The sequence below is a fragment of the Calliphora vicina genome, chromosome 2, assembly GCF_958450345.1.
Source record: "Calliphora vicina chromosome 2, idCalVici1.1, whole genome shotgun sequence".
Taxonomy (NCBI): Eukaryota; Metazoa; Arthropoda; class Insecta; order Diptera; family Calliphoridae; genus Calliphora; species Calliphora vicina.
Window position 1 is genome coordinate 93,777,544 of NC_088781.1, and position 72,089 is coordinate 93,849,632.

At 29.7% G+C, this 72,089-nt stretch overlaps 1 protein-coding gene across 1 annotated transcript; it reads left to right on the plus strand.

Moving 5' to 3' along the window:
• Positions 1 to 6,224: 6,224 nt before the first annotated feature.
• LOC135951780 (uncharacterized) lies at positions 6,225 to 56,673 on the plus strand. Its single transcript, XM_065501503.1, has 4 exons — positions 6,225 to 6,428; positions 22,257 to 22,368; positions 56,113 to 56,443; positions 56,517 to 56,673. Exons 1-4 carry the CDS (start codon positions 6,225 to 6,227, stop codon positions 56,671 to 56,673), a joined length of 804 nt encoding a protein of 267 aa, XP_065357575.1.
• The last annotated feature ends 15,416 nt before the right edge of the window (positions 56,674 to 72,089 follow it).

Sequence of the window (72,089 nt, forward strand, 5' to 3'; positions counted from 1 at the left end):
GACTAATATTTTTGGGCGTTACAAACATCTGCACAAACGCATAATACCCTCCCCACTATGGTGGTGTAGGGTATAATTAAAAAAAATCCAAAAAACGTAAACAATAAAAGTAACCGGTACATCTAAAGAAAGAAAGTTGTTTGTTGTGGAAAAATGGAAAAGATAATATTAATATCATAATTACGATATTTTGGTACTTATTTTATTGATAACTGTTCAATAATTGCAAAATCTCTACCAATATCTTGTAACTTAAACATTTTTTACTTTGTGACGAACTTTTTTACTCGGCGAAGAACAGCTGATGCTGTTGTTAAACGAGTTAAAAACAACTTCAGCTAGTTTTATATTTAGAGTCGTCTTCAGCGTCAGAAGTATACTTTAACTTGTCTATGATAGACCTAAAGTCCACTCTTAAGTAAAGTCGAGTTTAATTCTCTTAAAATGTACTTTATTTTTTTAATATAAAAAAGCTCAACATTTTATGTAAATACGGAAAGGTCTAAAAATCCTTTAAAACAGAACTTGTAGCAACTCACATTTATTTATATTTATTCATTTCAGATTAAAATTTAGACAAAGTCAACTCTGTCAATTAATAACATTATTTGAATTTAACGTTTATTTTAAATACGACCCCGTTGACATATTCATCCTTATAATGGTTGGCGTAGGCGTTTTACGCCATCGACATTTTCGTATTAGATTAAAGAAACAGGATGCATTTTATTTTTAATCTAGTACGAAACTGCCCATGGCGTAAAACGCTTAAGGCTGGGTTAGCCGACCGTTGATGTAATGTAACCGTAATGTTGACTTAACGTAACACTTTAGTGCGATTATAGAACATTAAAAACGTGTCATATGTTTTTGACATAAACAAACAAATTTAAACAGCTGTTTGAAAGTGTTATCAACACAATTGTTCTAAATACTGTTCAAGCGATTTTATAATTTTTTTCTGCGATTTTAAAAAAAAATTATTAAACTTTTTTGGTAATAGTACTTACATATAAACCGTATATTGTTACACATAATGTATTCATCATCATTTTGAAGTGCTTCGAAGTGACTTCATATATGTTTATATTAACCCATTAGGAGACAATTATAAATATTATTTATTACCTTGTCATACAGACTTTATTTATTAAAGGTCCGATAACTTAAAAATTAATTAATATTGTATTGTACTTTATACTAAGGGCCATTATTACAACTTGCCTTTATGTTCGCAATAGTAATAGTTAACTTTAAGGGTACCTTTTTCTATTGCTAAAATTTTAACCTTTCACTATTTCGAACATAAAGGCAAGTTGTAATAATGGCCCTAATTTGTTAATTTAATTTGTCTATACAAAATATTAATTTAATATTTTCAAACTTATTACTTTCGACTATTATTAGTATACATTTTATAAATGCTTGTGTGAACTAATTTGTATAATAAGTAAATATTATCATAACAATAAAAAAATTTTGTTTTTAGTAAGAATTGTTAACTTTAAGGGTACCTTTTTCACAATTCTTACTAAAAACAAAATTTTTTTATTGTTATGATAATATTTACTTATTATACAAATTAGTTCACACAAGCATTTATAAAATGTATACTAATAATACAAGTAGTATGTGAATTCAACACACTTGAGAGAGAGATTTATCTTCAAAACTTTTTATTGAAAATTGCGATAAAATTGCAATTCTAAAGCTACGTACACACGGTTGTCAGATTTTACAATGTTGTCAGATCTGGCAATGTGCTCGCAATGTACTGACAATGAAATATTATTACCAAAAGGTAAATTGTCAGTTTAGACGATTGTAAGAAAACCTTACAATTTCATTGTCAGACAATTGTCAAACAATAAATTTATATGCCAACAAAAAATGTCAGTTCACACGGTTGTCAGATTGTTGTATGGCAAAGGTAACCAGATCTCTTGTTAGACATTGTCAGAAGAAAATTCAAATCTTTTTACCAAGGCGTATTAACAAGGTGAGTGCATAAAATCAGCTGTTTCTTAATTCGCTGTGGTTTTATGTACACTATATGTCAAACTTTGTTTATGTTTACATTTGTTATTGTAAATAACATAGTAATATTTTAATTCGCCTTGATTTTGACATTTACCGTACATTTTAACAAAAACAAATTGCCTGTTGTTTTTGCATTGTTGTATTTGTTGCCGGGACGCACTCACCTTGTTAATACGCCTTGCTTTTTACAAACAATTTTAATTGTCATCTGTGTGTATTTATTAAAAAGTCGGAAATTTAAAGTATTATTATGGAACAGAAAAAGCCATTGCATGACGGATGAAGGCAAAATAGCAAAAAATCGTCGCAAAGTTTGGGTAAAGGATTGGGTACTTCGCCATCAGTAGGAAGGATTTTACGCTACATTGCTCATCCAATTACGAACTGACGAGCCGGAGTTGTATCATAATTTATTGCGAATGGTCTCCGAACAATTTGATCAATTTTGGCGATTTTTTTTTAAATGTGTTATTTTAAGGGTCCTCCCACTGATCCCCATTCCGAACACCTCAGCCGACTAAATAATACAGCACAACATAGAAGTGTGGACTTGATCATACTATTTCAACAATCTTTGTTTTAGCGTCAAAAAATAGTAAAAACGAATGTGCTATTTAGAGGTACTAGACACGTTCATAGTGCATCGATATGTTCACAAGAGTTATTCAGATTTACCGTAGCTACAACATTACTCAATATTGTTAGTGAAAAATTAGGATTCCTTGAAAGTTATTCTAAAAAAAGTAAAAAAAAAATTGTTCTTCCTATATTTTTTTCAAAAAAAGTGCATGAAAAATCTATTTTTTGGGAAAAAATGTTAACAAAATTTGTTTCTCGGACTCTTAGCTATATTATTGCCATATAAAGTTAAGCGGTATCACCAAGTCTGAATTAACTTTTGGCCAAAAATTGATGACACCATTTTTTGAGAGCCCACTGATTTTCAAAATCTTTGGGGGCCCATAAAAATAAAAATTGGTCACCAAAATGGACAAACTGAGTATAGGGCCATGATCGTGTGTTTTTTGCACTGATAATGATGCCATTGTCACATATGACAATAAAAAGTTTCTGACAATGATCTGGCAATGGCAACGTAAGGTGTTTACACGATTGTCAGATGTCTGATAATATTATTGTCCTACAATGTACTGACAATATTTTTTCTGACAACGTTCTAAGACAAAAATTGTAAGTTTACACGGTTGTTAGACATTTTCTGAAAATTTTTCTGACAATATTGTAAGATCTGACAACCGTGTGTACGTAGCTTAACACACACTTTCACAAACACATACAATTTTTTAATTTTTTTCTACACATTTAAACCATTAAATTAACCGAAACATTCTTATTTGGCGCAAACGAAAAATATATATTTTTTTTTTTTTTTGACATTCAATTTTTGGGTGTTGAAATTAAAACTGAAAAAAACACATTTGTAAAATTTCGTATTAAAAATTAATACAAAATTCAAATAAGTTTAATTTTTGCAGACATTATTGAATAAAAAGATGAAAAATCTATTTATAAAACCTTTCCAGGTCAAATATAAAATAAATAATTTGAGAATTGTTCGAATTTTTAAATTTAATTGTAATAAAATTTTGTTATAATTTTTAAGGTCGCTTTTTTACAACTATGTGTGTTTGAGGAGTGTGGTGAAAGTGATTTTTTCACCAATACATATAAACAATATATTACTAATACATTCATATAGTTATTTTTTTTTTTGACAACCGACTTAGGTTTTTTTTGACAGCGTTTCACTTCTTGTTAATATTCTTTGGTTCTGAGCATAAGTATTTTTTATACAAGACTTTAAAATCAACAAGTTGACAACACCGTTAGTAAATGTCACGTTGAAACGTAAAGAAATTCTGTTTTTAACAGGTTCAGACGTTACAGTTACGTTACATTTTGTCACTATAACTGCTTTAACTACTTTACACACAATAGAAACGATCAGCTGTTCCGTTCCGTTAAGGTTACATTACATTACAGTCGGCTAATCCACCCTTTAGACTTTTCAAAAAAAGCCATAATCAGTTTCGTAGAAGGAAGGAGAAAGATACAATGGCGCATATTCATAAACGATCACCAAGTGTTAACTTTTTTAAGTACCTATTTAAGTTATTCACAATTGGTTACTTTCAGCACAATTAGTTAGCACTTAATCATGGTTAAAGTTGTAACTAAATGCCTAAATAATACATTCAAAAAAACAGCTGATTGATTTCATTTTAATACATCCATACAAAAAGAACATAAACTAGAGATGTGCTTTTTTTGTCAACAACATTCTATTGAAAAATTTAATTTTACATGCCCTTATTTTAATTGATTTATATACATACTATAACTATACATTTTGTATGTACTTTTTAAAGAACAAAATTAGTTTTTTAATAGCTTTATAAGCCTTTTAATTAATTACGGTATATATCGATCAAAATATTATCGACATTTTGTTTTCTCTACATGTCAAAGCAGTAACTAATTTAGTTATGAATTGTGAATAAGATCTACAACCAAAGTATAACAAGTAGTCCAACTCTTTGACAGCAGTACCTAACTATAAGCATGTATTAGTGAAAAAGTACCTATCTCTAAACATGTGTAACAAAATTACACATGTGTTGGTACCTTTTAAATTTTCTCCAGGCAACAGAGTTCTATAAAAATGTTTTAAATTTTAATTTGTATGAATTTTCAATACCAAAAATTGGAACTCTGTCTTATAATTTAAATTCTACAATAACAAAAAATTACATGTCAGAAATTCCAAAAATATTTTTTATTGATTTGTGCAAAATAGAAAATTTTTAACAATGAAAATGTGCAAAAAGTGTATTAAAAAAATAAAGAATAACATGTGTTAGTGTAATAATGTGTAAAAAACGTTATTTTTATCAAAATTTAAAAGTTAAAATTTCAAGAAATTTCATTGGTTAACATTTCTCTGAACTCACACGGTACCCGTGTATGTGAGAGAGTAATTTTAAAAAATTGAGAGTCGGACTACTTGGTATACTTTGTCTACAACTATCTATGAACTATTTTTTAGTTTCTGTTTTACTAGTTCCGACTTTAGTTATGATTTCTGAATATGCGCCAATAATTTTAGTAACTCATTTATTGTGTGTAAAAGTAAATCGCTTAATGTTACATGCAGTAAAAATATAAACAAAATAAAGGCAGTTCTAAAAGAAAGAGAGAAATTAATTATCTTTCATTAAGTACTTTTTATCTTTAAACTTAGTAAAACAAACTATGTGTGAGATATTATCGAAATTGAAATGAATCTTATGAATTATTATCGTCCCTAATTTGACAATTTTGTTTGCTGACGTACCCATTCGTCTAGAAATGGGCCTCAGAACACCCATTATGATGAAACAATTTTATCATTTGCAGTTGTGTTTGAACGCTATATCTATCCATGGCGATTTGGAAAAACAATCTGAATGAATGACTGCCAATTTGACAGATGTAGTTTCAAAAATATGTCCGCAATCAACTGTCAAAGTTTGGAAGTCCCTATTAGAAGACGCTTTATAAATCCTACTTATCTTTTGTCCCGTGACACCTCTGTATACTTTTGGGTTGTGTGTAAAGATCTAATAGCATTCTGAAATTAGGCTTTAGGGCCGATTTTAAGTTTTCGGATATTTAGTTTTTGGTCAAAAATTTGTTAAAATTATTTCTTAAAAATACGTTTTCTAATACTTATTTTCAGATTGTTTCTTCGGGTTGCTAATTTACGAGTCTCTTAAATAACATTTTATACAAATTCCCAAAATATTACAAACACTTCAAACAAAAATAAAATCGATTTTGTTTACAAAAGTAAAAGACTTATTTTCGAATACTTATGGGTACAATAGTTTAATTTAGTCTTCAATATTTAAAAATATGTAAAGCAAATATATGTAAATGGGTTGGTTTCATGAAGGGCAAATAAATACGAATAAAATCTTAGTATTCGGATTTTGTATAATTTTGTCCAGTCCATTTTTGTCCGTTATAAACGAGATTGACTGTAATATGATTTTAAATACCTTATCACAAATATAAAAGAAACATACCAACTATATTTGATTGATAATAATATTTTCTTGCTCATAGTGCTAATATTTATTAAATAAATGTTTTATTTTTTATTTGTATTATTTAGCTTTAAAATGCATGCAGTGGGTATACATTCTGCCATGGCGATAAAACGCCAACGGAAGAGGCGTGATGAACAAAAACGTGCTAGAGAAAGACGTTACAGTACACAGAGTTCCGAAAGTGGAGAAACATTTCATTCACCGAGTGGATCATTTCGACGTAAATTCCATCAAGCACATAATACGGTTAAGCCGGGACCGGGGCTGGATAGTCAGGTAGATATTTATTAGTTCTTTTTTTTAATTTAAAATAATTTAACATACAAAAACCTACCGGTAAATTTCAACAAAAATCATTAATATTAGAACTTAAATTTACCGGTAGGCTTTTCCAACAAAAAAATGCTTTTGGAAACTCCACATACAAAATTGTCACAACCAGCACATACATACATATGTATAAATGTGGCCATGTGAAATTAGTTTACAAATTATATGTATAAAGAAAAATCATGTGCATGTAAATAATGGGTATATGGTAGGGTATTCAATTAATCGGGTTGCTGGTTTAATCGGTTAATCGAGCAAATAATTAATCGGGGTTGAGATTTATTCGGTTAATAATCGGTTAATTTAAAATTATTCGATTAACCGAATAAATTCTATTTTAATTTTAAACTGAAAATACAACCACGAATTTTTACAAAAACATAAAAAACAAACAAAACTTAACAATTCAACCAAAAAACAAGTAAGAGAGCTATATTCGGCTGTGCCGAATCTTATATACCCTTCACCAAATTATACTTAAAAATATTTTTATTTAAACAGAATAAACATTTTTTTTTAATGTTTTAAAATTTTTTTAAAAATTTGTTTTTTTCCAAATTGTTTTTTATTTTTTTTTTTAAAAAAGTTTTTTCAATTTTTTTTTTTTAAATTTCTTTAATTAATTTTTTTGGAAAAAGAATTTATGACAAAAAAAAAATTTTGATGAAAAAAATTCGGGTTAAAAAATATTTTTTTCCGATTTTGACCCATTGTATGTCCAACTTATTATGGTCTTATATACATCGTTGCAAAGGTCTTTGAAATATCTATCATTAGATATCCATATTGTCTATATTAATGACTTAGTAATCCAGATATAGGTCAAAAATCGAGGTTGTCCTAGTTTTTTCCTTATATCTCAGCCATTTGTATACCGTTTTTCTCGATTTTAAATAGCGACCGAGCCGGAAGAATTTCGGAGATATTGATGTATGAATCGGGTATGTAAGTTATTTGGGGGCTTCGGAAAGTTGATTTCAACACACAGACGGACATGGCTATATCGATTCCGCTATCTATAACGATCCAGAATATATATACTTTATGGGGTCGCAAATGAAAAATGTGGAAATTACAAACGGAATGACAAACTTATATATACCCTTGCCACTCATGGTGAAGGGTATAATAATAGCAAATAGTGTTTAAAAAGCTAGACTACAAGTAGCAGTAGCAACCAAAAAACACAAGTAATCTAGTTAAAAAATTAATAAAAATTCGGTGTCAATCAATTACTACTACTACTACTGCTACGTTCACGTTTTAGTAGCAGTAGTTGTAGTAGAAATAAATGACAAATTTAAAAGTTGTTTTGTATTGCTACCTTAAAAAAGTTTTAAAGTAGCAGAGTTATTTGTTTTCTATTACTTCTGCTACTTTTAAAATTTAGTAGTAATAGAAGTATCAGTTGATGTAGCAGCTACCTCAACTGCTACTTCAACTACACTGGTGCATATTCCTATAAACGCACACTACTTTTTTTTAAAAAGATTGTAAACATTAAACATGAACATATTTAGGAGGTTACAAATTTGTTTATTAAATTAGTTAAGACTTCACTTAAAATATTGTTTACAAAAAAAATTCATTTGTACTTTATTTATATTTTTTTTACTTAATTTTCGAGATTAACAGTCATTTTTAAGAGTATCTTCCTATAAACGCACTTTAATTTATGGGCCACTGTAGAATTATTAATAATGTGTGGATGATCTTTTGTTATGGATTGTTTCAAAAATACGGTCTTGCATTGATTCCACTAATTTTTCTTCCAGACTTGTTTAATTCTTAGTTTCTGCTCTGTCACAGTCATTATGCTTTCATTCTGGGCATTATTTGCATAAACTTTACGGGCCATGTATCCCCACAAGTTCTCCATTGGGTTTAAGTCCGGACTACAAGCCGGCCAGTCCAACAGAGGAATGCTATTTTCATTAAACCAAGATTTCGATTGCTTATTGGAATGCTATTTTCATTAAAACAAGATTTCGATTGCTTAGAAACATGGATTGCAGCATTATATTATTGGAATATGCAATCTTCAGCCATTTTTTCATCCATAAATGAGAGAAGAGCATCTTCCTATTGTTCGTTATAAATCGCACTATTAATTTTTGTCGGAAGAAACCATATTTTCGACTTGCCAACTGCATAACACTGCCACCACCGAAATTACGTTTTGACATCCGAACATCATTTGATCTCAAATCGTGCCAATAGCATGAGTATGAGTCAAGACCGTCTAAATTAATTTTTTTTTCATCAGAAAAAATTACTTTTTTCCACTCGTCTGTCCATTTCATATATTTCCATGTGAATTTTAGACGATTTTCTTTATGGGGCTTTTTTAGCATTGGTTTACATTTCGGCTTTTTCCATTTTATGTTTTCATCGTTTCGTAAAATGTGTGCAACGTGTTTGGAAATCACTGGAACATTAAATTTATTCTTTATTTGTGTGGAATTCAATTTGTTGCGTTTGCTTCTTGTTTTATTAGATTAAGTTGTCTTCTTGTTAGTTTTGTATTTCCCTTTGTAGCACCACACTTTCCGAACGATCGATTTTACGTCCAATTTTTCTATTGGAACATCCTTGGTCGTGAAAAAATTTAACTTGAATCTTTTCTTGATCGGACAAAAAAGTTCCCTTGGGCATCTTTAAAAGTGATGAAATTTATTGATTTAAATAGAAAAAGTTGTAGTAAATTGAGATTTTACTATCAGAAACGTACCTTTGGTTGAAAAAAAAAAACTAAAATTGATAGTATTTTATTTTTGGTAACTTTTTAAAAACAAATTTCACGTCTGCGTTTATAAAAATTTTCCACTTAAAATAGCACCAATAATATTTGATCGCATAATTAAGGCAAACAACAAGAATAAGAAAAAAAACTGGTTTACTTCCAAAAAGTACCGTTAAGTTGTCTCTCATTAAAGTTAAATTTTGGATGAGAACAACAAAGATATAACAAAAATACAGAAAAAAATTAAGTGCGTTTATAGGAATATGCACCAGTGTACTACTTAACTGCTGATTATTCTACTACGTCAACTGCTACCTTATTGATACCTTACTCCCTGGTTATACCTGATAAATTTTTATCATGATAAACTTCAAAATGGTTGTCTAGATAAAAAATTATCAGGTGTTGTCTCCATTTATTAGTATTATTTCTTCGTTATGATAAAATTGTTAGTGCTTTTGCTTATGGCCATTTTTTTAATTCGTATTGAAGTATGAATTATGTTTAAGTTCTATTTAAATACGAAAATACCAACGTTGCCCATTTAAGTTCTATTTAAGTTTCATAAACTAACATATGTTTTTAACAGCTGACCTTTGATGTTTGTGTTTTTCACTCTATTGTAGCGCTGTATTTTTTTTACAGCGTCTTGCAAAAACTACAATTCAGATGTAGGGCAATTGGAGCTTCTTTTCTTATTTGGCAAAATGTATCAATTTTTGTTTTGGTTGAACAGCTGTTTTATGCAAAACTATCGATAAATTTTTGATATTTAGTAGTGCTACCATACTTTTATCTTATTTAAATAAGAAAAATTATATAGCACTGAAAAACTCAAACTGTATTTAAATACAACTTAAATTTAAGTTAAAGTTAACTAAATACATATTTAAATAACAAATCAAAAACTGGGCATTAGACAACTTTGTCTTGACAACAAATATCATTTATTGTTATGATGAATATTTGTCAAGTATAGACAGGGGGTTACTGCTACTTCTAAATACATAATATAAATCAAAACTCTTGTAGAGCAGTACAATTCATGTTTTATTACTAGTGCTCTGTTTAGAGTTTTATTTTTTGAAGGTAGCAGTCAGGGTTTAAAATTAGTTAAACGTTTTTTACATTTGACTACCGACTGCGCAATAATTATGATTCGTTTTCATATTAATGTGCACAAATACTGAAAATATACAAACTATAAACCAATGCCATATATGCACAAGCTTCATGGTAGAAATATTTGTCGCAGTTTTTCCAAAAATATTTTGCCTTACAAAATATTTTGCCTTACAAAATATTTTACGTTGCAGCTAGAAGACAAAATGAAAATTTTTAATTTTTAAAACATTTGCTGCCTAAATATATGTATATTTTTGGTTAGCAAAAACAAATGAAATTGCTTGTGTATACAGTAATTTTGACTTACCTGCACAATCAACTTTGCACGATATTTTGTGCAGGTAAGTTAAAAATGCAGTTAACCTCAATGCACTTACCTGCTCATTGATGCTGGTAAGTGCATTTACAGCTTACTGCCCAAAAAAGCAGCTAACGGCAAATAATTTACACGAAGCTTTGTGATTTTTCCGTCTAAAAATAACGTCAAATTGATATTTTAGCTACTTTTAAAATTATTAAGAAGTGTACAACATATTTTTTCATTCAAAATCGTATTTTTCTTATTTGTTTTGTTTTAATTTTGTATTAGGCAGCTAAATTAAATTTTTTTCATGAAAACCAGTTATAGCTTCCAAAAGTAGTATGCACTTATCTTAAATGTGCAGGTATGAACAATGCACTTAAATTAACGAATTTATATGGAGTTTGGTAAATAAATATACAAAACACAAGTTTTGTGCACTTATATGCAAAATGCTCTTAAGTGAAAGGCAGGTAAGTCAAAACTACTGTAATATACAAAAAATTTACTACAAAAACATCATACATGCAAACAAATTGCAGCGTGAAAACCATAAACTGCAAACGATATGCGCAGTGAAAAATTCAAACAATGAAAATATGGAAGATGCTAAAAGTAGACGCCAAACCATACGAAGTTGAAAAATGTAAAATACGAAATTGTGCAAAGTTAAAAATGTTTAAAACGTAGTAGTTTTAGAAAAAAACAAGAAAACGAAAATAGATAAATGCTGAAAATTTAAACATAGTTAAACATTTTTAGTTATCGTTGCTTTTTAAACACTGTAGAAAATATGGTACATGGGATCCTTTTTGTATACACACACGCGAGAAAAAACATGGTTGTGGTAACCATAAACTAAGAGAAACATATTATGATCAGATTTTTGCTTGTAGTCCAAAACATATTATGCTCATCAAATTATGATAAAAATCAATCATAATATGTTTTGAAATAATCATATGTATTATGATATAAATCTATCATAATATGACCCAAAGTCATCATATTTATGACCCAATTAAATCATATTATGATACAATGAAATCATACTATGATCCAAAATAATCATATTATGATCCAAAATAATCATATTATTATTAAAATTTATTTTTGGAAATACAAAATTTTAATAGGTTTTAGTTTTAAAGTACTAAATTCACAATTAAAATATTATTGATAAAATCAAATTTATTGTTATTCGCTCTAGATAATATACAAATAAAACTTTAGAGCGAATGGGAATTACAGACACTCAAAATTTACTTGTAAAAATAAGATAGCTTAGACAAACACCAACACTCACAAATGGTGGGAAACAGACTATTAAAAGTAAACATATTTTGTTTACATGTTAAACATATTATGACTATGCGTATATAAACTTAACATTTAATGGTACAACCACAAAAACAATATGTTTACCTAATTATCATTATTTAGTTGTTCGAAAACCATATTCATATTTATAGTAACTATAATATTATTGAAATTAAATTAAAACAATAATTATATGTTTACGACAACAATATATTGTTACAAAAAACATAGTATAGTTGTCGTAACAATGTCCTACCATGTTTTTTCTCTGCGTGCATGTGAGTTTTTTAGGATTTTAGTGAGATCTTCTGAAATAATCTTTTTAAAAAAGAATAATTAAATTTGTTTTGTATATCAATACCGTATCTGCACATCAATATCATCAAGGATAATGGAAGAATAAGGACAAATTGGTACACGAGACCCACATCTTCAGGTAGAATGGTTAACTTCAACTCTACACAACCATTGAAAATGAAGATAAGTACAGCGACGAATTTAATAAGGGAAGTATTACAGATGAGTGATGTTGAATACAGGAAAACCAATATTAATGGAATAGGAAAAATACTTACAGAGAATAGTTACCCAACATGTATGACGAACAATTTAGTCAACAAAGTACTAAAATATGGGGGACAGCAGAAAAATCCGGACACTGAGGAGGAGAAAGTTTTTTACAGTGTACCATTTATTCCCAAACTAACGGAGACAAAAACAATGAAGAGAATGATCACAGAGAAAACAACAACAATAGTATAAGAGAAGAAAATCAAAAGTTGTTTTATTTTTATACCACTTTGCTCGAGCTAAATTACAGCTCAGAGTTGGTAATGCAAAGTGTGTCCATTTATTAAAATTTTATTGATTATATACTAAATTAATGCTTACATTGCATTTTAACCTAAAGTGGAGAATGTAGCAGTTGGACAGAACATTGAACGCAAGAATCACATAAAAATTAAGTAACGATTAGTAAAACACACAAAGTGTTTACTGTTTTGTCGTTTCTGTAATATGATATTAATCTTTTGCATTTCAATATTCTGTCGGTATAGTTGACATATGGTTTATGCTACACCTCCCTTTTACGGAAGAATGTTCATACAGTTTTTAAGTGTATGGACATTCTTTAACAAATGATTACAATAACCTTAATATTAAATTTTATTACAAAATATATATCTTATAAGTAATTTAAAATATGTCTACGTAGACTTTATAATGGAAAATTTTAATTCTATTCATTGTTAAAAATCTTAAGTCTATTCTTATGAACTATTTGCTCTTTGTTATTTTTCTTATCTATTATTGTTACATTATTTCTTAAATCTATATTTTTAATTTCAAAAGGTCCTTTATATTGTGGATCTAATTTATGACCTGCTTCATTTTTAACTAAAACTAAATCTCCTATTTTAAATGTATAATCTAACAATGTCTTATCATAATTTAATTTCTATTTTAACTTATACCTATCAATTAGTTCTCGGGCCCTCTTATGTGCCACTTCTAATCTATATCTAACTTCCTTAGCATAATCTTCTACATTATATACAGGAGCTATTGATTGAACCTCATTAAATTGTTGAAACCCATTAGGAAGCTTACCAAAAACTAACTCATAAGGACAGTAGTCATGTACCGTAGATGGCGTAGTATTAAAACAATAAGTGAAATACTTGAGCCATTCATCCCAATCGCTTTTGTCAATGGATATGTATGATCTTACATATTCGTTGAAGGTTCTATGACTTCTTTCCACAGTTCCTAGTGTCTGATGATGATAAGCAGTCGATGTAATATTCTCTATTTTTAAAAGGTTACACAATTCATTAAGTACTGAGTTTTTGTACTCTGTACCCATGTCCGTAATGAACGTCTTCATCGGACCATAATTAAGAATAAAATGTTCAAATATAGCTTTCGCAACTGATTTTGCGCTTTTATCTTGTATGGGTACCGTTACAAGATATTTTGTCATGTCACATATTATTGTGACAGCATAAGAATTTCCGTTATAAGATTTTGGTAGTGGACCTACAGTCAGCGTCTAAAGAAAGTGTACAACTTGTTTTTACATTTAAAACATTTTATTTACATATTAAAAAACTATTTGTTCTCCAGTTCTAGTATATTTAACAAAACATTTAATTGTTCTCTTGCAATATATAAACAAAAAACTAAACTAGTTCAACTGCAACAAAAACAGTAACAACAAAACCAAAAATACTCCATTTTTAACGCGTCAAAAGAAAGTGTACAGTTTAGGGAAATTAGAAGAAAAAACGTGTTTAGTATTTTATTTGACATCTTTTGGGTTTTAAAACAGTTTCAAGTCTCCTTGGCATTGTTTCTACCAATTTTGATGTCACCTATGTTGGGATTTTGAACCACTCTTCCTGCAGGATTTCGTGTAGAGAGTCATTGCTGGTAATATTTCATTTTCTGATCTGTCTGTCCAAATGCTACCACAGATGTTCAATGGGATTAATGTTCGATGACTGTGGGGGTTGTTCCAGTTGTTTCGGTGTATGATACAACAACCATTCTTTAACAAGTTAAGAAGTATGCTTCGGATAGTTGTCCTGTTGGAAGATCCAGGTTCGGTCTAGATTTAATTTTCTAATGATGGGTTCCATATTTTCTATAAGAATGTTTAGGTAATCGGTTTTGCTCATCAAACTATCAATAAATATGAGTTTTCCCATGCCATTTGCCGCCATACACCCCCACACCATCACCTAACCACCACCATGCTTTACGGTGGATAGTACATTTTTTGGTCGAACTCTTGATTTTTGCTTCTCCAAATTTTACTCCTTTTTTTACTTCCGAAAATCTCAAACTTGCTTTCGTCCGTAAACAGCACATTATTCCAAAACAATTTTCTTGGTTTTTATACCTGTTTGCGAATTCTCGAAGTCGCTCTTTATTTCGTTTGGAAATGTGGGGTTATTCTCTCGGAACTCCACCATATAGAGCATTTGGGTGTAGCGCTCGGCGAACCGTACTGTTACTAACTCTCACTCCAGACGAATCTGTTAATTCTTCGCATAATTTTACTGCACTTACTGTGAATACTTTCTTCACTGCTCTCACAATCGATCGTATTTCAAGGTTGTTAAGGCGTTTTGGTGTTCCGGCACGTTGCTGATCTTCTAAAATTCTAAATTTTTTTGTTTGTCTATAATTTTTTTTACAGTATTATGGCTTCTTCCTATTATATGGGAGATTTCACGTGACGATTTGCCTTCATTTTTAAATTTTGTGACTTACTTTCTTGTTTCAATTGCAGTTTGTTTTCCCATTTTGGTTTTAAAGTTCTCGCGATCAAACAAGAAAAGCTACTATCTTAAAATCTCATGAGACTAGCAGCAAGATCCACAAAAAATTATAATCTAGGCAAAAATAAAGAATAACAATATATTTTTTTATGTAGCTAGAAAAATCTTATTGCAATTCTAAATGTGTACACTTTTTTCTGAAGCGTTAAAAATGGAGTATTTTTGGTTTTGTTGTTACTGTTTTTGTTGCAGTTGAAATAGTTTAGTTTTTTGTTTATATATTGCAAGAGAACAATTAAGTGTTTTGTTAAATATACTAGAACTTGAGAAAAAATTGTTTTTTAATATGTAAATAAAACGTTTTAAATGTAAAAACAAGTTGTACACTTTCTTTTGACGCTGACTGTATAGTATCCACTATTACCGTATCAAATGGTTTAGTCGGTGTGTTTGTCAAAGTCAATGGCATTTTTGTGTGTTTTGTAATTTTAGCCGACTGGCATTTTTGACACATTTTAACATATTTCGTAATATCACGAGTCATATTCTTCCAGAAATAATATCTTTTTATTTTATTAGGAGTTCTTGAAACACCAGAATGTCCTCCTTCTGCTGGATCATCGTGGTATCGTTTCATTATCTCTGTTATTAATTTGGCACTTGTTACGTGGATCACCTCATTAAGTAGCGCTACTTTTAATAATTTTAATAATTTATTGCCCATTTCTTTAAATTCATTAATAGAGATAAATTCGAACATTTTCTCACTAGGTGCCACTTGTAATTTATTAATGTTTAGTTTACCGGCCACTTCTTCGAGCCTTGGGAAAAATTGTCCTAAGTCAAATTTCCCATTAATAAACAATTCATTCATTTGTATACATGCTAATGCAGATTTGCCACGTTTAATATAAAACTTTTGTGGGGTAATCTTTAGCTTACAAAATTTTCTGACGTCAGAATTCATAATTGGTACAAATATATTGGGCTTCTCATTTTCTAAATGCCGTTTGTTTATTGTAACTGGAGACTTTTTAAGTGACTCTTTTGCCATTGATCGTGTGTTTATTTTGTATATATTGTTATTTTCATTGTTTATTTTTTTCAAGTCATTTATGGATATACGTGATAATGCATCAGCAACATAATTATCTTTTCATTGGTATTTAAAATCCTAATAAAGGCATTGTCAGATTTAACCAACGTGTTAGCTTTAAATACACCTTCTTGGGGCTCCTGATTTGGAACAATTTATTTCTTGTTCAGCATGAGTGAATCTTACTTGACGAATCACCTTTGCTCTGGCAGGCAACGTAATATCGCTGTAAGCACTTATAATTGGTACTTCTATCTGCTGTGGAACATTTTCAGGTCTTAAAATAAAACAATCCTGGTCTTGGCTGAATTCAAGAACGCAGTTATATTTTTTAATGAAATCCATTTCTATAATATCGTCGCATGGTATGGTGAATTCATCTCTCACAACGTGAAAGTTATGAGGTATTAAAAACTACTTGTATCTTAGATAAAAAAAAAAACGTACCAAGAGATCTAATTTTGCCTTCACCTATTCCACTTAATTTTGTTATATATTTAGTATTTAATTTTTTAAAGTCATATTGGTGTTTTAGCAAGGATATGTCTGCAATAGCAATGTTAATAATTCTTTAGTTTGATTAATCTGTAGTCTTATGAAAATGCTAAAGTTGAGGTTAAGATTGTACACTGTTCTGATCCTATTGAGCGTTCGGGTTTTCCGAATCGCTATCAGATAGATTGGCTGCTCTTACATAACTTCCGCGGTTGTTACCACGTCGCCATCTATTTCTGTTGCTGTTATTAGTATTATTTCCGTTTCTATTCGGATTTTTAAAGTCATTGTTGGCATAAAAGTTATTGTTATTTCTGTTATAGTTTCTTCTCCTATCATAATTATTCTGTCTTTGGCCATAGTATAGTATGGCATTCTGCTGACCTGTTGCCTCGGTACAGCTGTTTACAAACTTACTGACAGCTTCATTCATGCTGTTAAACTGTCCTGCTTCCATGATAAGTTTAACTTTATCAATGGTGCAGTTTTTAGCAAGTGCCTTTACGGCAACCTGTGTAGAATATTTACTTGCCAATTCGCATGACAAACCGTCAGATATGTATGCATTTTCTAATGATCTTGTAAGATTTACTATTTCTGTGCAAATATGCATTTTTTTATCCTTTCTAATCTATTTCAAAGGACCTTAAAAATTTTTTTTTTTTTTACTTAATTAGACTTAATAAGAACTATGTAATTAATTTCTATTTCTTAAAAATTATTTATTATATATTATAGTTTACATTTTATTTTTTCTATATTTTTATGGTTAAATTTTTGTCAAATGGCGGTTAACGCCTACTGACCCTATACGTGCAAATGGATGCACAGTAGTTTTTTTTTTAAATTTATTATATACATATTTTTTTCTATATTTCTTTTTATATACATTTTATTTTGATGAGGCTTTTAGAAGGATATCGATCCGGTCGATTTTTAACCACATGACAGGATCTTCCTTTGGTTTAGGACTTCTTCTATAGTGATCGCCTTTGGGCCAGGCGATCTCATTCTGTACTTTGGCCGTACAGAACCTCTGGCGGAGACTTGGCTGTCCGCCAGGAACCACAAGATTACTTTTGGGTGCTCTTTTTTTTTTGTTTGTTAAGCACTCCAAAAGACTGGTGTAAATAAAATATTACAATTTGTAAACAATATTTTTCCTTGGGTGCTCTAATATTAAGCACACCGAAGGACAGGCAGGATCAAAAATATGCCAATATGCTTTTGGGTGCTTTTTTTATTTTCTAGCACTCCAAAAGACTGGCAGGATCGCCATGTAAGAGAAGAAAATCAAAAGTTGTTTTATTTTTATACCACTTTGCTCGAGCTAAATTACAGCTCAGAGTTGGTAATGCAAAGAGTGTCCATTTATTAAAATTTTATTGATTATATACTAAATTAATGCTTACATTGCATTTTAACCTAAAGTGGAGAATGTAGCAGTTGGACAGAACATTGAACGCAAGAATCACATAAAAATTAAGTAACGATTAGTAAAACACACAAAGTGTTTACTGTTTTGTCGTTTCTGTAATATGATATTAATCTTTTGCATTTCAATATTCTGTCGGTATAGTTGACATATGGTTTATGCTACAATAGCTTACAAATCAAATATGACACTGAGGCATCTATTTACAAACAACAAAACGGAAATTGACAAACTTAAGAGTGATAATGTGGTCTATGAGATAAAATGTGACGGTAATGAAAGGGAGAGATGTAACTTGGTTTACATTGGTACGACAAAGAGAATGTTGGGGACGAGAGTTAATGAACACAAAGCAGATATTGAAAAAGGAAAAATAACGACGGCATTATCTCTGCACGTAAAGGAGTGCAATCATAAGATGGATTTTGACAATATTAAGATATTGGACAGAGAACAAAAAGAGAACAAACGATACACTCTTGGAAGCTTAAGAATACAACAAAAAATACACAATACAATGAACACGAAAGAGGACAAGGATAACACAAAACTGCAATATTCCGCTGCAATATTTAATTATTAAATCAGTTGAAGTTCTGTGATATTAGTATTAAGTTTGACTTATAGTATATGTTTGTGTTGTAATGATTATTTATTTATTAATTCTGTGTCGTGAAGTCCAGTTTTTTAAATAATAAGTTAATTGACAATGTAAACAATAGAATTTCGTAAGTTGAACTGTGATATATTAAGTTTTTCAATGATTTATAATAAAATATTTATATGTTTTTGTCGCTAGAATTCAACAATAAAAGAAAACCCCTGAAGAAGTTTGAAACAAACAAACGAAACGTTGGGTAAATAATAATAAAAATGAAAATACTTTGATTTTTATTTACACATTTGGTAACAAATGATTGACCATAAATAGCCCGTAAGATTGGAATCTTAAAAACTAAAATTTGTTTCCTTTTAAACGATTTCTTTCTTTAGATTTAATAAAACTTGACTTGGAAAAAACTCTATTTCGGTATCATTGTACCATTGGAGTCCTTTTTGGATTCTTTTAGATTTTGAATACTTTTAATAAAAAACTCGTTTCAAAAAAGTCTATACATGTAAATACAAAGTTTCAAATACATGTAAATTAAATATGTCAGTTGTTATACTCTCTAAACATATTTCTTGGATGTTCGAAAAAATATGTAATTTGTATTTGAATTGAAATTAAATGGAAAAATAAATACCAATAAATATGTTAAAGAGCAAAAAAAAAAGGAATTTCGGTTAATCGACACAAATTAGTTAATTGAAAATCGTTTATTTTAAATTATTCGAACAGTTACCCGTCCAAAATTAATCGGTTAACCGATTAACGGTTAATCGATTGAATACCCTAGTATATGGCTTAAAAATGCGGTTTTTTTTTTTAATTTTTAGCTTTTATTTTGAAACATTTGTACAATTTTTTTCACAATGTATAGTACTTGGCCTGGTAATGTAGTAAAAGAGCACAATATCAAACAAATAAAAACAAAATACATTAGAAATTGAAATGTTTGTCAATAAATAGCTTTTATGCTTTTTTACTAGTCCAAGAACTCTACATTGTGAATACCGCTAATATAAATTTATTCAAAATATATGGATTCTGACCCAAAACGAATATTTTTAGGCCTAGAACGAATCAAGCCAATATCGGATACTCTGTTCCGAGTGTTGTCATGATGGAATACATATTACAGTTTCATGTCTGACTGCATATTCTGAGCGTTTTTCGGCCAATGATCGCTGTGATGATCTGGTCCCCGTTATGATCTGGACAGAATTCAGCAGCTCATAATATATAGGACTCGGAATCATCTCCGCTTTGAATAAAATTACATTAAGATATCTTCAATACCGAGCTACACACAGCCTCAAAAGAGATCATGAAAATCATTATAGTCCATCTTCAGCCCAAACCGAAACTTTTAAATTAGGATTTTCATTATCTTAAAAAAATCAAATAATTTGTGGTATTTATTCATATTTGAGTCTGTGTGTACTTTCCAAAATAAAATGCGTATAAATCACTGTGGGCCGTTTGAATTTTATGTAACGTACATATGTATATGTACGTTAAGTTGGAATGGCCATACGAAAGTTGGATTTTGACAAATCATCCTGAAAAAATGTTAGTTAAATCGGTTGGGGTTAAGACGTGCCCTCTGAAGTTTTGAGATGCATTTACAAAGGGGAAAATGAATTTTTTTCAGTTTTTGTAAAAATTTTGCCATTAAGAAATTACTTTTGCAATTAAATTTAAAATAATAGAAATGTGTACGTAATTGTCGTTCTAAGTCCCGGTCCACACTGTGAAACATTTGCTGCAAAACATTTGAGTTTGATGATGAAAGGGGAAAGATGAATGAAAAAGGGAACTTTGTTTCATGTACATGAAGTTTTTGTTGAGTATGTCATCCACATTTATTCGTTTGTATTCGTACTGTACAGAAATGTCAAAATCTGAAAAGCAAAAACTTCACTGTGTGGACACGAATGCAGTTTCAAAAGAGAATTTAAAAATGTTTTGCAGCAAATGTTTCACAGTGTGGACCGGGACTAATGAGACATAAAAAACAGATATTGGTCAACAAATATTAAAGTTATTAAAAATTCGGCAGGCTATTAACGTGTCTCAGGCAACTAGAACAAGAAATGTAGGAACAAAATTAACATATTTTGATAAATATTAAAATAAAAGCGCATTTTTACTTAAAATATATCCATATTTACATGTTTATGTGTTTATGTCTTCGTAGGATATCGTTAACCTATTCGCAGGTATGACCAAAAAAATAAAATTTTTTTAACGGCAGTTTCAAAAATATTGTTAAACAAATTTCGGAATTTTTTGATCATCTCATTGGGATTTATTGAGAATATAATATGGAATAAAAATATGATATAAATTTTGCGATTTTCGAGAAACACTTTGTTGGCCATATTTTGGCTAATGAGCCCAATTTTCTTACTGTTATTAATGTTAAGTAAAATGTGTTCAGAATATTATAGTCCATGTAATTTTAAATATAGTCTGAAAGTTTTCCTAAAATCGGAAAACGTTAACCCGTAAATCGTGCAGGTCAAAGGTAAAATTTTTCAATATTTGGAATTTCTAATGGAAATATAGCGAAATGTTATTAATTTTTGGACCGATTTTGATGAAACTTAAGAAAAATATAACATAAAGTCTTGGAGATTTTTGGAAAATTTCAAAATTTAAATCGCAGGTACTGAAAAACTATAAGAGATATTTTCATAATTTTTTCACATTTTTATTCCCTATTATATTCTTAATAAATCCCAATGAGATGATTAAAAAATTCTGAAATTTGTTTAACAAAATTTTTAAAAACTTGAAAATCGAGTTTTGAAACTGCCGTTAAAAATTTTTAATTTTTTGGTCATACCTGCGAATATGAGCGGTATCCTATGAAGACAAAAACTCATATGCAAGTAAATATGGATATATTTTAAGTAAAAATGAGCTTTTATTTTAATATTTATCAAAATATTTCTTGTTCTAGTTAATGGCCTGGAGAATTTTTAATAACTTTAACATTTTTTGACCAATTTCTGTTTTTTATGTCTCATTAGAACGACAATTACGTACACATTTCTATTATTTTAAATTTAATTGCAAAAGTAATTTCTTAAGGCCAAAATTTTTACAAAAACTGAAAAAAATCATTTTTCCCCTTGTAAATGCATCTCCAAACTTCAGAGGGCTTGCACGTCTTAACCCCAACTGATTTACCTAAAATTTTTTCTGGATGATTTGTTTACCAATGTTCACCAAACTGGGGGGTGAGAATAGCCAAAATCCAACTTTCGTTTATTAAGGGCCACCCTAATGTATATAGTCGATATTTAAGAATATGTAATTCATTTATGAAATATATCAATCAATCTTTGTTTATTTGAAAGGTGGTAACCAGTATTGGGATGCTGCACATTGGCATTGTGTTTATTGTATTCGGTTTATTTTTGTGTGGCGCTGGAATTATACCTGATGAAACAATGTCCTGGAATGTTTTTAGTAAGTTATATCTATGTTTATTATATACTTTAGTTATAAGATACACATAAATTTCCATATCGATGGCTTAATATAAAAAAGGCGTAACTAATTTTTTATTTTCAAAAATTTCAATGAAAAAATAATTATATTAAATAACTTCATTAAAATAAAAAAAATAAATTTTAAATAAGAAATTAAATGTGATGTCTCTTCTTATTAAAAATTGCATTTAAACTTTTTATGTGTCTTAAATTTGATGGATTTTATTAATTTTTTTCCTTCTCCTGTAAAGTAACAAAAAATCGAGTTACGCATTTTTTATATTAAGCCATCGATATAATTAAATTATTAAATATATTGAGAATTCAAAATTTTATAAATAACAATATGTTTTTTGAAAAACTTAAAATTGTACAGTATTATTTTAATTATAATAAAATCAACATATGTAAATGTTACAAAGGTAGAACAGTGTTTGCTCCCGAACTTACATTAATTAATACTGTGAAATCTATTTAAAACTAAACCTAAAAACTACAACTATCATAATATCTAAATTACCCTCTGTGAATCAGTTATACAAATTTCGTCCAGAAATATTCAGCCGTTGCTCCCGCAAAATACTATTTGCAGAAAGATAATTTGTATTCGACCAGTTAAATTCATTTTCATTCTTCAAAATCTTTCAATTTATCAATAAATCGTTTCATTATATTAAGTGCATACTCGAAGACTGGTATTATTAAAGCCTTATAAATAAAACGATTTGGAAATCTTTTTAAACGCTTTTTATAATTATTTTCTATACATTATCATAATATATGTATTGTATTTTAATTATTTCCATTTTTATACCTTTCACCTTCGCGTAGTGGGTGATCTGAAAAAAAAAAGTAGAAATAAATCTGTAACTTCTAAACGAATAGCCCGATTTTAATAAAATTTCCCATGGCTATATTTGAATTGGAATTTGGGCTTAAACAACCAAGGGGGGGCCGAGCCACAATGCCCCAAAGTCGGGCACCTCGGGTATATCAAAAATTAAAAATGATGCCAAATTTTTGTTTGCGATCCGATTTCAAAGATTTTTATATATGGGGCATTTCACGTCAAGTGAACCAACTTTTGAAATCGATGTCTTCCGATCGCGATGAAATTGCACCAATGTTAGTTCTATTGGATAGTAATTCGGACACCATTTTTCAACAAGATCGGTCAAGAACTCTCTGAGTTATAGGAGGTCAAAATTTGACATTTTGGCCAAACAGATGTTTTTTTTTATCCATATAACTTATTACCTATTGTTCTTAGCAAAATGTGTCCCAAATAGTTTAGATAGCTATTTATGCAATCTTTCGAAAAAAAAATTAAAACAATTTAAATCAAAAATATTTTTGACTTTTTTTTCAAAATGGGCCCTTTTTATTTTTTTTTTTATTTTTTTTAAGAAAGCTTAGGTCTTTTCCTAAGCGACCTATATGGTCGCTTAGTGGGATGCGAGTGGGATATCTATCAAAAAAAATATTTTGTAACTCAAGATTTAAAATTTTTGAATTTTTTTGCAAAATCAAAAACTTTGTTGACTTTTTTTAAAAAAATTGACCCATTTTTTATTTTTGCTCAGAAGAAAGCTTATGTGTTTTCCTTTAACACCCTTTTTGTCGCTTAGTGGGATTCGAGTGGGATATCTATAAAAAAAATGTTTTGTAACTCAAGACATACAATTTTTTACTTTTTTTTGAAAAATCAAAAACCTTTTTGACTTTTTTTTTCCAAAATGGACTCTTTTTTTATTAATTTTTTTTTCTCAAAAGAAAGCTTAGGTCTTTTTCTTTAAAACCTTTTTGGTCGCTTAGTGGGATGCGAGTGGGATATCTATCAAAATAAATGTTTTGTAACTCAAGACAAATGTTTTTAAATTGATTTTTTTCATATTTGTGTGTAAGTGTTTCTAAAACCTTAAAAATAAAAACCACAACAACTGACCGATAATAGCCACTGGAGAGGTGCAATATGAGGCCGACCGCTATTAATTTTCCACCCCCAAAATTTGTCTGAGTTTTGTATCTTGCGGCTTTTTTAGTCAATCCTAGAGGTAGTTTTCAGCGCACGTGATTTTCATTGTTAAAATATCAGGTGCCCCAGAAACAAATTTTTGGAATCAAGTGGAAATATTTTATGGCCCTTCTCCGAAGTACCAGTTTATTTATTATTTTATGACATTTGACTTTAAGAAGTGGGTGGAGAGGTAGAAGTTGACAGGTAGGTTATTTATATGGTGGTTTATTTTTATTATTATTTGTAACATTTGGTTAAACTAGGTACTTTAGTATGTAAGCCCTTCTTGACCCTAATAAAAGATTTTAGACTCATTCATTAAAACGTACTACCTATATGATCTTAAAAAACTATTTATTGTCATTCTGAAGACATACGGAAATCAGTTTTTTAGAAACAGCGTTAAAGTTAAGACGTGTGTTATTTACATAAATACTTACAAAATTCAAAATGTCTACGACTTCTAAAAAGGCTAAGGTTGAAAATGAAATTTATTCGTCTTTTTGTTTTAATCCCTTTAACAAAATGAAGCACAGATCATCAGATATGCGAAATATTTCCGACGGCTTATTAAAAAAATTCCCTACGCTGTCAAAACGATTGAAAATTTGTGGATCATGCAGGAAAGAGCTCGGAAAGTTGAACGAATTACCGAATTTGAATAGTAATGAGCCTTGCGTTGAAGTTATTCCAGATGAAGACAAAAGTAATTCCGAGAATGAAGACAGAACTGTTGATGATGATGGTTATTCTAACTTTTCAAATTCAACGAATAAGTGTCGAAACCAATACCATAAGGATGCAGTAGAAGTTCTTGAACAAATAAAAGAGAAATACAAAACGTCACAGAGTGAAGCTGAAAGAATTCAACTTCTCACGCTTGCTCCAAGAACATGGAGTTCTGCAAAAACAATGACTGAGTTTGGAACGTCTCAACGAAAAGCAAGAATTGCTAAACAATTGGTTGCTGAGCATGGGATTCTCACACTCCCAAACAAAAAGAAGGGGAAAACTTTGGAGTGCGATACTAAATCTCTAATAACTCAGTTTTATCAGCGAGATGATATGAGTCGCCTGATGCCAGGGATGAAAGACTGGATGTCTGTACGAATCGATGGCAAGAAAGTTCAAATGCAGAAGAGAATGGTTCTCTGTAACCTGAATGAATTATTCGCAACATTTCAATCTGAATACGAGGATGTCAAAATTGGATTCACAAAATTTACAGAACTGAGGCCAAAACATTGCGTTTTGGCAGGAAGCAGCGGAACTCACACAGTATGTGTTTGTATTTACCATGAAAATGTTAAATTGATGTTGAAGGAAATCAACTTAAATTACTTAAAAGATGATTCATCAGAAGATTTACACCATTACCGCGATTGCCTTAAATTGACTATGTGCCCTAATGCTACAACTTCTTGCCACTTAGGTGAATGTTCAAATTGCCCGGAAACCACATCCATCAAAGAAAATTTAATCAACTCTTTTGATCGAGAATGTATTGAGGAGTTAAAATTTGAATCTTGGCTTCAGACTGAAAGATGCACACTGAAAACCATAATTTTAAATGTGGATGATTTTGTGGAAGAACTGTGTAGAGGATTGCTAAATTTGAGAACCCATGACTTTTTAGTCAAAGAGCAGTGGTCATTCTTCAAGGACTTGAAAACACATTTGAAGTCTGGTGAATTCATTATTTCATTTGATTTCGCAGAGAACTATAAATATGTTCTTCAGGATTCCATACAAGCATTCCACTTCAATAACGACCAAGCAACTATATTCACAGTAGTTATTTACTACATGAAAGAAGAAAACCTGGAACACAAAAGTATTGCAATCATATCCGACGATTTAAAACATGACACCGTTGCAGTTTATGAGTACCAGAAGATAATACTAAATTATCTAAAATCAAAATTTACAGTAGAAAAGGTATACTACGTTTCGGACGGAGCTCGTCAACATTTTAAAAACAAAAGTCGCTTCGCAAATCTTACAGCTCATGAAAAAGATTTTGGAATGCCAGCTGAGTGGCATTTTCATCCTACTGCTCATGGTAAAGGAGCATGTGATGGTATTGGAGCAAACCTCAAAAGAAATGCAGCGAAGTATAGCCTCCAGTGCTCTCATCAAGATCGCATCTTAGATGCGACTGCTTTATTCCATTGGGCAAAGAATTATTGTAAAGAAACTAAAATAGTTTTTAGTAGCAAAGAGGATCATGAGGAAACATTGAAAACACTAAAGAGCAGATTCGATGCTGCGGTAACAATCGATGGCACTGCTCAATACCATGCTTTCATACCGCTTGTCGATGGAAGACTCAAATTAAAAAAGTTTTCTGCATCTACTCAATGCGATTTCTTTCCAAAGCCAAAAAAGAAGCCAGCAGCGAAATCAGTAGCTGAATCTAATAACGCCAAGAAAGGATTGACAAAAAAAAGCAGCTAATAAAGGTGACAAATAAGGAGGATAAAAGTATGGATATTTGAAAATTTAAAAACTTCATAAATTAAGTGTAAAAATAGTTATTATATAAATTGATCTATTGTGATTAAGATTAAATTTTACTAAATTATTCATCTTTTTATTATTATTATTATTATTATTATATATTAAATTAATTATTATTACAAATAAATAACAAAATTAAATTATTCAACATTTCCATAGAAAAAAAGTGATTTTTATTCCTGAGGTTAACATATTATGGGTATTACAGTATCGAGGCTATGAAATTTTAGTTGGGTATGTTACATACCATCGGAAAGGCTAATGTGTCTAGTTTCTCTGCGTAAGTTTAATTTTTAGGTTTACACACAAATATGAAAAAAATTAAAATAGTGCAAATTTAAAAACCTTTGTCTTGAGTTACAAAACATTTATTTTGATAGATATCCCACTCGCATCCCACTAAGCGACCAAAAAGGTTTTAAAGGAAAAGACCTAAGCTTTCTTTTGAGAAAAAAAATTAATAAAAAAGCTTTCTTCTGAGCAAAAATAAAAAATGGGTCCATTTTTTTAAAAAAAAGTCAACAAAGTTTTTGATTTTGCAAAAAAATTCAAAAATTTTAAATCTTGAGTTACAAAATATTTTTTTTGATAGATATCCCACTCACATCCCACTAAGCGACCATATAGGTCGCTTAGGAAAAGACCTAAGCTTTCTTAAAAAAAATAAAAAGGGCCCATTTTGTAAATCACGTAAATACAAAATTCGTCAAATGAAGTATTTACATTGCTGTAGTTAGGTTTAAATGTATATTAAAAAATAAGACTAATGACTACCTAAAAATTTATTTATAAAAAAAATTGTTTTTTAGGATGTAAAATTTCGGGATATTTATTATCTAAATATTTCATTAAATTTTTAACTAATTTTTCATTTTAATTAAAAACTATATTCGCTATAATGCCTTAAATGTGCAGTGATAAATTTTTATTTAAAATTTTCATAATGCACAATTTTATTAAGGATAAAGCTAAAAAAGCCAAATTTCAACTTTCCCGAAAGATCAAATAAATATGCCAAAATATCCATTAGAATTATTATACTCAAAAGAAGCATATGTTTAAGTAGACCAGTCGCATGCTAAACAAATTTCACATTCTTAATTGCATTACCCAAAATTTTGAAGTAAAACAAAAAAAAATAGGGTATTCAATGAAAAAAACAAGTATAACATAGTAATGAGGGTTCATCAACGTGTACAAAAGGTAGTTCAAATGTCGGGCACCAAAATCTCTGTTCCGCAGTGTAATAGAAGTTTTGAAATTTCTGTGGAATACTCGCCAAATTTTGTTGCATTCACTTTGTGCTTACTATTTATTGCCATTAAAATAATATTGAGGTTGTTTCAAAATCTTTGAAAAATCGTCTAGCTGTGTTTCCATCATTTGTGCTTTCATATCCTACGAGTGGTTTATCAATGTTTAATCCAATCTGCTTTTTGAATTCTTCTTTTCTCCGTGGCTCTCATTTCCATCATTTCCATCAGTTCTTCATTTTTATTTACTGATTTATTGATATTTTCTGGTATGCTTCTATATTTTGAATCATACGCCAGATGTAGAAAATGTTCAAGAAATCTTATACGGGCATGTAGAGGAGATATTCCGAATTTGAGCACTTCCTCGTTAATTGTTCTTTCCTTGGATATATTCGAAAATTCCGATTTTTTTTCACCACATATGGAACAGTTCCAAGTAGATGATGTTCCTGTTATGGCGTTGCTGACTTTTCCATCGATCATCGTTAGTTTCATATTAAAAGAAACATTGAAGGAATATTGAGCTATTTGGATTGTAACCGGTACCAAGTCTTTAATTTCAGATTCAGTTAAGTTGATCAAATCTTGTGTCGTAATCTTTGTTTCTTTTGTATATTCGAAACATATTGGCCTACAAAAGGCTTTCGATCCAGGAGTTGAATTAATCCATATATCCTCAAAACTAGTTGATGGAGAATCACTGGCAGCATACTTCCGAATTCTTAATGGAACCAATGATGACATAAATACACTTTTATACTCTGATGATGTTTGACTCGATGTAGTTTGCTTATATTCCGAAAGTTATGATAAGTCATCACATCCCCACTTACCGATTAGTTGCAGATCATAAGTATTTATTTTGTTTAGCTGTTCTGTAGAAAAGTCGCAAGCAATTCTTAATGCTGTATTTTCGAGTAGAGTGGAGAGTCCAATTCTAGCTTTCCGATCAGTAACTTCAATAGGTGATGGTATAATACTCTTTTTCTTTTCCTGAATTGAGCCATATGATGGTAACACTTCAACTCCTTTTCCCAACAATGCCTTTCTTAAAGTTATATAATTATCACGGCTTAGTCCCAGCTGCAACATAAGCGCAATAGCCTCTTCTTCGGTAAAAGCAGTATTAGATGATGGTGTAGGTATGCTCTTAACAATTCGTTTTAATCGTCTAGGCGATGCATTCGAAAGAATATCAGCGATTTTAACAGCTTCCAAAGGGTGTTTTTCTTGCTTTAACATAGCCTTAAATGTATCCGAAACTTCCTCAGTAGACAGGGTTGATAGTGAATCCGATAACCGCTTTTTCTTGGATTTTGGGCACAATTCCATGTATTCCTTACGGGGAGCACCAAAGGCAGACGTGGACACATAAAATTCTATATTTTCATCCAACCAATCACAATATTTGGATTCAAATTTCGTAGCAGAAAATTTTACGGTTTTCCATTTTATGTCAAAGGATTTATCAAACTTTTCGATTTTACATAATTCCGTTTTATCCACTTTATTATTATGCGTACTTTCGATAAATTTCAATATGAGGTTGACTTTATCTTGAAATTGATCAGTTTTATGTTTAAGTAAAATGGAGGACAAAGTTTTTTTTTTAATGTGATCGTCATATTTAGCTAATTATAACTAATGTTCTATTACCTGTAGTAAAAAAATAGTATTATGTATGAAATATGTTTTAGGGATATCCCAGGTATTTCATATTATACCTGGGATTCATTGTTAAAAAAGAGTTGCAATCGCTTAATGTTTGTACTTAAGTATTATATAAGTACCTAACATTGAAGTTGTTATGGAAGAAAATAACTTGGTGATGAAATTTCACTAGACATGTTAATCATTCGTTCATTACTGTGACACGTGGACAAAATATAGTAGACATATTATACATCAATATTTTGGAAATTGCATCTTCTTTTCAAAAATGTTTAAATATCTTGAAAATTAAAAACTACATAGAAGAGTTTTTGCAAAAAAAAAGATAATTTTTTTTTTTTTTATTTTTTGTTGAAAATTAAAATTTTTAAACTGCTATAACTTTTTGGTTTATGAATATTTTTTAATTAAATTTTACAATTATATAGACATTTTTTGTCGGAATGCAAAAGTGAAAATTTGGATTTAGATTTGTTATTGAGAATCCCACAATTCCCAAAAAACTTTTCAAAAATCCCAAAATTGGGATTTTTTTGATTTTTGGATCTATTGAAGGTACCAAGCTCGGGGCTATGAAATCCCTTTGCATGATATTGAAGAACAGATTGGGACATACAAAACTGGTCTTAATTTTTTGAAAGCAGCTATGCGATTTTAGAATATGATGTCTAAAGTTGAAATTTACATAAAAAATAGGTCTACTTCGGAAGGCTCTGGACCACGCAATAATACGAATTTTGATATTATTTTGCTTTTATAATATTTCCCGAAATGTTATCTTTCAGAAAAATATAAACACATTATTTATTTTTTTCTCATTTTCTGTATAATTTAAAATTACTTTACTTTTTTTCGAAAAAAAGTTTGAATGCACATAACTTTTGACTCAGTAGATATTTTTTAACAATTCTTTCTTAAGATTATTAATAAATTTGTTGTTAATTCCAAAAAAGATACTTCAAGAAAATCGGGAAAGAATTGGATCCGTTATTAGCAAAATGGCAGACCAAGGTAGGCAAAAAAAATAAAATTTTACTTTTCAAATGCGAATAACTCGTAAACTATAAGAGATAATATATGTAGATCTCGTCTAGTACATTCCATATATATAAAAATCTTTCAAATCGGATCGCAAACAAAAATTTGGCATCATTTTTAATTTTTGATATACCCGAGGTGCCCCACTTTGGGGCATTGTGGCTCGGCCCCCCCCCTTGGTTGTTTAAGCCCAAATTCAAAACTTAAACTTATCGACACCTCCTCCATGGGAAATTTTATTAAAATCGTGCTATTCGTTTAGAAGTTACAGATTTATTTCCACTTTTTTTTCAGATACCCCACTGTGCTTCGTGAGAAGGGTATATATGAGTATTGGTTGAAAACTAACTTTATATAAAAGCAGTTTATATTTACTATTAAATAATTTCGAAAAAGTTCATTTGACTATATTAGCTTTTTCAAATTATATGAAGCATGTTTATTAAATTTTACAAGGTTGTTGAAATGTATGCCAAGGTATTTAAAGTTATTTTTAACTTTGCGTTTAAAAATAATTTTAATCTTCTGCATTATAGCACTACATTACATTTGCATTTCCCTGATGCGTTTCTTAAGCACATTGCATGACTTTCGAAATATTTATTTTAATATCCCAAAACGAATAGAATTCATTAACACGCTCATGAGGTGACGACACCCGTTGTAACGCAACTACTGGTGATTCATCATGAGCATATAAAAGAGATATATCAGCATAGTGGATACAAATAGAGTTATTTAATACGTGTGGAAAATACGATATAAAAATATTATATAAATGTGGTGTGAAAATTTAACATTGTGGAACACCAAAAGTTACAATTCCTTCTTCTGAAATGGTATTTTCAATTTCAATACAAAATCTTCGATCTTCAAAAGAGTTTCTAAAAAGCTGTACGATAGGTGTTTTAAACTCTATAAAATCATCTATATATGGGGCATTTCATGTCAAGTGAACCAACTTTTGAAATCGATGTCTTCCGATCGGGATGAAATTTGCACCAAAGGGGGTTTGTTTGACATTTTGGTCAAGCAGGTGTTTTTTCTTATCCATGTAACTTATTACCTATTGTTCTTAGCAAAATATGTCCCAAATAGTTTAGATAGCTCTTTCTTCAATCTTTCGAAAAAAAATATTTAAAAAAAAAATAAAAATTTTTTAATATTTTTTTCCGAAATCAAAAACTTTTTTGACTTTTTTTAAAAAAATGGGCCTTTTTTATCTTAAAATAAAGCTTAGATATTTTCCTTGAACGCCTATTTGGTCGCTTAGTGGGATGCGAGTAGGATATCTATCAAAATAAATATTTTGTAACGCAAAACATAAAATTTTTTAATTTTTTTTGCAAAAGCAAAAACTTTGTTGACTTTTTTTTTCAAAAAGTTTTTGATTTCGGAAAAAAAAATATTAAAATTTTTATAGTTTGTTAAATATTCTTTTTTTCGAAAGATTTAAGAAAGAGCTATCTAAACTATTTGGGACACATTTTGCTAAGAACAATAGGTAATAAGTTACATGGATAAGAAAAAACACCTGCTTGACCAAATGTCAAACAAACCCCCTCTAACTCAGAGAGTTCTCGACCGATCTTGTTGAAAAATTGTGTCTGAGTTACTATAGAACTAACCTTGGTGCAAATTTCATCCCGATCGGAAGACATCGATTTCAAAAGTTTGTTCACTTGACATGAAATGCTCCATATATAAAAGAGTAAAGGTAGGGTCAGACTACGCAAATTATTTGACACAAGATGTTTCATGTGTTTGATCAAAACTACATCAAATAATTCATGGGTTGATTTTGTGTTCACACTGTACACATTTATTTGCCATATTTGTTTAATCAAACTACACCGAAATACTATCAAACACACAAAGGGGAAAATATATTTGACTTGTGGTCACATTTATGGTAATATTTGTTCTAAATAATTATTAAATAAAGCTGCAAAACAACTTTAATTTCTTTCATCAATAAAAAAGACATTTCTAGAAAGTAAAATATTACCAGATTTTGCTTTACATTTGAAAGAATTATGAAATTTCAGTACTTTTATTTAAGCGTCAAATATTTTATGTTTCTAGTTTGAACAGAAAATATTTTTGCACTGCAAACAAGAAAACAGCTGAATTTGTTCAAACAAATTTATTTGCCAATATGAAAACATTCTTGTAATGTGACCAATGTGTGACCACTAAACAGAAAATATTTTCCTGCATTTTGGGTATTTTTTTATTTGATCTTGCAATTCATTTGCATGATCAAACAGCGTCAAATAACAGCTGTTGCATCATGTGTTATCGCAAAAGTAGTGTTGCTATATCTTAAATTAAAAATCGCTAAATAATGAAAACAAATCGCGAAAAGAACACAAGCTTGAACAATTTAATAATATAATTAATAAATGTTTATTTATTAAATTATATTACTATCACAATTCATAATTGAAATTGAATGGAAATGTAATCATGTTTTATACTTGAAAAATATTTGAAATATTAAATATTTTTCAAACAAAAAACATGGCTTGAATTTATGTTTCCTTTTTACTGGAGAATGCTATTGAAATAAAGTGTAATACAACTCTAATTCAATTGCTTGACTATAACTCAAGGCTTAAATTACACTTGCTAACAACTTGAATTCCAGTAAAAATGCTTATTGGTTTTTTAATACATATTATTAATCGAACACGACTTTTTCCAAACTTTTTTCATTCAGAATAAGAACATGTTCACAAATATTGTTAAATTTTATGGAAATGTTTACCTTTTTTACATAATTTTTTAATTAATTCCAATTCAATCGCATTATCTAAAAATTTATAATAAAAATTTTTGTATGATACTAAAATCAGAAAAGGGAAAAATGCTATTAGAGATATTCTTCTTCTGCAGTAAAAAAAAATTAAACAGATCATACTGTTTAAGAATTATTTTTTAATTACAATCAATTCATACTATTTATGTATGTATGAAAAATTTTCTTTGATTTTAAATTCAATCTGTATAAAATTTCAGTTGATATTCCATATGTACATATGAGCAATTTTAAATTATGAAAATAGACAAACTCCATGTATAAATAAAAAATAATCAAACATCAGACTATGTTAAACGTATAAAAATATAAATCGCATAAAATTGCAAAAATCGCAACATAGACTTCATGTCTTCAATTACTTTTTCTCCCAGTATGTCATCCTAGGCTGAATGACTTTTATGTGAAGAAGAAGACTTCATTTATTGATGCAATTATTTAGTGAAAATAATTTAAATAACAAATATTCAAGAAATATTGAATATGTATTTATGTTTAAAAAAAAAATAGTGAATTTGTGTCTTTAATTTAGTACGAAAAATATTTAAATAATCTCCTCTTATTTTTCCGCCATGCTGAGCAAATAATTTTCTGTTTTTTTCTATTTGATCAAACAATTATTTTATGAAAGTGTTTGATATAGTGTGACCGCACGGCAAATATATTTACTGATTCTTTTTCGCAGCAGTTTGGTCAAACAAAAAGTGAAAAATTAAATTCAATATATGATAACAAAATTGAATAAATCTCTAATAAAATGATTACTTTACAATTCGAAATAAGTGTTTTAACCTTAAAAATATTTGCAAGATCAAATTATATATTTTTTAGGTATTTATGTAGCTAGTGGTCACACTTTGTTCACATTAAGAAAATATTTTGTTTGCCGACAAATAATTTTGTTTGGCTAAAATCATCTGTTTTGTTGTTTGCTCTAAATTTTATTTGTGGTCAGATTCAGGCAATGAAATATTTGACGATAAACGTCAAATATTAGCTGTGTGTGACCGTACCTTAAGTGACTGACTGACTGACTGATTCATTCATCATCGCGCAGCCCAAACGGCTAAAGCTAGAAACTTGAAACTCGGGAAATGGGTTCCATGTACAACATTCAGATAAACCAAGAAGGGAATTTTGGAAATTCGGTGGTTAATGAGGACAAATGGGGCAAAAACGGGTAAAACCTGTCCAAAACAAATAAATATAGAAATTATATTTTAAATGCGTCCGCCTTTAATCAAAAATAGATCCGACAGGTGTATGATACTTTTTTGAAATTCGAAATTCAAGTGGCCATATGGGGTAAAAATAGTCCCCGTAGAACCCTCTGTTAACATGTATATCTCCTACATAAATAAACATAGAAATAACTATATTAAATACATCTGGCTCAGATCAATAAAGACATTTTTTGGTACTTTTTTGAAATTCGAATTTCCTAAGCCCTAAAAATTTTATTCTTTTTTGGTACTTTTTTATCAAAATGTATTTTCTCAATAAAAATTCCATGAACTATTATTTTCAAATAGTACGTATTACTGATAATTAATAGGAACTTTTTTGAAAATTATTTCTTCACGGGTGACAAAAAAGGGCCCAAAAAATAGGTAAAACAGGACATTTATTATCTAACATTAACGAAATTATAAAATAAAACAGACAATCCTAAAATCCTTCAAAAACTAACACAATATTTGAAATTCGATTGGGACATCATGTTAGGGTACAACTAGAAGCGCAACTGAGAGTAAGCTGAGAGTAACAATAATCATTTTCTTCATACGTATTTGTGATATGTGAATTCAACATACTTGTGAGAGAATTAAACACATCAAAATACTTGAAATTTTAAGTTTGATTTTCCGACTAAATACAGACCGAACCACTTTATTACACTTCTACACAATATTTGGCATTTTTTTGAATACTTTGCATGACACTTTTATTTCCAAAACATATGTATTAATTTTGCTCAAATGAAAAAAAAATTTTGTTTATTAATTTTTGACACTTTATTTTATTGTGGTAGAATTTAATTTATAGAACAGAATTTTAATTTTTGGTATTGAAAATAGAACAAACTTTAAATAAATTAAAATTTATAAATTTTTATACAACTCTGTGTGTCTGGTGAAAATTAAAAAGGCACCAATACAACCTCAAAACTATGTACTAATACATTCTAACGACTTAGGTTTTTGACAAGAGACTTAGGTTTTTTCCCTCTCAGTAACGCTTCTATGGATATATTATTCTATGATTACAAACGTGTAAAAAGGTGAAAAACTTCAATACACATAATTTGGTACTTTTTTCAAATGTATTTTTTCCCTATTTTATATTGTGTACTTTTATTTATTTTTTTAATAAAAATTATTGCGCTGCCATAGAGTTTCGAACCCATGTTGTTCGATTACAAAGCAGGAATCTAAACCCTTTGACTACATAACTTCGTTTCTTATTCAAATTTAAAAAATTATTTTATTTTCAAAATTGTTTGTTCACCTATGGTGAATTATATTAGTTGAATTCTATTTGTGTTGAAAATAGAAACACTACAGACAAAATCCTTAACCCTAAAGGGAAAAAGTCGGCTAAACAGTTTTTTCAATTTCTTTTTCCAAACCAATATCACTTTTTAATGTTTTTTTTTTTAAATTTAGAAAATTGTAATTGGTAATTTTTGTAAAATTTTAAATTAATGAATTCAGAAATATTTATCCTAAGTGTATTGAGGATCTCTAAGATGGATAAAGCTTCTTATAGTTAATGAGAGTGCTTCTGGAAAAGCTATGTGAACCAGATTAGCTAAACAAAGAAATATTAAAGTATATCAGTATTATTTTTAGGTCCTTTTTATTCTAAATCATTAAACACAAACAAATAAAAAGTGGATTTGAATTAGTAGAATGGGACATCATGTTAATTTTCATTATAATTATTCAACCTAACTAACAACATAGAGTTTGTGCATAGTATATGGGTAGTCAAGGATCGAAAAAATAGAGATTAAAACCGAATAAAATAAATACAAGTGGAATTCATCATACCGCAATTTTTTATTGCTTACCACTTGGAATCAGGTTCATTATATTTCTTCTTTTCTCGCTTAAATTTGATAATTCACCTAAGAAGAGCCTTTATCGAAGTTCATTAAAAATGCTATTTTTCTTAAGTGCTTTTATAGAAGCTCAATTTTTACTGGATTAATACAAAAAAGTTTAATTTCTACTTCTACTTTACGACTGCCAAATATGAACTGTCAATAATAATGTTTACCAAAATGGCGGCAAAACAAAGTAGTATACCTTCCCGGCGGACACCCTTTACATTATCATTGGGTACATTTTCTTTCTTTTGACTGTACTTTGTCACCCTAGCCACTAAAGACGAAAAGTCAATATTAAATATATAAATTTTACGATTATCTTAAATTTCGTACCATAAAACTAATTTTAAATAATTTTTAAATTTTATTATTTACTTTTATTGAAAATTTGTTTCAATTTTAAATTGAAAGTATTTTTTACAATATTTCTTATGAGAGCCTAAAACTTAGATCTGTTGTCAAAAATCTTAAGTGAATAGGCTTTAATTTATTGATACACAGTACTACATAATTTAACACAGCCCCGCTTTCTCAACTGCGTGAGTTTAGTCACTCTAAATCCATGGTAGGCGTTCATATTGTTCAGGTTACGATGATTTTCGTCAAACAACCCGAATGTGAACAATAGAGCGTAAAAATACACACAATTCATTAAGTTTCTTGATGTTGTTGCGGATATTTTATATTTTACCCAAAAGAGCACACAAATTAAATGCCTCTTTTTGCCTACCAATGCTCTAAATCATACATTTCGTTTTTTAGAATCTAAGTATGTTCATAAGAGTGCCACTAATTATAGTTTATTTTTGATTTTTGGAGCTTAAAAGGTATATATGTATTTAAATAAGGCGTAGATGTTGGAAATTTAATTTTGTCAATTATTATTTAAAAAAAAGAATCACATCACTTTGTAAATATTACCATAAAAATTCGTGAAAAATAAGAACAACTTATACAAAAAAATTTATCAAAGTCAGATTTTATTTTAAGAACTTTAAATGTCGCCTATTTGTATCGAACCCGATCTGTTTGGATACCATGCAGGCTTCGACCCTTCGACAATAGCAGAATGTTTGTTTCCCGTTTAAAAAAATATTTTTATTTTCAAAATGAGTTTTTCAACAATTCACCATTAGTTGAATTCCATTGGTGGTGAAAATAGTTTGCTACAGTAAAGACAAAAAGTAAATTTCTTTAATACGTGAGTCGTAACTTATAGAATTTTTTTTTCTAGATTCTATATGATTTATTCTGAATAAATGATCCTAGAAACATTAAAGTTATAATCTAAACATGTTCATATATCAGGAACAAATTTGATGTATGTGGTTTAAAAAATGCTGGTTCTTAATTATAATGATATGCAATTTTTGATTTTTCGAAATTAACGATCATATCGACGTAAATGTGTTTACCATTGGGTACATAATTGTATTTTTTTGATCTTACTTATAGATTTCCCTGATTTATGAACTTAAGGTATTTATAGACGGCAATACTGAGTATTAACACTTTTCAAATTTAAAATATTATTGAAATCAGTCGGTATTTCAAAAAATCGTTTCGAAAAAACATTTATTGTTTACATGATAGTATTACAAATATTTTATTTCTTTGTTGATTGATATTTTTCTGAAAATTTTATTTTTATTTTATATTTTCTTGACATTTTTATTTGCCTTATTTGTTTTTATAAATACATACCCGATACATATGAAAATAAAAAGTTTTTGAATTGTTTTAAACAAATTTTCAATACCGACCGTAAATCAAAAAAATCATTTGTATTTTTTGAAAATTGAATACAAATTTTGTTTAGACGATGAAATTGTATTGATACTTGAGTTTTTGACAAATATTAATACTAAGTATTGCCGTCTATAAATACCTTTAGTAACATAGAAATTTCTAGGTATTTCAAAAATGTGGCAATAGGGACTAAGGGCCATTTTTTGAGATCGTATTTAAATATGAATTATTTTTAAGTTATATTTAAATACGAAAATTAGTTTCTCAGTGCTTTTTTAAATGATACTTAAATGGCCAACGTTGGCCATTTAAATTCTATTTAAGTTTCATAAACTACCATATGTTTTTGACAGCTGACTTTTGTTGTTTGGTTTTTTTTTCACCTATTGTAGCGCTGTATTTTTTTACAGCGTCTTGCAAAAACTACAATTCCGATGCATGGCAATTGGAGCTTCTTTTGTGCATTTTCCTACCAACAATTTTATTGTTTAATAAACTTTTTTTTCTTATTGGGCAAAATGTGTCAATTTTTGTTTTGGTTGAATTTTTGATATTTAGTAGTGCTACCATACTTTTATCTTATTTAAATAAGAAAAATTATATAGCACTGAAAAACTCAAACTGTATTTAAATACCACTTAAATTTAAGTAAACATTACCTAAATACGTATTTAAATACGAAGTCAAAAACTGTGCATAAGTTCTTTCTTCTGATTACATTTCTTCTTCATTATTTGCATTATACATATTTACCTAAGTTTAGTATGGTTATAGCTAAAAGGGACTTAATATTTTTATCTGAGACTGATTAATTATATTAATAAACTTATCAGAATTAAAGTACACATCTATATTCCAGAGGATGATCATGGATCTACTTTTGTTTTTTCTTAATTAACCAACCTGAAAATATTAAATATGTCTGAAAGAAGTTGGAATTTACAATAAACTACTTATTTATACTTTTTCTTTGATATAACTTTTAAATTCTTCAAATCAGTATATGTAAATAGGAAAGAATTAGAAAAAGGGCTTACATTTCCTAAACCCATAAAAACCTAAATTGTTTAAAATATGTCCACTAATGGAAGTGAAACAAGAATGGCTGTATTTCTAAATTTTCAAAATTGATTGGTCTAGAAACATTTGAGGGGCCGCAGAACAATAGGTAATTTTTTGAAAATTTAAAAATTTTGGGAAATTGATTTTTTCTAGAAGATTTCAACCCAAATATTATAAAAATACCCAAAAATAAATTTGTAAAAAAATTCGAAAAAGTACCTTTTGTTCTGCGGCTCCTCATTTGTACTTATAGTATTTTTGGTAATAACAAGCTAATTCCCAAATCCGTGAATTAACAAATTAAACATTTATTTTCTCACTTGCGTTATACTTTGGTTGATTAGCTTCGATAACGAAGTAGCGGGTTAATAGCTAGTTTTATATAAAATACCATTATGATATGCTTTGTCGAAAGGGAAAGTGTATTGACGTATCCTATGATGTTGTATTACATAGTTATGCGTGAGTAGTTTCCCTGGAGCGCGGTCAGGGGTCCCCAAAGTAGGACACCTCGGGTATGTTTAAAATTATCCCATTTCTTCGTTTATAGAATCTCCTCGTCGTAGCTATCAATTATCTCCTATAGCATTTGAAAATTTAAATTTCAACATATTTACCCACCCTACTTCAGTTTTTTGATAATAGCTGGTCGAAATATTTCGATTTGCATAATTTTTCTTGAAATTAAAAAAGGCGATTTTCGATAGTTTTTTTGTAAAAAAAGTATTTTTTATAATTTAATACTTTTTGAAACATTTAAGGATTAATCATAAAAAAGTGGCTGTTGAAATTCACCTAACAACCTTGTAAATTCACTGCGAGATGTAAAGTTTTTCCCAATTAATTTGTAAAAAACATAAGTTGGACATGTTATATTTCAATAGATAGGGGATTTTATCTATTTTTCAAAATTTTTATTTATGAATATTTTTAAATGAAATTTTACAGTTACATATATTTTTTTATTGAAAATACTTTTTGCCCTAAAGTTAAATTTTACATAAAAAATTGGCATTTTTTGGATGGACTGGTCCCCTCGGGATCAAAAATTTAAATTTATTTTCATTTCATGCCTTATACATCTTCTTAGAAATTATTTATATAACTTAAAAAGAAAAAAAGTATTTTTTTCCAAAAAACTAGCAAAAAATCTCCTTTCTTTAATTTTTTAAATTCAAATGCATATAACCTTGGACTCAGTTACGATTTTTTTGTATTTATTCATTCAGTTACAGAATCCTAGCCAATAGGCCATAATCGGTTCCATTTATACTACTCAATTTGATTATACATAAAAAATAATAATAAATTTAAAAAAAATTTTCGGTTTTTTTTTGGTGAAAAAAAATTCGGGTTAAAATTTTATTTTTTTTCAGTTGGTTTTTTCATATTTTTTCGAATTATTTAAATTTTTTTTTTTAATTTTACAAATTTTTTTTTTGTTTTTTTAATTTTTTTTTTGTGAAAAAAAAAATTCGGGTTAAAATTTTTTCCGATTTTGACCCATTGTAGGCCCAACTTACTATGGTCTTATATACGTCATTGCAAAGGTCTTTGAAATATCTATCATTAGTCTATAATTCATGATAAGAATTAGTCTATAATATATTTGTTTAATCAAACTACACCGAAATACTATCAAACACACGAAGTGGAAAATATATTTGTCTTGTGGTCACAATTATGGTAATATTTGTTCTAAATAATTATTAAATAAAGCTGCAAAACAACTTTAATTTCTTTCATCAATAACCTAGCGTTTACACATGCAAGTAACAGTTCGAAAAACACAATACATTCACACTTTTGCACTAACACAAGCACACATGCAGCCACTTACAGCTCACTGCCTAGTGAATTTCGATGGACAGTGATTTTTTGACACTTACTGCAATAAAGTGTCAAAAACACAAACAGAGTTGCCTAACTAAAAAAATTTAAAAAAAATTACTGGATTGTGGTAAAATAATTATTATATTTTTAACTTATTTTATGTATATTTGTAAAAAAAATTGTTTTTTCTCTTCAAATATGAATAAAGAACGCTATTAAATTAATTTAAGAGCACTAATCTCATTAAAGTAATAATAATAATTATTTATAACAATTATTTCCCTACAAATATATGTATGTGGTATCCTAGGCAACTCTTAATAATAATGTGTTTACGTTTTGACGACATTTTTAAAATGAACTTTTACTTGCATGTGTAAACGCTCAAGCAACTTGTAGACATTTCGATGTATTTTCGACATTTTCGATAATAATACGTATTCTCAACTTTCCTCAATCTACTTGCATGTGTAAACGCACCGTAAAAAAGACATTTCTAGAAAGTAAAATATTACCAGATTTTGCTTAAGATTTGAAAGAATTATGAAATTTCAGTACTTTTATTTAAGCGTCAAATATTTTATGTTTCTAGTTTGAACAGAAAATATTTTTGCACTGCAAACAAGAAAACAGCTGAATTAGGTCAAACAAATTTATTTGCCAATATGAAAACATTCTTGTAATGTGACCAATGTGTGACCACTAAACAGCAAATATTTTCCTGCATTTTGGGTATTTTTTTATTTGATCTTGCAATTCATTTGCAAGATCAAACAGCGTCAAATAACAGCTGTTGCATCATGTGTTATCGTAAAGTAGTGTTGCTATATCTTAAATTAAAAATCGCTAAATAGTGAAAACAAATCGCTAAAAGAACACAAGCTTGAACAATTTAATAATATAATTATTAAATGTTTATTTATTAAATTATATTACTATCACAATTCATAATTGAAATTGAATGGAAATGTAATTATGTCAAGCAAAAAACATATGGCTTGAATTTATGTTTCCTTTTTACTGGAGAATGCTATTGAAATAAAGTGTAATACAACTGTAATTCAATTGCTTGACTATAATTCAAGGCTTGAATTACACTTGCTATCAACTTGAATTCCTGTAAAAATGCTTATTGGTTTTTTAATACATATTATTAATCGAACACGACTTTTTCCAAACATTTTTCATTCAGAATAAGAACATGTTCACAAATATTGTTAAATTTTACGGAAATGTTTACCTTTTTTACATAAATTTTTAATTAATTCCAATTCAATCGCATTATCTAAAAATTTATAATAAAAATTTTTGTATGATACAATCAAAAAAGTGAAAAATGCTATTAGCATGTCTAGTAAAAAAAAAAAAATTAAACAGATCACGCTGTTTAAGAATTATTTTTTAATTACAATCAATTCATACTATTTATGTATATATAAAAATTTTTCTTTGATTTTAAATTCAATCTGTATAAAATTTCAGTTAATATTCCATATGAGCAATTTTAAATTTTGAAAATAGACAAACTCCATGTATAAATAAAAAATAATCAAACATCAGACTATGTTAAACTTATAAAAATATAAATCGCATAAAATTGCAAAAATCGCAACATAGACTTCATGCCTTCAATTAGTTTTTCTCCCAGTATGTCATCCTATGCTGAATGACTTTTATGTGAAGAAGAAGACTTCATTTATTGTTGCAATTATGTAGTGAAAAAATTTTAAATAACAAATATTAAAGAAATATTGAATATATATTTATGTTAAAAAAAAAAAAATAGTGAATTTGTGTCTTTAATTTAGTACCAAAAATATTTAAATAAACTCCTCTTATTTTTCCGACATACTGAGCAAATAATTTTCTATTTTTCTCTATTTGATCAAACAATTATTTCATGAAAGTATTTGATATAGTGTGACCACACGGCAAATAAATTTACTGATTCTTTTTCGTAGCAGTTTGGTCAAACAAAAAGTGAAAAATTAAATTCACTATATGATAACAAAATTCATTAAAACTTTAATAAAATAATTGCTTTAGAATTCCAAATAAGTGCTTTAACCTTAAAAATATTTGCAAAATAAACTTACAGTGAATGTCACTTAAAATCGTACACCATCGTGTAAAATTTCATTCATTAGTTTTAGAAAGTTGATGTTTTGGAAATATTTTAAAATGCTATTTTTATATTGTGTGTGCTATTACATATCAGAAAATATGGTATAATTTTAATTGCCCTTATCTACAAATAAAAAAATTGGGTAACACTGTCAGTGCCCAGAATATCAACGCTTCATTTAAAATCGTACAGGCACTAAAAATAGAAAAGGATACCCTACAAAGTATTAGGATTATTTAATATTAAATTTTTTTTAATTTTTAAAGTTTTATTTATAATTTAATATAAGTTTACGAATTTAAGTAAAATATGAATTTTGTGATGTTCTTTAATTTTCATCAATATTTTTTTAAGGAATTGTTAACTTTTTTGTTGAAATACATATTTATTGTTCCAATTAATAAAATTTACTTTTAATTTTTTATATAATCACCTATTATTGCCTGTATAATATCATAATATTTAAAAAAAAAAATATGTTGTACGATTTTGAGTAACACTCACTGTATATATTTGTTTAGGTATTTATATAGCTAGTGGTCACACTTTGTTCACATTAAGAAAATATTTTGTGTGCCGACAAATAATTTTGTTTGACTAAAATCATATATTTTGTTGTTTGCTCTAAATTTTATTTGTGGTCAGATTCAGGCAATGAAATATTTGACGATAAACGTCAAATATTAGCTGTGTCTGACCGTACCTTTATTAGTGTCATGGTTTTTTCCTCACATCTCAGCCATTTGTGGACCGATTTTGCTGATTTTAAATAGGAAAGTTCTCGAAAGCATGTCTGACGGAATTATTGAAGATTTGGATCCCGAAGATATCTGGGGTCTTCAGAAAATTGATTTCAACAGACAGACGGACATGGCTTAATCGACTCCGCTATCTATAAGGATCCAGAATATATATACTTTATAGGGTCGGAAAACTATATTGTGGAAACTACAAACGGAATGACAAACTTATATATACCCTTTTCACGAAGGTGAAGGGTATAAAAATAACATTAGGTAAAATATGGTTGAGAGAAAAAAAATAAAAAAAAACAATAAACTGAATTTGTGACTACAACATTAGGTAATTTTATTGCGAAATTTCTTATTCAAGAAACTGAACCATTTTTGATTCTGCCCCACTGTGTATTAGTGCTTCTGGGTCCGATTCCAATAATTTAATATATTTTGTTTCATTGTTAATATGAACGTTATTTGAAGATGATTTATACATTTAATGTCTCATTTAGTTGGGTTATATTTGATATCTTTTTCTATATTTTCATATTTAGTTGATTTACGAATGGCTCATTTTAAAACAATCAAATTATTTACAGTCACATTTGGTTGAACTTCTTTGGGATCTTGCCATTTATCAGTTAATTGAATGTTGCTGTTTAATGAAGTCTTTATAAGATTGTCTGACGGCCTTCCACCAGATTTATCAGTTAATTGAATGTTGTTAACATTATCATTTAATGAAGTCTTTAGGTCTTCCAACAGATTAAGTACCAGAGGAGGTATCATACAATTTACAATTATTTTATATAAAATAGTATAAATGTTTAAATATTTTTTATGTAAGAAAACCGATGACTTAAAAATTCATAAATTTACTGAGTATTATCATGTTCTTCTAAAATGTAAACTGTCGAACAAATGATTTGGTGTTAAAAAGTTGACACTAATGTATTCTTGTACCTTTTTTAAGCTGAATAACATTTTTTCTTAATGAAGTATAACTTAGTTTGAACAAACATTTGTAGATTCTTATAGTTAGGTTTTTTCTGACAGTAGAATCAGGTTTTTTGACATTATTATCACTTCTGTATTTAAATAATTTAGGAAGAAAATTAAAAATAAAAATCCAAATCAATAAAACAAACAAAAACATGTTATTATTAAAAATAATAATGTTTGACAATTTTTCCAAAGCTTCATACATTTGATTATTTAATGCATGATACTTTTTAAATTTACACTACAATACTTTTTGAAATGTTTATTAGTATTAATACAAAGTATTGTTGTGTAAACCCCTTTTAATGGTTCTGCTAGGTTGGCAACCGAATCAAAGCGATTAAAAGGATTATTTCGATAACGGCATATTTTCGATAATGTCTGACACAAAAATTATCTTAGTCCAAAAATGCAACAAGTGATTTTGAAAATATTTAATAGCGATTACAATTCAATGTCCGTCTCTATGTCACTCATTTTAATTTACAGGTCGGAATTTGTTATTGAATACATATGTACATATCGTACTCGTTCAACAATACTGTATTAACTCAAAATTTTTAAAAATTCACTTTTCTACTGTAAAAATTTCAACGTATTCCGATTACTCTTTTAACTCGAAAACCACATTTGAGACCATTTTCGTGATAATTAGTGACTACCTATTATCAACAAAAAGGTATTATTTTGAGTTAATACAAAAATTTAACTAGAAATACATCGTATATTTTCATAAAAAAATGTATTATTTTGAATTGAGCAAGTTAAAAATAATCAAAAATAAAATAATACAAAAAAATATCGAGAAGTTTTAGAAAAATGGTATTAACTCAAAAAATAAATTTATTTTGCAATAATTGCAAAAATTTTAAAGAAAAACAATGTAAATATATTTTCAAATGGAATATGCTTAATATGATGTATTCGGATTTTCAAATTCTCTTAAAATGTAATCACAAACAGTTTTTGGCCTCTACTGAACATTTTAAAATTTTGAGTTAATACAGTATTGTTGAACAAGTGCGATATGTTCTCCTGGGAATTGAAAACTTTTAACATACTTTAAACTCTTGTTTTTTTTTATTTGAATTTTCACCTTTTTTTATTTGTCCTGAAGACGTCTTTTTATTTTCACAGCTTATTCAATCTTAAATTATTTTCCTTAGAATCTAAATGCAAAACTTAAATTAAAGTTTAGTAGCTTTGTTCTGATTGGTCAATGGCGAGTTAACGAATTTCGATAAGTTTTTATTTAGAAGCTCTTTGCTCATTGGTCAATCAGATCATTGCCACCTGCTACAACTAATGGTAGTGTTGATAAGGGAATTAAATGTTAGGGATAAATAATGTTAGTGTTGGTAGAATAATTAAGTAATTAGGAAAACTTAATGGTTTCAATACATAAGTTTTATTTAAAATTAAATAAAAAAAATATATAACTAGAGTGTAAATAAACGGCAAATTCAAAACACCGGTTTAATCGAAAAGATGTATTTAAAAAAAAACGGTTTGAGTGTCTGAAATTCTCATTCATTCTATTGTTTTATTTGTATAATATCTTTAGCTATTCTAATGACATTTTGGTATAAGGTTTCCTGATGATCTGGGTTAAGCAACCAGTAAAATGCGCATATGAATTTGGAATTCAGCACATGAAAACTAAATATAAATTTTGTATTCCCGTAATAACTTTTGAATGGTTTCGGTTTTTGTTATTCAATATGAAAAAGGTCTACTTAAATTTATTTTTTACATTTTTGTTAATTTAAAAAAAAACAATTACATGTGTAAATGCTACAATTTTCTATAAAATAAAGCTACGTATACACTGTTGTCATATTCTTACAATATTGTCAGAACATGCTCATAAAATGGTTAACACAACCATGAGAACTTATGTTGAAACATATGGGTGTTAACCATTTATTGAACATTTTCTGACAATATTGTAAGAATATGACAACCGTGTATACGTAGCTTAAGTCAACATTTTAAAAAATATTATCAAAGTTATTACAAAACTCGGTTAACCGTCTTAAAAAAACCGGTTTGTCAAAAAGCCGAATAGTTAAAGAAAACCGAAACCGGTCGAGTTTACAACAACTCGAAATTTGCACCAAGGTTAGTTCTATTGAATAGTAATTCATACACAACAAGATCGATGAAGAACTCTCTGAGTTAGAGGGGGTCAAAAATTGACATTTTGCCCAAACAGGTGTTTTTTCTCATCCATGTAACTTTTTTTTTAGGCAGAAATATAGTGGACAAATTAGAAGTTTAACTTCTGTATGTATCACTACTCTCTCACTATTTGTCCTTAAGTACCCAATAAGAAAATATTTGGGGAGAGTTAATCTCCTCACCAAAATTTATTCTTACCGCTTGGTCACTTCCTTCAGACTGATCGATGTTCAGCAATTGCACGCCTTTTATACCCTAGAACACTACACACACAGTTATAAAATTTGCGTACTATTTTATCTTTCACACACTGGTAGTGTTGTATTCCATGGTAGGAATGACTACTTGTTTATGCCACTGAATAATAGATGGCGTTGTTTATATTAAAAGCAGTGACATTTAAATCAATTACTTAAATAAAACAGATTAATAACAAAATTCATACAGTTTAATTTCAAAGACAATAAAATAATAAAAAAAAATAAAATAAATAATATTTAAAGGTTTTATTTGTGTTGTCGAAAACGAACTCTGACTTTCGACGTTACACTACTCTCCCTCCCCCTCTATCTGTATCCACAAAATCCGAACGTTTCCGCTTCGAGATACCAATATTCGAAAATGATGTCCCTTGACTATCCTCATCAAGCGTAGTTGTTTCTGTCCTTTTCGATCAGCTAGAACTTCATTTATCAGTTGTTTTATTTTCTCCGGAGCTTGTGACAAAGGTATCGTTTTTGGGCTCGTTGGAATGGGTGGTGTCGTCGAACGGGATGACACTGAATCCTTTGTTTGTACAATTACAGATGCAGGTGAGGGTTTTGATGAAGATGGTGATGGCGATGAGTTTGATGAAGATGTTGATGATGGCGATGAGTTTGATGAAGATGTTGATGGTGATGAGTTTGATGAAGATGTTGATGGTGATGAGTTTGATGAAGATGATGATTTAGTAGAAGTGATGATGGCGATGATTTTTGTGCAGGTTCGGGTAACGGTAATGGTGATTTAGAAGACGGTGATGATGATGATTTAGAAGACGGTGATGATGATGATGACAATGATTTTGGTGAGGATCTAGGTAACGGTGATGGTTTAGCAGAAGATGATGACGATGATTTAGAAGAAGATGATGATGGCGTAACTCTTATTATTGGAGGTTGGTGAAATGGCAAGGGCGAGGTCTCCTTTGTGACGGTAAGATGGCGAACATTTAACGGTGAATTTTGGTACATTCCGGTCCTTGGACTAAGCCAATCCCTGCCTGGTGTAATAGGGATGCGCTCATTATTTGAATTAATTTGGACACTAGATGAAACTGAGTGCGGTGATTCAGTAGTTAAATCCACGTACGCTTCCGGTTCAACTGTATGGCATTCGTTTACGGATTGATAGCAAATCCCTTCTGTTGGTTGCGTTGAAGGAACCATTAAACGAACTACCAGTGATCTTTCATTGCATCTCATTCCCAAGTGAAGATACTGCCGATCTTTTATTTCCACAGAACCCAACCCTTGTCTAGGAGGGGTCGTTGGTGGATGGAAATTTTCGTTCTCCCACTCTAACGATGATGGTGATCTGGGAGGAAGTGGTGAAGGAGGTGTTCGTGGTCGCACACAGATTGTTCGGTCATCAAACCCAAAGAAAGTGCGTTGGATTTCCTCTAATATTGGTAGATATGGCCCGGTCAAAAGAGATTCGGCCTCAGGCAGGCCGATGAAACACGTGTCATCTTCATCGGGTCGCGACGGAGTTTCAGTTTCATCGTCCAAAATAATTATTTCTGGCTCCTTGAACCAGGGATTTTCATTCAAATTTTCCGGCTCTACCTCCTGCTCCACAAAGGACTGCGTCTTATGGTTATTATCATGGGTTGACATGCGATAATAACATGCTGGCTCGCTCTTTTTAGTTGGTGGCCGTGACTTTCTGTTGGTTCCAGCTCCAAATCGTTGACTAGATGCATTATTTTTACCTCTACTGGTAGTCGGAAGATCGTCTTCATCGAGGAAAATCGTTTTTCTCACCTTGGCCTTCTCCTTATCCATGTTTTGTCGGAACCTTTTGCGAGTGTTTTCGAACTTTTTTCTGTCGTCACTCATTTTTATCGAGGATATATATTTTTTTTCTTTTTATTTCGATGTTGGATCTGGAAGATAAACACAAAAAGAAAATTTATTTATACGAATGATTATGATGTTTTATTGCAATATGATTTCAATTCACTCAGATGCGCAGTTCGCATATAGCCATTCTTTCCAAGTATTTGCACGATAACCGGGGACACAAATCCCTTAATTATATAAGGCCCCCCATACTTCGGTGCGAGTTTAGCAGCGAAGTATGGGGGGCCGCTGTAGCTTTTCTTAAAGGTTCTAACTCACACCATTTCGAAAAGTTGTCAAAGAATACAAGAAGCATCGTGTTACCATGTTTACTCCTTGGTAGTGGACCCACGAAATCGGCGCAAATGGTGGCCCAAGGCTCTTCGGGAATAGGGGTAAGCATTTCTCCTGCTGGTAGCTGTTGATTTACCTTATATAGTTGGCAAGACTCACATCTGCGAACGTAACGACAAATATCTTTGGACATCTTTGGCCAGTAATACCGGGCAGCGACCTTATTGATAGTTTTTCTTATTCCCAGATGACCACCTGTTGCTGCATCATGATTTTCTTTGATAACCTGCTCTCTCAATGGGGAGGCAACACATAATTTCCATGGCGTGCTGTCTTCATCATTTATATATCGCGGAAAATGTTTATATAACTGGTTATTCACTATGGCGTAATCGGAAAATTTTTCGGGTTGTTGACTTACTTCGGCTATTCGTGCTTTTAACCATGGACATGAATCAGAACTGTTTGTTTGAATCATGTTAATGTTCTCTACCGGCTGTCGTGACAAAGCGTCTGCTACCACATTCTGTCTTCCTTTTCTATACTCAACGTGGAAGTTAAATTGTTGCAACTCTAGAGCCCATCGTGCTAATCTGCCCGTCGGATTGTCGATGTTATTTAACCATTTTAGGGATAGATGATCGGTTATTACAACAAATTCGTAACCTTCTAAGTAGGGCCTCATTTTACGAATTCCCCATACTATAGCCAAACATTCTTTTTCTGTAGTCGAGTAATTCTTTTCTGCTCCATTTAGATGTCGACTTGCGTAAGATATTACCCTCTCGGTGTCATCCAGATTTTGTGTTAAAACTACTCCGAGCCCGTAATCACTTGCGTCTGTTTGTAGCACAAAAGGTTTAGTAAAATCAGGGCAGGATAGCACTGGGTCTTCTGTCAATCTTTTCTTCAGTAAATTAAAAGCATGTTGTTCTTCTCCCCATTTCCAATGTTTACCCTTTTTTAAGAGTTAGGTCAGTGGTTTTGAAATTGTAGCGAAGTCTGCAACGAAACGACGATACCAAGATGTGACGCCCAGGAACCATCGGACTTCTTTCAAATTCTTTGGAGGGGACATGTCTCTTATGGCCGATACTTTGTTGGGGTCTGTTTGAATACCATTTTTGGTCACCACATGACCTAAGTACTTCGTTTCGGTTTTGAAAAATTCACATTTTTCAGGGTTGATTTTTAAATTTGCTGCTCTCAAGCGTCGAAAAACCTCATTTAAATTTGCCAAATGTTCCTCGAATGTAGCACCGATTACAATAATGTCGTCCAAATAAGCAAAGGCGTGTGGTTCCATCTCCGGCCCTATCACTCTGTCTAAAGCTCGTTGAAATGTGGCAGGTGCTGAATGCAGTCCAAAAGGCATTACACGCCATTGATACAAACCTCGACCAGATACAGCGAAAGCAGTATATTTCTTGCTTTCCTCATCCAATGGTATTTGCCAGTAACCATCCTTCAAGTCGATGCTGCTTATAAATTTGGCGTTACGAAGTCTATTTAGAATGGCATCAATCCGCGGTAGAGGGTAAGCATCGGGGACAGATCGTAAATTCAATTGTCGGAAGTCCATACAGGTTCGCCACGTTCCATTTTTTTTTTAACTAATGTAATAGGGAAACTATATGGGCTGTGTGATGGTTCTATACATCCGCGAATCATTAGTTTATTCACCTCTGCATCGATTATCGCTTGCATTGCAGGATTTCGTTGTGCGTACCTTATCTTTACTGGGCGGTCATCTTTCATAACAATTTTATGTGTGGCGATATTTGAGAACCCAGTGATATTTTGAAACTTTGGCAGTTCTCTTTCCACAAAACGTGTAATTTCCAGTTTATAGTTTGGAATTTTATTACTATCTTCGTTTATATTTACGCTGGCTGTCTTGTCTGCTGGTTTATTTATATTAAAAATACTGCTTACCTTCTCAATACGGCTATCATGAAAATGACTTGGTTCCGGATGTTTGCTTTTTACCATCAGTCCTGCACAACTGAATGTGGTGTCAAACATCTGCAATTTGTCTAGCCCCAGGATAATGTCTACTGTTGCCTCGTTCATGAAGAGAAAATTACATTCGGCTGTAATGTTTCCTAGAGTTACTTCAAATCGAACCGCTTTTGAAATTATCTTTTTGGATCCATCAGCTAAAAGCACATCGATGTCTACTGATACGTATAATGGTTTAACTGATACTCGTTCAACTTGTTTTGGTGTAATAAAACTCCTGGTGGCTCCGGTGTCGATGATGGTAGTAATTAATTGATGTTCTATTAACACTACTGCCTTTATTTTATCTTCTTCCCATAATAGGCATGTTTTATTATCATTATTTTTACTTTATGGTAAATCTTCAATATGTTTCCATAGAAAACGATTTTTGTTATCATCTGGATTTGTGTTCACCATTCGGTGATGATCTCCGCGACTGGATTGTGACGTGGTGGGTATACACTCTAATTCATCTGCTAACTCTATTAACTCGCTTAAAGTATTAAAATCCTTCCTCCGAATGTAGCACTGGTAATCTGGATGAGCGTTGTGAAATATTCGTTCAATTTTTTGTTTTTCAGAAAGATCAGAGTGTCGCATTAGATCCTGTAGGGCAAGCACATATTCACTAAAGGACTCCCGAGAGCGTTGCGTACGCTTACGGATTTCGTCCTCCAGCTTCTCAAAGTAACGTGTAGGAAGAAAAAATGCATAGAAATCAGCTTTAAACGCTGTCCATTTTTCCCAGTGCCTGTTGTTATTCCGAAACCAGATCAGTGCTTTTTCTCTGAACAACTCCGGCATCACTCGTGGTAACTGATCCAGTTCGATGTTATACATATCCGCAAGTTCTTATGAACGCTCAATGAAGCCTAGTGGGTCTTTGCCTCCGTCATATTTTAATCCCCATTTTCTGACCAACTCAATGACCATAATACGGCTTTCGCTAGGTAAGTGTTGTGGTTCATTATGACTAGGTGGTGGTATGGGCAACCTCGTAGTTGCGGCTGAAGAGTCTACCGTCTTATTATTATTCTCCACTTTTACCGGGCAGGTTGTTGGGATGGAAGATGCTTCCAAAGTTATCTGTAGTCTTGACATTGGTGATGTTGGAGCTAAGTTACTTGTGGCCTCATGCTTTGATTGTAATTCCAAAAGCTCTTTTAATTCACTCTCGGTATGGTCTGAAGACAGGAATTTTGCAAACCTCTTGCGGAGTTCGTCTACGTTTCCTGCACTATCTTTTCCGACCTGGCCTAGGTACTTCACCAATTCTTCCCGTTTCAGAGAGTATGCCCACGAAGTTTTCAGCATTTTATTAATATATATATTTTTTTTCGAAGTTGGACAATGAAAAGTCCCTGCTCGGGCGCCAATTGTAACGACACGTTTCCGCTGGTTGCTGGGGTAAGTTCAGCGGAGTCCGGGGTCGTCTAAATAAAACACTTTATTTCACACAACGTTATAAAGCGTACTTTATTTTAACACAAAACACTTAACATAAAACTTGACACTATGTAAAACTGCTGTTGAGGAGGCTGGCGGAGAACTATTTTGTTCTAAAATTGAGTATTTGGAGATTTAATCTCCGTATACACAACCAGGTGCTGTTTAACGAACAATTGAGGGATGCCACAATCTTTGAAGGTTAACTTCAGTGATTTTTTAGGCAGAAATATAGTGGACAAATTAGAAGTTTAACTTCTGTATGTATCACTACTCTCTCACTATTTGTCCTTAAGTACCCAATAAGAAAATATTTGGGGAGAGTTAATCTCCTCACCAAAATTTGTTCTTACCGCTTGGTCACTTCCTTCAGACTGATCGATGTTCAGCAATTGCACGCCTTTTATACCCTAGAACACTACACACACAGTTATAAAATTTGCGTACTATTTTATCTTTCACACACTGGTAGTGTTGTATTCCATGGTAGGAATGACTACTTGTTTATGCCACTGAATAATAGATGGCGTTGTTTATATTAAAAGCAGTTACATTTAAATCAATTACTTAAATAAAACAGATTAATAACAAAATTCATACAGTTTAATTTCAAAGACAATAAAATAATAAAAAAAAATAAAATAAATAATATTTAAAGGTTTTATTTGTGTTGTCGAAAACGAACTCTGACTTTCGACGTTACAGAGTTCTTCATCGATTTTGTTGAACAATTGTGTCTGAATTACTATCCAATAGAACCTCTGTGCAATTTTCATCCCGATCGGAAGACATCGCACAGTGGGGGATCTGAAAAAAAAAGTGGAAATAAATCTGTAACTTCTAAACGAATAGCCCGATTTTAATAAAATTTCCCATGGCTATAGAGGAGGTGTCGATAAGTTTAAGTTTTGAATTTGGGCTTAAACAACCAAGGGGGGCCGAGCCACAATGCCCCAAAGTGGGGCACCTCGGGTATATCAAAAATTAAAAATGATGCCAAATTTTTGTTTGCGATCCGATTTGAAAGATTTTTATATATATGGAATGTAATAGACGAGATCTACAAAAAACATTGCTTTAGCCATATATTATCTCTTATAGTTTACGAGTTATTCGCATTTGAAAAGTAAAATTTTATTTTCTTTGCCTACCTTGGTCTGCCATTTTGCTAATAACGGATCCAATTCTTTCCCGATTTTCTTGAAGTATCTTTTTTTGAATTAACAACAAATTTATTAATAATCTTAAGAAAGAATTGTTAAAAAATATCGACTGAGTCAAAAGTTATGTGCATTCAAACTTAAAAAAAAATAAAAAAGTCGTTTTTTCGCCATTTTTTTTTTCGAAAAAAGTACCTACATTAATTTTAAATTATACAGAAAATGAGAAAAAAATAAATAATGTGTTTATATTTTTCTGAAAGATAACATTTCGGGAAATATTATAAAAGCAAAATAATATCAAAATTCGTGTTATTGCGTGGTCCAGAGCCTTCCGAAGTAGACCTATTTTTTATGTAAATTTCAACTTTAGACAACATATTCTAAAATTGCATAGCTGCTTTCAAAAAATTAAGACCAGTTTTGTATGTCCCAATCTGTTCTTCAATATCATGCAAAGGGATTTCATAGCCCCGAGCTTGGTACCTTCAATAGATCCAAAAATCAAAAAAATCCCAATTTTGGGATTTTTGGGAATTGTGGGATTGTCATTAACAATACACAAATATCTTTTTCACTTTTGGATTTGCGAACGTTTCTATATAAGTGTAAAATTTCATTAAAAACGATTCATAAACAAAACTTTTATTGTATTTTAAATTTTCCAAAAAAATCAGCTATAATTTTTTATTCGCATATTTTTGAAAAAAGTCTTCAATAATTTTTTTAATTCTTAAAAATTTTGTACATTTTTGAAAAGAGGACATAATTTCCTACACGCTGATATATAATATGTATATCTTTTCTTTTCCGCTAGTCTCATTAATGGCTTCAAAATAGGTAACTCACAGTAATTAGCTTCATCTTGTAGTGTTCACCGGTATTTGGTTATGCAGCAGTCGGCAAGGCAGTGCAATAAATTGTATTACAAAACGGCAAGAATTTATAATTTTCTGTTTGTTGTTGATTTTGAATCCATAAATTTGACTAGCGGAAAAGAAAAGATATACATATTATATATCAGCGTGTAGGAAATTATGTCCTCTTTTCAAAAATGTACAAAATTTTTAAGAATTAAAAAAATTAAAAGGCAAAAAAAACAAATTTTTACTTTTCAAATGCGAATAACTCGTAAACTATAAGAGATAATATATGGCTAAAGCAATGTTTTTTGTAGATCTCGTCTAGTACATTCCATATATATAAAAATCTTTCAAATCGGATCGCAAACAAAAATTTGGCATCATTTTTAATTTTTGATATACCCGAGGTGCCCCACTTTGGGGCATTGTGGCTCGGCCCCCCCCCTAGGTTATTTAAGCCCAAATTTAAAACTTAAACTTATCGACACCTCCTCTATAGCCATGGGAAATTTTATTAAAATCGGGCTATTCGTTTAGAAGTTACAGATTTATTTCCACTTTTTTTTTCATATCCCCCACTGTGCATCGATTTCAAAAGTTGGTTCACTTGACATGAAATCCCCCATATATTAAATTTGTTGTTTTTAATATTTATTATGTAGTCTAGAATATTAAAAATAAATATTTAATGAGAATTTTGTTTGAACAACTTTCCAATTTTTTAGGCTCAAGTTCGGCATGGTGGAATGAAGTAACATGTACTGGATTATTTTCTCTGGGACTTGGTTTGTTCTTGCTGGTATTAAATTGTTTGATAAGTCGGAAGGAAGAGGAAGACTTGGAAGATTATGTACAGCGTCAACTGACCAGATCTCGATCAGGACATCGTTTGGAACGTGACGTCGAGACTGGTGTCTTAACAACACGCCATGCACGAAAAGCAGTTGCTTTACAGAAAAATGCACGAAACGGATCAACTACTGATGTTGCTTTAGTAAACAGTTCAGCATCTGATAACGTACCAAATGGATCCATAGTTGGACGTAATATAAATTAATTTATTATGTTTTGCGTAAAGGATTAATTAAAACATCTCGTTTCTTGTTTCATATTTCACAGGTTTAAATACTTCCGGTGATATTTTATTAGAAAAAATAGTCGAAGAAGACAACTCATATCTTAATAATGGTAGTGTTGGTGTTTCGCCAATTGAAATAGAAAATGATACTAAGCAGCTCCTACGAAGCGAATCAATAAATGAAACAATCAATATTACGAGAATATAAAATTACGGTCTCACCTAATCTAATAATTAATATTACGAGTATTCTTAATGCAATTTATTAGGTAATAATTATATTTATTTATCTATCTATCTCTCTCTTTCCCTTTTTTATGCAAAACTTAAATACTAATTGTAGTTTAAAGCGAATAATATAAAAGACAACAAAAATATATACAATGTATTTCTAGGATAAGGACAATTTTCCTGATTTCGTATGTATTAGATACCAACATTAAAACCAAACGACCATTACTTTTTTTATTATATAATAATCCTTATACAACGATTAACTACATACATTAGATGCATTTTTTTTTATTATTTTATAACTTTGGACAAAAACTAGCCATACAAATATTCCTTTCAGACTAAAAATACAAAATACACACGTTCTTATTTAATCTATTGGGCAATTCACAAGGCCTCTTATCATGTCATATTGTCATAATGTCCTAATATTTCACAATGGTTTTTATTGTTTTTCAAGCAAAAAATGTTTTAAAATAATACTACTCTGTATGCTAGTTTATTGTGTTATCGTAACCAACTAGCAGAAGCCGTGCGCCGAATGCCTAAAGGTACGGTCACACATGGCAAATATTTACTCAAAAAAGCGTAACCACTTTTTGTAGCACAAATTTGTTTGACGTGTTTACTCTTACAAGTGTTTTGTTAGATCAAACAGCATCGACAAAAATAAAACTGAATTTTTTGTTTTCAATCATCCTACGTAAAATAAGTTTTTGAAATAAATAAGAGAATTCACATATATTTTATTTTGTGGTTACGTCGTTTTCGTCAAATATTTGTCATGTGTGATCCGTTACCTTGAAATAACTCCCCACGAAAAGATGAAATAACACCCAACAAATTATTCATACAACATACAACTTATGAAACAACTCCCAATGAAATTTGTTTTGGGTTTTATTTCATTTTGTTTTGGGAATTAGGAGTTATTTCACTGTATTGGGAGTTATTTCATTTTTGTTGGGTTCTATTTTGTAAAAGCAGAACCCATAAATATCAAAAACTGGCTTCACTCAGAAAAGTTTTTTGCATTGCCGGCCTTCGGCCGTGCGCAAAGGTTTTCTCCTTGGGGTGTATCAAAAACCGGCTTCGATCTTTTTACATCGTCGGTCATTGTCAGGTCGCAACGATTACTTAATCTGGTGCGAAATGAAAATCGTCTTTCTGAAATATTATAAAACCTTTCTGCAACGAAAGAAATCTTTTCTAAGCGATGCCAGATTTTGATACACCCCGGAGGAGAAAAACTTTTCTGAGCGAAGCCAGTTTTTGATACACCCCAGAGTAGAAACTTTGCGCTACGCCATAGGCTCGCAATGCAAAAAATGTTTGGTAAGCGAAGAATAATTTCACTTTTGAAGTTCCTTTTTTTAGATTACATAAATAAATTGCTTCGGATTGGGAATTATTTCATTGGGAGTTATTTCGATTTTTTGGGAGTAATATTTTTAAAATTATGAAACCGCCGATTATTGGGAGTAATTTCATTTTACCCTTTGGTAGTTATTTAATTTTTCAAGTTTGGCAATCATTTAATTTTTGATGGGAATTATTTTATAGGGAGTTATTTCATTAGGAGTTATTTCATTGGGAGCTATTTCATTATGACAATATGTATGTGAATTGACCATATGTATGCGTATTAGAATGTTTTTTTTATTTTACCCAATTCAAAGAAGTACTGGTCCAAATATTGAGAAACTTAGTATAAAACTAAACTAAAACATTTTGTTATTTAATATTATTTTTATCAGTAGTAATAGAAAGGGACCGCCAAACTTAGTTCGATATAATCATAGTTTGTATTTTAAAAATTAAACAAAATGCGAAAAATATTATCTTTTAATTTAAATATATGTACATTAGAGTGGGTCAATTTGTATGGAGCCAAAAAAAATCAGCAAGCGGTTATCAAAATCGTTATCTACGATGAATTCTAAGAATGTTTGCCGAAGAAACCATGGGTCTAAAATCAAAACCGAACTTCCCATTTTTAACACGAAAATTTTCCTTTTGTATTTTATATTTTTGTTTAAATATACTAACATTTTATTAAGCCTTTTAAGAAACTTGACTATGTTTGGGATGGTTCGAAAGGAAAGAATTGCAAAAAAGATGAATCTTTGCAAATGGAGGAGATTATCAATAAACTACACCCGAGGATGGTTACAAAATCTCATATTGTGGTTGTGCGAGAACCCAAAGCCGATATTTTGGGTCACAGGTGGGGAAATGGAAAATAAAAAAAGGTGCAAATAAACTTGTAAGTTCTAAACCGATAATCCGATTTTAATAAAATTTCCCAAGACTATATATGAGGTTTTGCTACTCTTATGTTTTGAATTTGGACTTTCAACCCTAAGGTGGGCGGAGTCTCAAAAACCCAAATTGGGGTGTCTCGGGTATATTACAAATTAAAAATGATGCAAAATTTTTGTTCTCTTTCCGATTTGAAATATTTGTATATATGTGGAATCTACTAGAAGAGAGCTACAAAAAATATTACCATAACATTATTTTATCTTTTATAGTTTACGAGATATTCAGCATTGAAAATTAAAATTTTATGTTTTTTACTTACCTTGGTTTGTATTATTGCCAATTACGGATCCAAATCTCTCCCGATTTTTTCAAATATATATCATTTAATTAACAATAAATTTATTAGTATTATAAGGAAAGAATTATTTCAAAATCGATACCAAGTCAAAAGTTATGTGCAATTAAATTAAAACAATTTGAAAAAGTATTTTTTTCCTAATTTTTTTCGAAAAAAAGGACTTACATTAATCTTTAGTTATACAGAAAATAAAAACAAAATAAATAAGCTCAGTAACAACTCCTCTATAGTCGTGAGAAATTTTATTAAAATCGGATTATCGGTTTGAAACTTAGAAATTTATTTGCACCATTTTTATTTTTCATTTCCCCCACTGTGACCCAAAAGATCCGTTTTCTGTTCTCGCACAACCACAATATGAGATTTTGTAACCATACTCGGGTGAAGTTTATTGTTAATCTTCTCCATTTGCAAAGATTCATCTTTTTTGCCTTTCTTTCCTTTTAAAAAAACCTAAACATATTCAAGTTTCTTAAAAGGCTCAATATAATGTTAGCATATTTAAACAAAAATATAAAATACGAAAGGAAAATTTTCGCGTTTAAAATGGGAAACTCCATTTTGATTTTAGATCCATGGTTTCTTCGGCAAAACTTCTTAGAATTCATCGTAGATTACGATTTTGATAATCGCTTTGTCGAGAAAAAAATTTACCCATCTAATGTATCATCACTTTTATGAAACGCACCCATCTATATTAGCTATATTTTCAATTACAGATGACAAAAATATTTTTCAAATTACGCTAACAATTTCTTATTATATGTATTTAAATAACAATTTAAGACATGCTGTTTGAATTTTTAAATTTAATATCTGAGAGAACAAACAAAAACACGTAAGAGTGTTATATTCGGCTGTGCCAAATCTTGTGTACCCACCATCAATATGTGAAAATAAAATATTTTTCTGATTTAGGGGTTACATGGGGGTAGGTCGAATTATGAACCGTTTCTCACAAAAGTTGGTCAATTTTATCACAATATTAATTAATACAAGACAATTATGAATGTTCAAGTCACCCATGTTCTTTTATGGTGGGTATAAAAATAATATTTAAATTCAACTGTATATTAGGATGCATTTTTAATTTTGTTTGAAGTTCGAGGAATGAGGGTGAGATAAGTGTGACATTTGGTATAAAACAGCTTGTTAACATACATATGTGGGATTTCACGTCAAGTGAACCAACTTTTATAATCGATGTCTTCTGATCGGGATGAAATTTGCAAGAAGATCGGTCAAGAACTCTATGAGTTATAGGTGGTCAAAATTTGACATTTATTTTGCTATATAGTTTTCTTTTGAGGAAAAAAAATTTTAAAAGGGTCCATTTTGGAAAAAAAGTTAGATTTAGCAAAAAAAAAAGACAAAAATTGCATGTTTTGAGTTACAAAACATTTATTTTTATAGATATCGAACTCGCATCCCACTACGAGACCAAATACGTCTTCAAGGAAAATAGCTATTTTTTGAGCAAAAAAAAAAATTAAAAAAAGGGTCCATTTTGGAAAAAAAAGTCAACAAAGTTTTTGATTTTGCAAAAAAAGTAAAAAATTTAATGTTTGTTTTGATAGATATCGAACTCACATCCCACTAAGCGACCAAATAGGTCTTAAATGAAAATATCTAAGCTTTATTTTAAGAGAGAGAAAAAAGGGCTCATTTAAAGAAATAGTCAAAAAAGTTTTTGATTTCGGAAAAAAAATATTAAACATTTTTTATTTTTTTTTTAAATATTTTTTTTTTGAAAGATTGGAGAAATAGCTGTCTAAACTATTTGGGACACATTTTGCTACCAACAATGGGTAATAAGTTACATGGATGAGAAAAATCACATGTTTGGCCAAAATGTCAAATTTTGACACCCTATAACTCAGAGAGTTCTTTACCGAAAAATTGTGTCTGAATTACTATCCAATAGGTTTAACCTCGGTGCAAATTTCATCCCGATCGAAAGACATCGATTTTAAAAGTTGGTTAACTTGACATGAATCCCCCATATATTTATTTTTGAAATGAATATTCCAAATGTTCTAAAATGTTACCTTTGGCTGTAGTTTTTCGATTTCAAACCAAACGCCAAAATTATGAGAGATATCAATCTATTTTGTTTGACCTGTCATTTTGTTATACAAACAAAAAATTCTAAAAAGACATCGATTTTAAAAGTTGGTTCACTTGACATGAATCCCCCATATATTTATTTTTGGAATGAATATTCCAAATGTTCTAAAATGTTACCTTTGGCTGTAGTTTTTCGATTTCAAACGCCAAAATTATGAGAGATATCAATCTATTTTGTTTGGCCTGTAATTTTGTTATACAAACAAAAAATTGTAAAAATCAATATTCTTAGAATTTGTTGTACAATCTTTATAACAAAAATTAAATTGGAGTTTTGAAAATGCTATACAATATTTACTTTTTTTGATTTATCTTTAAATTCCAACTGATGTTTTACTTTTATATCTTTTCAAAAAAATAATTCTATGTAGATTACAATTCCGTTGTAACTAAATGATAAATTTAATAATAATTTAAAAAACTAACTCAAATCAACTCATCCGAGTTTACTTAAACGACCCATACCTCCCGAAAATCGTAAAAAATAAATTAAAAAACATCCTAACATTTCGTTCTATTTAATATAATATTCAGCGTTCCCAGAACTATTAAATTCCTGAAATAAGTATACCAATATCTGCTTAGACCCCTTTCACATTAGGCAATTAGTTGCGCAAATTATGTGTTTGTAAATGTCAGAGGTAAGGTTGGCTTAACCCTTTCCGTCCCCGACTACACAAATGTGTAGGTAAATTTAACGTATTTTGTAGAGACATTTATATATTTTGTAGAGTTATTTCTTACAGTTTTAAATGTTATTTCATTTTGTAATATGTTTTTGTGCGATTTACTTTAGTATTTTGTGTACGAGTGCAATAAATGTGATCGAAAAGTTCACTGAAATCCGCAAATTTTTGAAATTGCTTGGGACGGAAAGGGTTAAGGGGAAACTTTTGTTTCAAATTTGTGTACTGACTTCATTCTTTCATTCTTATTTTTGAAAATGAAAAACATACTTATTAAATTGCCTAGTGTCAAAAAAGTCTTAATAAAATAAATATTTTAAACTTAAAATTTAGTCTTGCAATTGATCATTCAAATTTTAAAATGTTAGTTTGGATTTCATTCGAATATTTCATGTCAAAAAATTTTAAAAATCATAATAGTGCTACGATTCCTCTTTGGGCCCAATGACTGGTTTTGGAGGCAAAAATAAGTTTTTAAGTAAACAATTTCCAAAAGTAGCGTCAAAAGGTTGCATTACTTTAAATATCCCTCCTGAAGAGGGATATTTAAAGTATAAGTAGGTTGAACATTTTAATTGCATATTATTTAGGAAGTATTATTTTACAAAAATAAATTAAAGATGAAAAAAAATTAAAAAGAACTTATAGCCAAAAAGTCAAATAGACCACAAAACGCGGTAAAGTTTCGAGAAATTTTATTTTTTTATCCAAAAAACGCAAATAGCTTTTTTTTATAAATATATCAACCTTTAATATTTTTTTCTAAAAACTCCACTAACGAATGGATGTATATTTTCTATAACACAATGCATGAAACATTAATGTTTGACTTATTTGAAAATGAAACGCTTTTAAACGATAACAAAATTTATGAAAAATACTGGGATATTGTTTAAAATTATAATTTTTATCATTAAAAGTTTTTCGTTACATTTTACGAACTTAGGATCTTAATACATACAGTAGCGTGGGCTAGATAAATTTTGTTATCTTTTAAACGATAACAAAATTTATGAAAAATACTGGGATATTGTTTAAAATTTTAATTTTTATCATTAAAAGTTTTTCGTTACATTTTACGAACTTAGGATCTTAATACATACAGTAGCCCAAGAAAGTCTACATACACTTTAATTTAAAGCAGTTTTTTTTATGAGATATATAATAATAAATGTCTTATGTCGATTTTAGCAAAAAAAATTCAAATAACGCCCAAAAGTTCACCGTTATTAGAGTTATTGATTCTGAGTAAAATAACGAAAAATTTATTCTCGGTCACGCCTACTTTTGGGTGGGCGGGACTATTAAGTTTCATAATATTTTGAACATTAAAGCCAAAAAAAACCCAAAAAAAATTTCGATATTTGACTCAGAATCAAAAAATTTAATAACGGTGAAATTTTGGAAGAGATATGAAATGTTGCTAAACCCGACTTAAGTGATGTTGTTTTAATTTTTTTTAGTGTGAATTTATTTTTTTAACTACTTTTAACTTACAAATACAGCTTTCAACGAAAGAAATTTAATTTGAATTCCTGTATGTAGACTTTATTGGGCTACTGTATGTATATCTAAATTTAATTCAACATGAATAAAATATGGTCAAAATTTATTTTCAAGTATGAAATGTGTAACTTAAATAAAGTACTAAATTTAAAGAAAAGTGCTATCGCTATATTACATTACGATTAATAACAGTATAACTCCATGCATGAAACTTGAAAAACTATTGATATACTTGCTTAATTTTCACTTTAACTTTATATATTTAGGATAAAAATTAATTTTTAATACAAAATACTAAATACAAAATTGATATTCGAGTTATGGCAAAAAAAAAATCAAGATGACTTGTTCACATACACTAACTAACTATAAATTCATAAATTTGCATATACAGTGGATCAAAGTAATATTGGGGCAAAAACAAAGTGTTTATACTGAGAGGTCCACAAACATTTCCAGAAATCAGAAAATTAATAATAGAACATTCAAAGGCAGGAAAAACCGTACGAAATATTGCAGAACTAGTAAATAAACCAAAATCAACGGTGTATGACACCATAAATCGTTATTCAGAGCATGCAGCTAACCTAGCGTTTACACATGCAAGTAACGGTTAGAAAAACTCAATACATTCATAATTTTGCACTAACACAATCATACATACAGCCACCTACAGCTCATTGTCTAGCAAATTTAGGTGGACAATGACTTTCGACACTTTCATACAAGTGAAGACAAACAGAGTTGGCAATAAATAGTTTTAGAAAAATGTAATAGGTAGTGGTAAAATAATAATTATATTTTTAATTTATTTTATGAATTTTTGTAAAAGAAAATAGTTCAGATGGCCACTAATGCTTATCGTTTTCGTAAAAATACCAATACCTATAAAAATTGCTAACACTAACATTTTCCCCAGAAATGTAATGCAACAGTTTATTCTTATTAATAAAAATAATAAAATTTGGTTTCAAGCCGCAAATAGACTTAAATATAACAAATGCTGATATATAAAAAGTTTATTTATCAAATTAGCTGTAATTTTCTTATGTTTATGGCTTTTTGAAGACATCATTCTCATTCGCTAACATTTAAAAAATTAAATTTTACTTGCATGTGTAAACGCTCAAGCAACTGGTATACATTTCGATGTATTTTCGACATTTTCATTAATAATTCATATTTTCAACTGTCATCAATTTACTTGCATGTGTAAACACAGTGTAAGCCAAAACAGATATCTTCCGCCGTAGATGAGCAATGGCTAATAAGACAATTTAAAAAGTTCCTCACTTAAGCGCTCCCAAACTTGCTGCTTTAGGAAAAAAGCTAATCGTGAAACCGTAAGAAATGTTTTAAGAAAACACAATTGTAACGGTCCTGTAGCCAGAAAAAAAGACTTTCCTGAGTAAAGTTTACAAGCTTAAACGGATGCGTTTCACTAAAGAGCACAGAGACAAGTATTTTACACTCTGGAATAAAGTATGTAATATTTACCAACGAAAGTAAATACAATATACTAAAGTCGGACGGAGAGTCATACGTGTAAAGGAAATCGAATACGGTGCTCTCAGAACAAAATTTGAGATCCACTATAAAACATGGATTGTGTTCAGTTATGGTGTGTTGCACAATATCAGCCGCTGGACCTGGTAACCTTCACGTTGTTGACGGAATTATGGATCACAAATGTGACATCAACATCCTACTTGCCAATCTTGGAGAAACAGGGGAGAAATTGGGCCTAGCGAATGATTATTACTTCTACCAAGACAATGAACCTACGCACAAGGCTTATAATGTTAGAAGTTGGTTGCTCTTTAATTGAACGAATGTGCTTGAAATCACCACAATCACCGGATCTTAATCCAATAGAGAGGACTAATTAAAGATTCGTCATATTAGCAGTATAAATTACCTTATTTATAGCTTTCATGGAGGAATGGGGAAGTTTATCGCCAGAATATTCTTTATTTGTCCCATTATTACTTTGACCAGTAACTACGGATTTTTTATTCATGTTCTTAATAACGTATCGCAGTATTAATAAAATTTAAATTTTAGTTTTTTCCTTAAATTTACAAATTCAATAAAATATTTCGAGAAGTATTAATTACAGAGTGTGTCCATAGCTCTCAAATAATGTACCAAATCATAAAAAGATTTTTGAATAAGATCTTCAGCTTCCTGTTGATCTCATTTGAAAGATTGTCTATATACAAAATAATTTTATGACTTACCCTTATCTAATTTTTGTAAATAGCGGATCCAAACATTTTTCAATGGTTTTTTAAACAAATCTTTAATGAAAACAATTAGTTTAAAAATCATTACAGAGTTAAAAGTCATAGGAATGGGATCTTTCAGATTTTTTGCCAAAACCAAACCAAAAACGGGGCCAAAAATTCATTGTTGCAATAAAATTCAGAAGATATTGGGACATGCAAAACAGGTTTATTTTTTTTGATTCCAGCTATGCGATTAGAGAAAATGTTGCTTAATTTTGAAATTTACATGAGAAGTTTTATTAAAATCGGATCATCCGTTTAAATAATAATAAATTTTAGAAAAAATATATTATGGACCAAAATATGATACGTAACTCTCAAAATAAAAAAATAAAAAAAATTAATTGTAGTTTTATATATTACGATTGCGAAATTATATATTTAATAGGGTGGGTCAATTTGTTCGGGCCCATGAAACGTGGTAAAGCGTATAGCAAATTCGTAATCTACGGAAAATTCTAAGAACTTTTTCCGAAGAAACCATGGTTCTAAAATCGAAATCGAGCTTCCGGTTTTTTACGAGAAGATTTGGAGCTCAAGACCTCTTTTGCTAGGAGACCACGGGTATGTTCAATTTTAAAAACAATAATATTTCTTCGTTTGTGTTCCGATTTCAAATACATATATATAGAATGTTCTCGTCGAGTACTACATAAAACATCTCGTAGCTATCAATTATCTCTTATAGCTTAAAAGATATTGGCATTTGAATTATACATTTTTAACATTTTTACCCACCCTACTCCAGTTTTTTGATGGCCGCGGTTCCAAATATTTACCGATTTTCTTCAATTTTACTTTATAGGACTAACAAGAAATGTATATATAAAATAAAGAAAGAATTGATTAAAAATTATGAAAAAGATTAATAATTTTTGATACCGAGGGGACCAGCTGCCTATTTTGTATGTAAAATTCAACTTTTAGTTGTCAAAAGTTATATATGGGGCATTTCATGTCAAGTGAACCAACTTTTGAAATCGATGTCTTCCGATCGGGATGAAATTTGCACCAAGGTTAGCTCTATTGGATAGTAACTCAGACACAATTTTTCAACAACATCGGTCGAGAACTCTCTGAGTTATAGGGGGTAAAATTTTGACAATTTGGTCAAACAGGGGTTTTTTCTTATCCATGTAACTTATTACCTATTGTTCTTAGCAAAATGTGTCCCAAATAGTATAGATAGCTATTTCTTCGATCTTTCGAAAAAAAATATTTAAAAAAAAAAATAAAAAAATTTTAATATTTTTTTTCCGAAATCAAAAACTTTTTTGACTTTTTTTTTAAATTTTTTCTCTTTTTTTTTTTTTTTTTTTCTTAAAATAAAGTTTAGATATTTTCCTTGAACACCTACTTGGTCGCTTAGTGGGACGCGAGTGGGATATCTATCAAAATAAATATTTTGTAACTCAAAACATAAAATTTTTGACTTTTTTTGCAAAATCAAAAACTTTGTTGACTTTTTTTTTTCAAAATGGACCCTTTTTTAATCTTTTTTTTTAGGTCAAACAAAAGCTTAGATATTATCCTTGAAGACCCTTTTGGTCGCTTAGTGGGATGCGAGTGGGATATCTATCAAAATAAATATTTTGTAACTCAAAACATAAAATTTTTGACTTTTTTTGCAAAATCAAAAACTTTGTTGACTTTTTTTTTTCAAAATGGACCCTTTTTTAATCTTTTTTTTTAGGTCAAACAAAAGCTTAGATATTATCCTTGAAGACCCTTTTGGTCGCTTAGTGGGATGCGAGTGGGATATCTATCAAAATAAATATTTTTTAACTCAAGACTTACAATTTTTGACTTTTTTTTTTGCAAATACGATTTTTTTTCCAAATGGGCCCTTTTTTTAAATTTTTTTTTGTAGTCAAAAGAAAGCTTAGGTCCATTCCTTTAAGATATTTTTAGTCCCTTAGTGGGATGCGAGTGGGATATCTATCAAAATAAATATTTTGTAACGCAAGACATACAATTTTTTAATTTTTGTTTGCAAAATCAAAATTTTTTTCCAATATGGGCCCTTTTTTAATTTTTTTTTTTGCTCAAAAGAAAGCCTAGGTCCATTCCTTTAAGATATTTTTAGTCCCTTAGTGGGATGCGAGTGGGATATCTATCAAAATAAATGTTTTAACACAAAAATTGTATGTCTTGAGTTACAAAACATTTATTTTGATATATATCCCACTCGCATCCCACTAAGCGATCAAAACCATCTTAAAGGAATAGGCCTAAGCTTTCTTTATAGCAAAAAAAAAAAATTACAAAAAGGGCCCATTTTAAAAAAAAGTCAAAAAAGTTTTTGATTTTGCCAAAAAATCAAAAATTGTATATCTTGAGTTACAAAATATTTATTTTGATAGATATCCCACTCGTATCCCACTAAGGGACCTAAAATATCTTAAAGGAATGGACATAAGCTTTCTTTTGACTAAAAAAAAAATTTTTAAAAAGGGCCCATTTTGAAAAAAAAATCGAATTTGCAAAAAAAAAGTCAATAATTGAATGTCTTGAGTTACAACATTTTTATTTTAATAGATATCCTACTCACATCTTCCTAAGTGACAAAATAGATCTTAAAGGAAAAGACCTAAGCTTTCTTTTGAGCAAAAAAAAATTTTTAAAAAAAAGTCCCATATTGGAAAAAAATTTCGATTTTGCAAAAAAAAATTAAAAAATTGTTACAAAATATTTATTTTGATAGATATCCCACTCGCATCCCACTAAGGGACTAAAAATATCTTAAAGGAATGGACCTAGGCTTTCTTTTGAGCAAAAAAAAAATTAAAAAAGGGCCCATATTGGAAAAAAATTTTGATTTTGCAAAAAAAAATTAAAAAATTGTATGTCTTGCGTTACAAAATATTTATTTTGATAGATATCCCACTCGCATCCCACTAAGGGACTAAAAATATCTTAAAGGAATGGACCTAAGCTTTCTTTTGACTACAAAAAAAATTTTAAAAAAAGGGCCCATTTGGAAAAAAAATCGTATTTGCAAAAAAAAAAGTCAAAAATTGTAAGTCTTGAGTTAAAAAATATTTATTTTGATAGATATCCCACTCGCATCCCACTAAGCGACCAAAAGGGTCTTCAAGGATAATATCTAAGCTTTTGTTTGACCTAAAAAAAAAGATTAAGAAAGGGTCCATTTTGAAAAAAAAAAGTCAACAAAGTTTTTGATTTTGCAAAAAAAGTCAAAAATTTTATGTTTTGAGTTACAAAATATTTATTTTGATAGATATCCCACTCGCATCCCACTAAGCGACCAAGTAGGTGTTCAAGGAAAATATCTAAACTTTATTTTAAGAAAAAAAAAAAAAAAAGAGAAAAAATTTTAAAAAAAAGTCAAAAAAGTTTTTGATTTCGGAAAAAAAATATTAAAAATTTTTTATTTTTTTTTTTAAATATTTTTTTTCGAAAGATCGAAGAAATAGCTATCTATACTATTTGGGACACATTTTGCTAAGAACAATAGGTAATAAGTTACATGGATAAGAAAAAACCCCTGTTTGACCAAATTGTCAAAATTTTACCCCCTATAACTCAGAGAGTTCTCGACCGATGTTGTTGAAAAATTGTGTCTGAGTTACTATCCAATAGAGCTAACCTTGGTGCAAATTTCATCCCGATCGGAAGACATCGATTTCAAAAGTTGGTTCACTTGACATGAAATTCCCCATATATTAAAATTTTTTTTAATTTTAAATATTTGGTGTAAAGTTGTTAAAAAACTATATATTCTTTATACATCTTCTTAGACATTTTTTTAGAATAAAAGTAATTTTTTCCCAAAAAATCGGAACACTAACGAAGAAATATTATTGTTTTTAAAATTGAACATACCCGAGGTCTCCTAGCAAAAGAGGTCTTTAGCTCCAAATCTTCTCGTAAAAAAGCGGAAGCTCGATTTTGATTTTAGAACCATGGTTTCTTCGGGAAAAGTTCTTAGAATTTTCCGTAGATTACGAATTTGCTATACGCTTAGTAAAAAAAATTGAACCACCCTAATATTTAATAATGTTTTATACAGGGACATAACTGTTATAACCAATATTGGAAAAAATCCTGAAATAATTGTTTATCAAGAATTTTTTAAAAATGGTCCCTGAATAACAGTTAAAAATAACCAATATTTTTTTGGTCTTTGGTAACCATTATAAACGATTTTTATTTAATTTGGTCTTCAATAACCATTATGAAAGATTTTTATTTTTTTAGGTCTTAATAACCATTATAAAATATTTTTATTTTTTTAGGTCTTTGATAACTATTATTAAAGGTTTTTATTTTTTTTAGTCTTCCGTAAATATTATGAGTACCAACAAAGTTCTTTGGTCGCATGGATCTGGTTTTCTTGTATTTTAAAATAGACAGAGAAAGATAAATTGTTCCAGAATTTCATAAGAATCAAGAATATTTATGATTATAAACAGTTTTCTTTTAAAATGTGCAATATGTGATAGCTATGACTAATTATGGACCAATCGGCATAAAATTAAGTGACATGTCTTCTGTATATATGAAAGTTATTTGTGCTAAATTTTATTTGAATACCAAAATTTTTAAGAAATCTATACTCGTTAAAATGCTTTTCGGAAGTGGGCCTTGTATGGGAGCTATGACTAATTATGGACCAATCGTCACAAAATTTAGTAGTGAGAGTTCGGCTTATATAAAACTTATTTGTGCTGAATTTGGTTTGGATATCTATATAACTAAGATATTTATGAGGGATTATCTATTTTCAGATAGGACAATCGTTTGGGGGCTAGGAGAAATAATAGACCGATTTTAACCAAATTCAATAGACTTCGTCCTTTGGGCACTATACGCTATATCACTATGGTGGTGTAGGGTATAAATATTTGTAATGGCTGTAGTCTATCGAAGACCAAAAAAATAAAATTTTTTTATAATGGTTATCAAAGACCAAAAAAATAAAAATCTTTCATAATGGTTATCCGTGACCGAAATAAATAAAAATCTTTCATTATGATTATTGAAGACCAAAAAAAATAAAAATCTTTCATAATGGTTATCAAAGACCTAAAAAAATTTAAATTTTTCATAATGGTTATCATAGACTAAAATTTTTTTGAGTTATTTTTAATTGTTATTACCTATTTTTTTGCAGTTATTTTTTCTATAACCAATTGCTTATTTAAAAAAAATAACAGTTATTTCGGGTCCCTGGTTTTATATCTTAAAACATTTGGGAAAACATTTTTTTCCCTTGTAAACAGCATTTCAGAGTTGGACTATTATTAATGGCCTTTCATTAAGCGCTTCCTATCTTGAAATTAAAATAAAAATAATTTTCCTCTTGTAAACAGCATTTCAGAGTTTGACTATTATAAAGGGCCTTTCATTAAGCGCTTCCTACCTTTCAATTTAAATACAACAAAGAGTGTGTTAGATATAGAGATGCCAATCGGCACTGATTTTTTAAAATCCCGGGGTTCGGTGTTTGATAAAGAATCCCGAAAATTTAAATTTCCTATGTTTTGAATTTTTTTCTTTACAACCCATCTCCTGCAAATTTCGAATCGAATACAAAAAAATCAGCCAAATCGCTCCAGCCGTTCTCATGTGATGTTGTTACATACATGGACCATTTCATTTTTATGTACATATATAGAAGAAGATAGACTATACTGGTAAAAAATAGTACCTTAGTATAAAATTAGTGTTTATATTATATAGCTTCTTAGGAATTCTATTCCATCTGTCAATCTGGAACGAATTTTGTTTCCGACATATGCTGCTGCCGACAAACATATTTCACATTGGCAAAACCATTTGCAAACACTTGTAACAAATCTGCAAGTATTTTCCTCTTGATCCTTCAGAAATAAAATGATCTATTTCTTTTGCAAGTTGCAAATCTACATTATAATTTGGTTTCGTTATTGCTATTTGAAAAATCCCGGGGTATGATATTAAAAAATCCCGGGCTTCGGGATTTAAGAAATCGGATTCCCCGTTTGGCATCTCTAGTTACTGGCATACCTAAACACGGGCGGCAAGCGTTTTTTAGTTGTCAAAAATTCTCATGCCCATACAATTTGTATGTAGCATACCAAAATAATGCGGCGGCAACGCTATGGCAACGCTTTGCAATTGGAAAATTAGTTGCAAAACAATAAATGTAAACACA

Excerpts from the sequence above, each read along its gene's own strand:
- LOC135951780 (XM_065501503.1), top strand. The coding sequence starts at position 6,225 with ATGCATGCAGTGGGTATACATTCTGCCATGGCGATAAAACGCCAACGG. Across the intron at positions 6,429-22,256 it reads GACCGGGGCTGGATAGTCAG|GTGGTAACCAGTATTGGGAT; the intron begins GTAGATATTTAT and ends TTTATTTGAAAG. Across the intron at positions 56,444-56,516 it reads GTTGGACGTAATATAAATTA|TTCCGGTGATATTTTATTAG; the intron begins ATTTATTATGTT and ends AGGTTTAAATAC.